The 71,790-nt window shown below is 49.0% G+C and overlaps 3 protein-coding genes across 3 annotated transcripts; 1 reads left to right on the forward strand and 2 right to left on the reverse strand.

Annotated features, from left to right (window-relative positions):
• Positions 1–11,671: 11,671 nt before the first annotated feature.
• LOC120982700 (histone H4) lies at positions 11,672–11,995 on the forward strand. The gene has a single exon (XM_040412957.1). It carries the CDS (start codon positions 11,684–11,686, stop codon positions 11,993–11,995), a length of 312 nt encoding a protein of 103 aa, XP_040268891.1. The 5' UTR covers positions 11,672–11,683.
• A 693-nt stretch (positions 11,996–12,688) lies between these two features.
• LOC120982698 (histone H2B type 2-F) lies at positions 12,689–13,073 on the reverse strand. The gene has a single exon (XM_040412954.1). It carries the CDS (start codon positions 13,071–13,073, stop codon positions 12,693–12,695), a length of 381 nt encoding a protein of 126 aa, XP_040268888.1. The 3' UTR covers positions 12,689–12,692.
• A 3,381-nt stretch (positions 13,074–16,454) lies between these two features.
• On the reverse strand, positions 16,455–17,157 carry LOC120982659 (histone H1B-like). Its single transcript, XM_040412916.1, has one exon. It carries the CDS (start codon positions 17,149–17,151, stop codon positions 16,516–16,518), a length of 636 nt encoding a protein of 211 aa, XP_040268850.1. The 5' UTR covers positions 17,152–17,157; the 3' UTR covers positions 16,455–16,515.
• Between the last annotated feature and the right edge of the window lie 54,633 nt (positions 17,158–71,790).

Genomic DNA, 71,790 nt, shown 5'->3' on the forward strand with positions numbered 1-71,790 from the left:
TACTGGCCTATAGTTGCCCGATTCCTCCCTACTACCTTTCTTGTGAATGCGCACAACATTTGCTAATTTCCAATCTCCTGGGACGACTCCTGTTGCCAGTGATTGGTTAAATAAATCTGTTAATGGTTTTGCTAGTTCACCGCTGAGCTCTTTTAATAGCTTTGGGTGTATCCCATCAGGCCCCTGTGACTTATTTGTAGTAATTTTAGACAGCTGACTCAGAACCTCTTCCTCTGTAAAGACACATGCATCAAAAGATTCATTAGTCTTCCTTCCTAACTGAGGTCCTTTTCCTTCATTTTCCTTTGTAAAAACTGAACAGAAGTATTCATTGAGGCAGTCAGCTAGTTCTTTATCTTCTTCCATATACCTTCCTTCTTTTGTTTTTAATTTTGTAATTCCTTGTTTTAGTTTCCTTTTTTCATTTATGTATCTGAAGAATGTCTTATCGCCTTTTTTCCCTGACTGAGCTCATTTCTCTTCTGCCTGTGCTTTAGAAGCTCTTATAACTTGCTTGGCCTCTCTCTGCCTAATCTTATAAATTTGCCTGTCATCCTCTTTTTTTTTTTTTTTTTTTTTTAATAATTACTAAATGCTATCTTTTTATTTTTAATGATTTTGGCCACTTCTGCTGGTCTCTTCCTATTTTTGCTTTTACTGACAAGCCTAATGCAATTTTCTGTTGCCTTCAATAGTGCCACTTTTAAGTAGTCCCATTTCTCCTGGACTCCATTGAAACTGTCCCAATGCTCGGAGACTTGGGACTCTGGCATGGAGATGGCGTCTTCAATGTCGGACACGTGAGACATGACTGGGCTGTCTTAAATACTGAAGACCAGGAGAAGAAAAAACATGGACATAACAATTGATGGTGATGGAGAATAAGGCAGATGAAATATTAGTGAGACAGATGAGGGAACGGAGAAGTGCTGCCGAGCAAGTCCCGGAAGAGATGAGAGCCGAACGACCTAGGGTGAACCAGAATTACAATAGAGAGAGAGTGCGATGAGTGGACCCTGGCGGAATTTGAACTACGTGGCCTGAAACGTGCAGGCGGTGGAGTTGGGAATGTGAAACCTGGCCCGCGTGGCAGGTTGACCCTATGGGAATTGGGGCAGAGAGACCTGGTTAGTTATACAGGCAGTGACCTTGACTACGAGGCCTGATCTGGGAGGCCGCTTTATGCTGAAATTTGAGCTACGTGGCCTGCGACGTAACAGGCGAGAAATTAATAAAACGTAAACCTACCGACGTGACAGGTTGCCCCTATGCGAATTCACTATGTGACCTGGCTGGGGAGGTCGGCGGCAACAAAGGCACGGCCTGGTTGGCTGGTTGATCCTAATATTTTTGAGCTACCTGGCCTGGGTCGTAACAGGCGAGAAATTAACCAACGTAAACCTACCGACGTGGCAGGTTGTCCCTATGCGAATTGACTACGAGGCCTGATTGTTGTGGCAGGCGGTGGCCGAGGCCTGGCTTGGTTGGGCGAGATTATCTGAGTGGAGAAGCGAATGATAGAGAAGACGGGACCTGGCGGCGTGGCAGGCTGAGCTTGAGGGAGCAGAAGAGATTTATTGGTGTGACCAAATACCACTAAAAAGGCGTGAAGCTGTACAGAGGCGACATGTGGAGCCGCAGAGGAACCGTACCTTGAACCTAAGTGAGGAGGTAAATAGAGGAGGTTCGCTGAACCTCGCGTGGAGGACAATGGGCCACGAGGCTGGAAGCAATAGGTAACGTATACAAGAGTAAGTAGGTAGAGCATGCGGGAGCAGGAAGAAACGTGTAGCGAGGAGTGGAAGGGGTCGGGCTCAAGCGGAGCGGAAACACGGGACTCGCCCTCCACCCTCCGCTAGTCAGGTAAATTTTAGGAAGTTTAGTACTTTTATTTTTTTATTTTTTTAACGGCCAAGAAATGCAAAGTAAGTAACCATTAAATAATTTAATTTAAAGTGTGAACACATGCTCATAGTGACTTCTTTAAAACAAGCCCAGAGATGAAAATGACATGCTGCTTGTGGTTTCTGCTGTCCCTGCTTGTCTGATAAACATCGAGTGCTGTGGCTGGCAGAAGGAACCATCGCTGACGGCCCCCCCTAACCGAAAGCAGCCCCAGGCCCAGGGGGGGCAGCCGGAGACTAACAGGCACAGCCGCCGAAACCACATAGTAACAGGGGCTCCGTCCCCCACCCCGCAAGCGTTGGGGCCAGAAAGGAACCAGCGAGAGCCGGAAGCAGTTATAAGCGCACCTGCGCCCCTCCCACAAATGCGGGCTGATTAACTCAGCCCTCTAATTTGTATTTCAGCGATGAGTGTGCACTAGTGATGAGCGAGCACCAAAGTGTTTGTGTGTTCGGGTGTTCGGTCCGAACACATCGCAATATATTTGTGCGCTCGGCCGAGCACCCGAGTATAATGGAAGTCAATGGGAGGCGACCAGGCACCACCTGCTAACCCTATGCACTAAAAGTAAAAGGCCTGCCAAAAATTACAAGGAACAGGCACTCCAATGCACCTTTTATTAGACATAAAGGAGGGCATCACCCATTAAAAATTATTAATAATAGCCTGCTGCTGACCCTCAAAAACATTAGGAGCAAGGGCCTGCTAGTTACCCTCTAAAACATTACGGGTGAGGGCCTGATAGTGAGGTGACCCTGGAAAACATTGGAGGTGAGGGCCTGAGGGTGAGCGAACCCCATAAAACATTGTAGTGAGGGCCTACAGGTGAGCACACCGTATGAAACATTGGAGGTGAGGGCCTAAAAGTGAGCAAACCCCATAAAACATTGTAGTGAGGGCCTACAGGTGAGCAGACCGTATTAAACATTGGATCGGGAGGGCCTGAAGGTGAGAGAACCCCATAAAACATTGTAGTGATGGCCTTATGGTGAGCAAACCCCATAAAATATTGCAGTGAGGGCCTACAGGTGAGCAGACCGTATGAAACAGTGTAGTGAGGGCCTACAGCTGAGCAGACCGTATGAAACATTGAAGATGAGGACCTACAGCTGAGCAGACTGTATGAAACATTGGAGGTGAGGGCCTACAGGTGAGCGAACCCCATAAAAAATTGTAGTGAGGGCCTACAGCTGAGCAGACCGTATGAAACATTGGAGGTGAGGGCCTACAGCTGAGCAGACCGTATGAAACATTGGAGGTGAGGGCCTACAGGTGAGTAGACCGTATGAAACATTGGAGGTGAGGGCCTACAGGTGAGCGAACCCCATAAAACATTGCAGTGAGGGCCTACAGGTGAGCAGACCGTAGTAAACATTGGAGGTGAGGGCCTACAGGTGAGCGAACCCCATAAAACATTGGAGGTGAGGGCCTACAGGTGAGTAGACCGTGTGAAACATTGGAGGTGAGGGCCTACAGGTGAGTAGACCGTGTGAAACATTGGAGGTGAGGACCTACAGGTGAGCAGAACGTATAAAACATTGTACTGAGGGCATATATACTGTATGGAACAGGAGGAGGAGGAGGAGTAAACAAGATTCAAACATATACCCTTTTCTGGAGGTGAAAAAGTGCATCTGAATCTTGTGGATTGAGTACATTGTAAAGCATACATTTCAATTGCGTGTTTGTTCCTCCATTAGCTCAGCGTTCCTCTGGTGGAGTGGAGAAGTCAGGGCCACGTTTATTTTTATCTGAGTCAACCTGTCAGCATTGCCAGTGGACAAGCGGATACGCTTACCTGTTATGATGCCACCAGCAGCACTAAATACCCGCTCAGACAAAACGCTAGCGGCAGGGCAGCACCTCCAAGGCGTAGAGCGCAAGTTCGTGCCACATGTCCAGCTTGGACACCCAGTAGTTGTAAGGCACTGAGTGATCATTTTGGACGCTGACACGGTCTGCTATGTATTCCTTCACCATTTTCCAAAACCTTTCCCTCCTTGTACCACTAGGCAGTGCTTCAGGGTGAGGGTGCTGGCGGGGTGTCCTGAAAGTGTCCCATGCCTTGGAGAGTGTTGCCCTGCCTTTGTTGGAACTGCTGTGTGTTCCCCTTGTCTCCCTTCCCCAGTTGCCTAAGGAAGTATGGACTCTGCCGCTAGCGTTGTCAGATGCAAAACTCCCGAGCAATCTCTCAGCAAGTACCTTCTGGTATTGCACCATTTTACTCGTCCTCTCCACCACAGGAATGAGAGATGAGAAGTTTTTTTGTAGCGGGGGTCGAGAAGGGTGAACACCCAGTAATCCGTGTTATATAAAATGTGTATAACACGAGGGTCGCGGGTAAGGCAGCCTAACATGAATTCAGCCATGTGTGCCAGAGTACCAACAGGCAAGATGTCGACAGGCAAGATGGAGGCTGTTGCCTCTGCTACTGAGGGTAGTACCCATGGAACTTTAATTCCATCTGTTCAGCGTGGATGGGCCGAAGAGGAGGAGATGGAGAGTCATCCTGACTCTCCATCTCCTCCTCCTCCTCTTCGGCCAATCCACGCTGAACAGATGGAATTAAAGTTCCATGGGTACTACCCTCAGTAGCAGAGGCAACAGCCTCCATCTCCTCCTCCTCTTCACGGTCCAATTCGTGCTGAGAAGATGAACTGAGGGTGGTCTGGGTATCACCCTGTGTAATGTCCTCCCCCAGTTCCTCGTCTGGCACATTCAGAGCGTCGTCCTTAATTGTGGGCAGCGATCGTTTGAGTAGACACAGCAGTGGGATGGTGACGCTGATAATAGCGTTAGCGCCGCTCACCATCTGTGTTGATTCCTCAAAGTTTCTTAAAACCTCACACAGGTCAGACGTCCATGCCCACTCCTCGCTTGTGAATAGTGGCAGTTGATTTGAAAGGCGACGACCGTGTTGCAGCTGGTATTCCACAACTGCCCTCTGCTGCTCACAAAGCTTGGCCAACATGTGAAACGTAGAGTTCCAGCGCGTGCTCACGTGGCACAACAGTCGGTGAGCTGGAAGCCGCAAGCGCTACAGCAGCGTTGACAGTCCATCTGAAGCTGTGGACGACTTGCGGAAATGGGCACACACGTGGCGCACCTTCACTAGTAGCTCTGGCAAATTGTGGTATCTTTTGATAAACCACTGAACCACTAAGTTTTAGACGTGGGCTAGGCATGGGATGTGTGTCAGGTTGCCGGGCTCCAAAGCCGCCACCAAGTTACGGCCATTGTCAGACACAACCATGCCTGGTTGTAGGTTGAGTGGAGAGAGCCACAGCTCGGTCTGGTCCCTTATACTCTGCCACAGCTCTGCGGCGGTGTGCTGTTTGTCCCCTAAGCAGATCAGCTTCAGCCCGGCCTGTTGACGCCTTCCCACAGCAGTGCTACACTGCTTCCAGCTACCGACTGATGGCTGATGGCTGCTGGAGGTGGAAGAGGATGAGGTGGAGGAGGAGAAGTGGGGGTTGGAGCCAGTAACAGAGCTGCTTGAGGAGACCCTGATGGACGTAGGGCCCGCAATCCTGGGCGTGGGTTGCACCTGTGCAATCCCAGGGTACGAGTACGACTCATCACTCCCGGCCTCCACCACATTCACCCAGTGTGCGGTCAGGGAAATGTAGCGTCCCTGGCCACCAGCACTTGTCCATGTGTCCGTGGTTAAGTGGACCTTCCCAGTAACTGCGTTGGTCAGGGCACGGGTGATGTTCTGGGACACATGCTGGTGTAAGGCGGGCACGGCACACCATGAAAAATAGTGGCGGCTGGGGACTGCATACCGAGGGACCGCGCCCGACATCAGGCTGCGGAAGGCCTCAGTGTCCACAAGCCTATATGGCAACATTTAAAGGGCCAGTAATTTTGAAAGTTGGCAATTAAATGCTATGGCCTGTGGGTGGGTGGGTATTTGCGCTTGCATTCAAATGACGGTGTTATGGACATTTGGACGCTGCGCTGGGACAGGGAAGTGGATGTTGTTGCTGATGGTTCATTTGAAGGTACAGGTGCAGGGCGAGAGGCATCCGGGCCTGCGTCTTGGACAGGGGATTGGACAGCACATAACACAGGGGAAGAGGAGACAGTGGTGTGACCCGCAGACCCAGATTGTGGACCCAGGCGTTCGGCCCACTTAGTAGGGTGCTTGGATGCCATGTGGCGGATCATGCTGCTGGTGGTGAGGTTGCTAGTGTTCATGCCTCGGCTCATTTTGGTACCGCACAGGTTGCAAACTACCACTCTTTTGTCCTCTGCACTTTCCTCAAAAAAGCGCCATACTGCGGAACACCTACCCCTTGCTAAGGTTGATTTACGCATGGGGGTGATCGGTGTAACGGTTGCAGGCCTGTTTGGTGTGGGCCGACTTCTCCCTTTTGCCACCCCACTGCCTCTTCCAGCCTGTTGCGGTTCTGCGTATCCCTCCCCCTCTGTACTGCTGTCCTCGCTCGGATTTTCACCTTCCCACGTTGGGTCAGTGACCTCATCGTCAACCACCTTCCTCACTCTGCTCATCCTCCTGACTTCACCTAACCACAACCTCAGTTATTGACAACTGTGTCTCATCGTCATCCACCTCATGAACTGATGATTGACGTTCACCACCGTCATCTTCTTGAGACTGTGAAGGCTCAAGAGGTTGGGAATCAGGGCACAATATCTCAGGTCCCTCTTCAAGCATGCTGGCCGCGAAGGCCAAATCTAATAGTGGAGCTGAAAAGAGCTCCTGGGAATATCCGAGTGTGGGGTCACTGGTTTGGCAGGCCTCTCCATGGTGGGAGGAAGGATGATCTGAGCGAGGAGTTGGCTGACCAGACTCTTGGCTACAGAGACTGGACTTGGTGGAAGAGAGGGTGATGCTTAACGACTGGAAGCATTATCTTCAGCAAGCCAACCGACCAACTGTTGGCACTGGTCTGACTTGGACAGTGTTGTCCTGCGCCGCCTAGCTAAGTTGGACATGAAGCTGGGTACGTTTTTTTTTTTTTCAAATTAACAATTTTTATTGTTTTATCAAGTAGTTAAAGATAGCCATACATTGAGTGATATCATGTAAAATCATACAAATAATAGTTACACATGAAGGCAATAGATATGTAACATGATCAGTGTAAACCGGAGTGCGTGGAAAAAATAGTGCATATAGACAGTAATACAACCATAACAAGAGTTAGACATGGGGATCTTCGGAGGGATTGCTTCAGTGAGAGTACGACCTATGTGAAAGCATGGTTCCTGCAGCACAGGTGAGGCAGAATGGAGCAGAGAGGGGGGTCATGAGAAGTTTCTATATCTTCTCCAGGGTGACCATATCTGGAGGAAGGGAGACCTAGTCCCTAATTCCCAGTGAGAGATTTCCTCAAATCTGGAGATCTACCTTATTTACCCAGTGATCTATCTTAGGGGTTTCAGAGGAGAGCCAGTGGGAGGGCAAAAGCAATCTGGCTGCTGCCAGTAGTAGAGAGAAGAGAGAAACCTTATGTGAGCTTATTCCTCCTACCCCCAGAGTAAGCAGGACCAGGTCCGGGGTGCAGGGAGAAGAGGTCAGGGCAAATCTGATTGCTAGCTTTTCCTATTTCAGACCACCAGGCCTTGATAGGTTCGCAAGACCACCAGATGTGGAAGTAGGTAGCCTTTTCTGTGAGGCATCTCCAACAAACATCTGGAGATCCTGGTCTATAAAGACAGGTCTTGTCTGGGGTCCTGTACCAGCGGAGTAGAATTGTGTAACTGTTTTCTTGGATGCGGATGCATCTAGAGATCTTTGCTGTTTTAGAAAACGAGAAGGTCGGCTTTAAATCCCTCTCCCATAGACCTATTGCAGCGGGTTTTGGACAAGAAGGAGACGTCTTAAGTGACTTGTATATTGTTCATACTGTTTTGGGAGGGGGTAGCAGATTGCCGATCGGCCTCTCAGACCAGCTAGCTTCTCTCGGGGGAGGGGTATTTTTTTTATAAGAAGAAGTGCCTTTGACCTTAGAAAGTGCATAAGCATATGATTTTGAGTGGGTAGTCCCAACTTCATGTGAAGCTCAGCTTCAGGAAGCATACAGCCATCTGAATCCAAAATGTCGGATAGGGGGAGCTTGGAGTACCTTAAGGGGATAGGACAGCTCTCTCTTAACTCTTTAGGGGCTAGAGCTGAAACATCTTTAACGAGTAAGAGAGGAGCGGGTAGTGCCAAAGCCCCACCGCTGGCCGAGAACCACCCCCCAACCTTTAATGTGTTCCCAATCATGGGGTTGGGTATCAGGCTAGGTGACGGAGGTGGTCTGTCAGCCGGCAGGAGGGCTCGGGCAGGGGTGTGAAGAAAGGCATTCTCCAGGGGAAGCCATGTTTTATGGGAGGGGCTTCTAACCCAGGCCACACCCCTGGAGAGTTGGATAGCTTTCAGTTTCAGGGTCAGGCAATACCTCCGTGAGCTCTAGATTTAGTAAGCGTGTCAAATGAAATAGGTGAGCTTCTCCCTGCCATATAGATCTGCGCATCATCTTACTCAGGGCGATAGAAGAGTTTTTGGGGGTCTCAATAGGGAGTACTTGCATCAGATAGGTTAGTCTTGGAATTACCACCAGAGACATGAGGATGTTCTTCCTCCCAAACCAGGAAAGGGATGGAAAGTCCAAGGAGTCCAGCTGGGCGGCCATTGAGAGTAGAAGGGGTTTGTACTTCATTGTATATAAATCAGATAGACAGGGAGTGCGCTTCACCCCAAGACATGTTAGTTGTTGGGTGCGCCAGTTACATGCGGAGTTCTTCTGGATGGACGAGAGAACAGGGGGTGAGAGGCCAATATGTAGGACCTGAGATGTGGAGGGGTTCACTGTAAAACTGGACAGGGAACCAAAGTGACTGAGTATGGAGAGGATGGTCTCCATAGATTTGCAGGGGTTAGTTGCTGGGTGCGGTTTTATTACTTCTTTTTGGTGCCCGGCAGCGGGCACAGTGTCATTGCGCCCAGTGCCACGACCTCTGCCTGAACCATGAGCATAACGCCCACTCCCCCGTCCCTTAGTGCTGGCCTTCTTCATACTGACGGACTTTTGGGTCTTTGAAAGGTCTTGAGAAGAGTAATGTGCGACCCCGATCTCCCTCCCTGACTGGCAATGAGCCGACCCCGTGACCGGGAGCCATATAGCAGGACGCGCTCCGGCCAGCCAATCACTGTGATGCCAGGAGAGAACATGGCCGATGGCGATACTTACCTGCATGGTTATTGGCTGCTAAGAAGGCGCCAGACGTGCGGGGAGGAGACTGGAGCATGGCGCTACTCGGCCGAGCGCTCGCTCATCACTGCGCGGCTCGCGGCTTCTGATGCTTTGTCTCCATGAGCAGAGAAGGAAGGCTTCACAGACGTAGAGATGGCAGCAGAATGGCAGCGGGGCAGCTGTGAGCGGTGGAGGCTGCCGCCAGGGACGGTGGGTCTCCTGCTGGACTGCTGGGATCTGACAGTCTCTCTGCCTATGGAGATCAGCTATCCTCTGGCCGTGGCTTTGTCTGCTTCCCATACTACTGGTGCGGGGATATCAGGGGACCGTTCTGTTGGAGGAGGACTTCTAGAGGTCAGCGCTCTGGGCTAGCCTTACAGACACAGAAGGCATCGTCCTCCAATAATGCCGTAAAGAGACATCTCAGCCTCCTCCTCAATAGGCAGCACGGGGTCCTCCACCGGCAGCGCACGCGCTAATCCACATCTGTCCACCACTGGTAGGAATGTGCGCCATGGAACGTCGCCCTGGCAGCCATCCTCCAGTAGATGAAGGCCACAAACGGTGACCCCCCATCTCAATGGGCAGGGGATTGGCAAAATATGCATTACATGTAGAGGCCGGTAATATAGAGGTTGTAATATAATGTGGAGGCTGGTGATGTAACATGGAGGCTGGTAATATAGAGGCTGTAATATAATGTGGAGGCCGGTAATGTAACATGGAGGCTGGTAATATTTAGGCTGTAATATAATGTGGAGGCCGGTAATGTAATGTAGAGGCTGTAATATGTTGTTGAGGTTGATAATATACTATGGAGGCTGTGATTTAATGTGGAGGCTGGTAATATGGAGGCTGTAATATAATGTAGAGGCTGTAATGTAATGTTTAGGATGCAATGTAGAGGACGGTAATATGGAGTCTGTAATATAATGTGGAGGCCGGTAATGTAACATGGAGACTGAAATGTAAAGGCCGGTAATACGGAGGCTGTAATATAATATGGAGGCCGGTAATGTAACATGGAGGCTGTAATGTAATGTGGCGGCTGGTAATATTTAGGCTGTAATATAATGTGGAGGCTATAATGTAATGTAGAGGCTGTAATATGTTGTTGAGGTTGATAATATACTATGGAGGCTGTGATGTAATGTGGAGGCTGGTAATATGGAGGCTGTAATATAATGCATAGGCTGGAAATATGAAGGCTATAATATAATGTAGAGGCTGTGATGTAATGTGGAGGCTGGTAGTATGGAGGCTGTAATGTAATGTTTAGGATGTGATGTAATGTAAAGGACGGTAATATGGAGTCTGTAATATAATGTGGAGGCCGGTAATGTAACATAGAGACTGTAATGTAGAGGCCGGTAATACGGAGGCTGTAATATAATGTGGAGGCCGGTAATGTAACATGGAGGCTGGCAATAATTAGGCTGTAATATAATGTGGAGGCTATAATGTGATGTAGAGGCTGTAATATGTTGTTGAGGTTGACAATATACTATGGAGGCTGTGATGTAATGTGGAGGCTAAAAAAAGGGAGGCTGTAATATAATTTGGAGGCTATAATGTAATACATAGGCTGGTAATATGAAGGCTGTAATATAATGTGATGTAATGTGGAGGATGGTATTATGGAGGCTGTAATGTAATTTTTAGGATGTGATGTAATGTAGAGGACAGTAATACGGAGGCTGTAATATAATGTGGAGGCAGGTAATGTAACATGGAGGCTGTTAATATTTAGGCTGTAATAGAATGTGGAGGCTATAATGTAATGTAGAGGATGCAATATGTTGTTGAGGTTGATAAAATAATATGGAGGCTGTGATGTAATGTGGAGGCTGTTAATATGGAGGCTGTAATATAATGAAGATGCTGTAAATATAGAGGTTGTAATATAATGTTGAAGTTGATAATATAGAGGCTGTGATGTAATGTGGAGGCTATAATGTAATATGGAGGCTTTAAATAGGGAGGCTGTAATATAATGTTGAGGTTGATAATATAATGTGGAAGCTGTAATATAATATGGAGGCTGTAATGTAATGTGGAGGCTGTAATGTAATGTAAAGGCTGGTAATATGGAGGCTGTAATAGAAACATAGATGTAATGTAGAGGCTATAATGTAAGGTGGAGGCTATGATGTAATGCAGAGGCTGTAATAGAATGTGGAGGAAGATAATGTAATATGGAGGCTGTAATAGAAACATAGATGTAATATGGAGGCTGTAATATAAGGTGGAGGCTGTAATGTAATGCAGAGGCTGTAATAGAATGTGGAGGCTGGTAGTATGGAGGCTGTAATATAATGTGGAGGTTGATAATATAATATAGAGACTTTACTTTAATGCGAAGGATATGATGTAATTTACAGGCTGGTAACATGGAGGCTGGAAAATGAAAACCACCAGCACTTCTGAGCTCAGCCAATCAGAGGTGGAGGGCGGGGCCTGGAGGTCAGGAACAGCCCCGCCCCCAGTTCTCTTTCAGGTCCGCCCATGCTCCATATATAGGAGGGCTCTGGGCTGAGCAGTCACTGCTCTCTGCTCCTCACACCTAGAAGATGTCTGGTCGCGGTAAAGGAGGGAAAGGGCTCGGGAAAGGCGGCGCCAAGCGGCACAGGAAGGTGCTCCGTGATAACATCCAGGGCATCACCAAGCCTGCCATCCGCCGCCTAGCTCGCAGGGGAGGCGTCAAGCGCATCTCCGGCCTCATCTATGAGGAGACTCGCGGGGTGCTGAAAGTCTTCCTGGAGAACGTCATCCGGGACGCCGTCACCTACACCGAGCACGCTAAGAGGAAGACCGTCACCGCCATGGACGTGGTCTACGCGCTCAAGCGCCAGGGCCGCACTCTCTACGGCTTCGGGGGTTAATGCTGCCGCCGCCTCCTCCGTCCTCACAGCACAAAGGCTCTTCTCAGAGCCGCCCACATCTTCCCGGGGAGGAGCTACGATTCCACTGAGGGGTTAACACCGCCCGCCCATCAGGAGATCAGCGGCGCCCTGTGCTCAGTACAGCCGGAGGTCTACATTACAGAAACCCCCCAATAATCTGTAAATCCCGAGCCCCGGGTGTTCTCCACCGCAGCTACGAGACGCGCTGTGCTCGGAGACTGAGGGGTTAATCCGTCCCGCCAATGAGCGGCGCTGGTACAGGTCACATGACCGGCTCCACCTGTAAATCAGCAGCTCAACTATAGGCGGGAAATTCAAACGAGCGACGAGATCCTGAGCTCTCCCAGCCAATAGGAGCAGAGCTCGGAGACCCCGCAGCCGTTATGTGCCCGTAGGAGCCTCGTCCTCCTGTCCTGCACTGAGCGGCCGCACAGCCTCTCCCCAGGGAGCGCCACACTGAGGAGAAGGATGATGGGAGTAGTGATCGGGCATGGAGGAGGAGGATGAGGGGAGCTTGTATTGTAACTTCCCATAGCGTTACCGCATCTCATCTAGCTGACAGGGAGGAAAACCGCAGCCACTGTGAGAACAACGGGGAGACCCGGGAGCAGCTCCGCTGGAGACAGGGTGGGGGCTCTGAGAAGAGCCTTTGGGTCCGGAGAGCGGGGGGCGGCGCTCACTTGGCGCTGGTGTACTTGGTGACGGCCTTGGTGCCCTCGGAGACGGCGTGCTTGGCCAGCTCTCCGGGCAGCAGCAGGCGCACGGCGGTCTGGATCTCCCGGGAGGTGATGGTGGAGCGCTTGTTGTAGTGAGCCAGGCGGGAGGCTTCCCCTGCGATGCGCTCGAAGATGTCGTTGACGAAGGAGTTCATGATGCCCATGGCCTTGGAGGAGATGCCGGTGTCGGGGTGGACCTGCTTCAGCACCTTGTAGACGTAGATGGCATAGCTCTCCTTCCTGCTCTTCCTCCGCTTCTTGCCGTCCTTCTTCTGAACCTTGGTGACGGCTTTCTTGGAGCCCTTCTTGGGCGCTGGGGCGGACTTGGCTGGATCGGGCATTCTGACTGAGGACAAAATCTCGTCTGTTCTCCTCCTGCCACCGCGGCGGTATTTATACACGGCCATGCAAATGAGCTGCTGCTGACTGCGCGCCGATCTACTGGAGGAGAGGGTCACGTGGTGTCTACACTGCTCCCAATTGGCAGCCTCACATCCATCCAGCTGAGCCGGGGGCGGAGCAAATAGAGGGGCGGGGCACACCTACATCCATTCAGCAGAGCCGGGGGCGGAGCAAATAGAGGGGCGGGGCTCACATCCATCCATTCAGCGGAGCAACAGGAGAGGCGTGGCTCACATCCATCCATTCAGCAGAGCCGGGGGACGGAGCAGCAAGAAGGGAGGGGCTCACATCCATTCATAGAGCTGAGTCGGAGGGCGGAGCAGCAGGAGGGGTTGGGCTCATAGCCATCCATTCTGCTAAACCGGGGGGCGGAGCAGAACTCACATCCATCCATTCCGATGAGCCGGGGGAGGAGCAGCAGGAGGGGCAGGGCTCGCATCCATCCATTCAGCAGAGCCGGGGGGCGGGGCTAACAGCTCTCTTCAGTCTATCAGGGCCTCGCTGCTCTGCTGATAACCGCCCCTCACTGCGCCCCGCCCCCTGCTGGTAGTGATGCCGCCGCTGAGTGTACTGTGCGGGCAGGGGGGTCGTGCGCTCTATCCCTGGACACCAGCGCAGCGATGGAGCCGCTCTTCTCCGCACAGTGAATACGGGACTGTTCTCCCCTTCTCCGGTGGGGGGCGGGAGAAGGCGGCCACTGACGGGTTAATACTGAGCAGGCTATGGGGGCGGGGCTATAGAACTAGTACCATGGCTTTTGAAATTCCCGCTCAATTACCGTCCGGTTAGAATTCAGCGGCCGTGGAGAAGCTCCGCCCCCGGCTCATCTGATTGAATAGCTATTAGCCCCACCCCTCCTGCTGCTCCGCCCCGGCTCATCTGAATGAATAGCTATGAGCCCCGCCCCTCCTCCTGCTCCGCCCCCCGCCCTTCTCAGAGCCCCCACCTTCTCTAGGACGGAGCTGCCGCATTGTGTGAATACATGGAAGCCTCATGTCCGAGGCGGATTATTCCCTCATTATAGACCACTGATCGGGAGGATGAGGGGAGTAGTGATCGGACAAAGAGAAGGATGGGGGGAGTAGTGATCAGACAGTGAGGATGGGGGGAGTAGTGATCAGACAGTGAGGAGGATGAGGGGAGTAGTGATCGTATACTCGGGAGGATGAGGGGAGTAGTGATCGGCCAGAGAGAAGGATGGGGGAGTAGTGATCAGACACTGAGGATGGGGGGAGGAATGATCGGCCAGAGAGCAGTTGGGCAATGAGGAGAATGAGGGAAGTAGTTATATGGTACTGAGGATGATGAGGGGAGTAGTGGTCAGCCAGTGAGGAGGATGAGGGCAGTAGTGATCTGCTAATGGATGGATGTGAGCCCCGCCGTGCGCTCTATCCCCGGACACCAGCGCAGAGAAGGGGAAGGGGGCGGAGCTATAGAACAAGGGCCTTACAGTGATTGGCTGATCTCTGGCTTTTGAAATTCCCGCTCAATTACAGTCCGGTCAGAATCCAGCGGCCGTGGAGGAGCAGTCCATTACACACAGGGGACGAACCCTCTACAGCAGCAATGTCTGCCCGTACTGGCAGCAGGTCAGGAGCGGTAAGTGCCCCTGTGTGTAATGGACTGCTCCTCCACGGCCGCTGGATTCTGACCGGACTGTAATTGAGCGGGAATTTCAAAAGCCAGAGATCAGCCAATCACTGTAAAGCACTTGTTCTATAGCTCCGCCCCTTCTCCTGCTCTCTGCGCTGGTGTCCGGGGATAGAGCGCACGGCGGGGCTCACATCATCCATTAGCAGATCACTACTGCCCTCATCCTCCTCACTGGCTGACCACTACTCCCCTAATCATCCTCAATACCATATAACTACTTCACTCATTCTCCTCATTGCCCAACTGCTCTCTGGCCGATCATTCCTCCCCCCCCATCCTCAGTGTCTGATCACTACTCCCCCCCCATCCTCAGTGTCTGATCACTACTCCCCCCATCCTTCTCTTTGGCCGATCACTACTCCCCCCATCCTCCCGAGTATACGATCACTACTCCCCTCATCCTCCCGATCAGTGGTCTATAATGAGGGAATAATCCGCCTCGAACATGAGGCTTCCATGTATTCACACAATGCGGCAGCTCCGTCCTAGAGAAGGGGGGGGCTCTGAGAAGAGCGGGGGGCGGAGCAGCAGGAGGGGGCGGGACTCATAGCTATTCATTCAGATGAGCCGGGGGCGGAGACAGCAGGAGGGGCGGGGCTCATATCTATTTATTCAGATGAGCCGGGGGCGGAGATTCTCCACGGCCGCTGGATTCTGACCGGACTGTAATTGAGCGGGAATTTCAAAAGCAGAGATCAGCCAATCACTGTAAAGCACTTGTCCTATAGCTCCGCCCCTTCTCCTGCTCTCTGCGCTGGTGTCCGGGGATAGAGCGCACGGCGGGGCTCACATCCATCCATTAGCAGATCACTACTGCCCTCATCCTCCTCACTGGCTGACCACTACTCCCCTCATCATCCTCAGTACCATATAACTACTCCCCTCATCCTCCCGAGTATACGATCACTTCTCCCCCCATCCTCCCGATCAGTGGTCTATAATGAGGGAATAATCCGCCTCGGACAGGAGGCTTCCATGTATTCACACAATGCGGCAGCTCCGTCCTAGAGAAGGTGGGGGCTCTGAGAAGAGCGGGGGGCGGAGCAGCAGGAGAGAGCAGGAGTAGCGGGGCTCACATCCATCTAATCAGCCGAGCCGGGGGCGGAGCAGCAGGAGGGGCGTGGCTCACAGCCATTCATTCACCTGAGCCGGTGGGCGGAGCAGCAGGAGGGGCGGGGCTCATATCTATTCAGATGAGCCGGGGGCGGAGCTTCTCCACGGCCGCTGAACGGGAATAGAGCGGGAATTTCAAAAGCCAGAGATTAGCCAATCACTGTAACGTACTTGTTCTGTAGCTCCGCCTATAGCCTGCTCAGTATTAACCCGTCAGTGGCCGCCTTCTCCCGCTCCCCACGACCGTCCTACCGGAGAAGGGGAGAACAGTCCCGTAGTCACTGTGCGGAGAAGAGCGGCTCCATCGCTGCGCTGGTGTCCAGGGATAGAGCGCACGACCCCCCTGCACGCACAGTACACTCAGCGGCGGCATCACTACCAGCAGGGGGCGGCGCGCAGTGAGGGGCGGTTATCAGCCGAGCAGCGAGGCCCTGATAGACTGAAGAGAGCGGCGCTGACAGGGTTAACCCGCCCCCTATCCCTGCCCGCAGAGGAGCCGGAGCCCCCGCCCACTGTGAGCGGAGAACGAGGGCAGAAGGGCGGAGTGGAGCTCGTCTGAGGAGGAGGTGGCGGCTCTGAGAAGAGCCTTTGGAGGAGAGGTGCGGGCGGCGCCGGTTACTTCTTGGCTTTCGCCGCCTTCTTAGCCGGACTCTTGGCAGCCTTGGGTTTGGCCGCCTTCTTAGCCGGACTCTTGGCCAGCTTCTTGGGCTTGGGGGCAGCCTTCGGCTTCTTGGGGCTCTTGGCTGCTTTCTTGGCCGCGGCTGGTTTCTTAGCCTTTTTCGGGCTCTTGGCCGGAGCCTTCTTGGGCTTCTTCGGGGATTTAGCGGGTTTCTTGGCCGCAGTAGCTGCAGGTTTCTTGGCCGCCGCTGGCTTCTTCTTGGCCGCCGCCTTGTCCTTGGTCTCCTGCTGCTTCTTGTTGAGCTTGAAGGAGCCGGAGGCGCCGCTGCCCTTCACCTGGGTGAGGGTCCCCTTGGTGACCAGAGCCCTGATGGCCACCTTGATGCGGCTATTGTTCTTCTCTACATCGCATCCTCCGGCAGCCAGAGCCTTCTTCAGGGCGGCCAGAGACACCCCGCTGCGCTCCTTGGAGGCGGACACGGCTGTGACCAGGAGCTCGGACACGCTGGGACCGGACGGCTTCTTGCTTTTCTTGGCGCCCCCTGCCGCGGCGGATTTCCTCGGCTGCTTCTTGGACTTGGCGGCCGCTTCGGCGGGAGGAGGAGCGGCGGCTGCTGGCGCGGTCTCTGCCATCGTGTGAGACGTGGGGAGAAAACACAAAGACTTCTCCTGGAGAAAACACTGAGGCCAGAGCCGGGGCCGCCTCTTATATGTGCAGCGCTGCGCAGTGATTGGCTGCCGAGCTCCGCCCTCCTGCGCGTCTATTGGCTGACACTGGACACAGGCCCCGCCTTCACCCCTCTCAGCCCGGCTGCAGCTCCGCTCTCCCCTTGTGCTTCCCTGCCCGGGAGAAGAGCCCTTTAGCGGCTAGAACCGGACAGGAGACGCCGCCTTCTCCGCGCCTTCCTCCTCCCGGACATCCCCCCTCACCGTGTGTCGCCGTCTGTGGCGGAGGAGGCCGGAGCAGGCCCCGGGATCTCCGCCACAGTCCTCCCGCTCTGCCTGCCGTTCTGCACATCCGGCTGGATCCGGCCCGATGGCTCCGCTGCGGGGGCTCGTTCCCTCTCTTCCCGGCCCTCGTCCCCATCCCAGGGCTCTTTCCCACAAGGTGGGGCCGCAGGAAGCTGCTTGGACGCTGCGGGGAGGAGCTGGAGCCGCGGAGAGCCCGGGAGGGTAACACAGGCGGCGGCCTCCGCTCCCTGCCGGCTCCAGTGCTCCGTGTCCCCGCACATTCCCCGCCGCAGTGATGCCGCCTCATGTGTGTACAGGGCTCTCAGGGAGCAGAGATGCGTCTTGTGGTCAGGGCTCCGCAGATGACAGAGGACTTCTCTCCTGGGCTCCTGGCTGCAGCAGAGGGGGTGCCGGTACAATGGGGCAGAGTATGGCCCCGCCCCCCAGAAGTGTGGACCCCGCTTTACTGACCCCCGGAAACATCTGGGGAGTAAGAAAAGTAGAGAAAACTGCCCCTATAATCCCCCTCATTGCATCTCCGTAATCTCAGTACAATACGGCAAAGTACAGTATATTATAGTACAGTATATTATAGTATAGTACAGTATAGTATATTATAGTATAGGACAGTATAGTATAGGACAGTATAGTATATAATAGTACAGTATAGTAGAGTATATAATAGTATAGTACAGTATATTATAGTATATTATATTCAGTACAGTGTAGTATAGTGCAGTACAGTATATAATAGTATAGGACAGTATAGTATAATATAGTACAGCACAGTATAGTACAGGATAGTATAGTATATTATAGTATCGTATAGTACAGCACAGTATTGTATAGTACAGCACAGTATAGTATATTATAGTACAGTATATTACAGCACGGTATAGCATAGTACAGTATAATATAGTACAGCACAGTATAGTACAGTATAGTATATTATAGTATCGTTTAGTACAGCACAGTATTGTATAGTACAGCACAGTATAGTATATTATAGTACAGTATATTACAGCACGGTATAGCATAGTACAGTATAATATAGTACAGTACAGTATAGTAAAGTATAGTATATTATAGTATCGTATAGTACAGTATATTATAGTATAGCACAGTATATTATAGTACAGTATAATATAGCACAGTATAGTACAGTATAGTATAGTATAGTGCAGCATATTATAGTACAGTATATTATAGTACAGAATAGTATAGTACAGTATATTATATTATAGTATGGTACAGCACTGTATAGTATAGTACAGCACAGTATAGTACAGCACGGTATAGTATAGCACAGTACAGTATAGCACAGTACAGTACACCTAAGTATAGTACAGTATAGTATAGTACAGTATATTATAGTATAGTACAGTATAGCACATTATATACAGTATAGTATATTATAGTATCGTATAGTACAGCACAGTATAGTATATTATAGTATCGTATTGTACAGTATAGTACAGTACAGTATATTATAGCACAGTATAGTATATTATAGTATAGTACAGCACTGTATAGTATAGTGCAGCACAGTATAGTATAGTACAGCACAGTATATTATAGTATAGTGCAGCACGGTATAGTATAGTACTGTGGCGAAACCGACCTCGCCACTGGGTTTTGGAGAGGCCTGTTTATCAGCCTCTTGCCCCAGGATTATGGGCCATATACTAACTTTTAAACCCCTGAACCGATTCAAGTGAATTTTGGATAGGTTTGTCCCAAAGTTATACTGTTTAAATTAATGTAAGTTATATGTATGGCCAATGTAAACTCACAAAGTTGTAACAATTTATAATAAGTGTAACTTGTCAGCTTGGGAGGAATATGCGGGTGTGTTTCTATTGTGCCATTGTCCCATTGTGTGTTTAAAATGGTGATGTCTGTTCTGTTGTCCTCACATGTGTATTGGCGATCTCCCTTTGTCCTCCGAGATAATTGGATTGCTCTTCAGGTTGTCTGGACAGAGAGGAGGAAACCATGATGCATTGTGGGGATATGTTGTCCTATGTCACAGTCTTCATTCTGGTCCCCTAGGGGCGTGTACACCAGATGGGCTGTACTTACATTGTATGTGTTGTAAATTACTGATTGGTTGCATTTCAAACCCCTGTGGGCAGTACTATGTTTGTGGTTTATGAATAAAAGAGGCTGTACGTGAAGTACAGTCAGACCACTGTTTGACCCTCAACACGGAGCCTTGTCTCGTTATTGGGGGGATCCGCTATATGCTGTTAGGGACTGATTGCCAGGATTGTAAGCTGATTCTTGTTCGTCTGCTAGCAGCTATTCGTGAGGTTCCAGTTTGGAGTGCTACTTTGTATCCAGTTCGGGAGGTTGGTGTTCTGCAAGTAGCTGTGCCTGTCTCTCAGAAAGGGGCTTATCGCCTGAACGGATTTTAACCCCTTGTCTGCTGAAACGGTCCGTTACAAGTACAGCACAGTATAGTACAGTATAATATAGCACAGTATAGTATCGTATAGTACAGTATAGTATATTATAGTACAGTATATTACAGCACGGTATAGTACAGTATATTATAGTACAGCACAGTATAGTACAGTATATTATAGTACAGCACAGTATAGTATATTATAGTACAGTATAATATAGCACAGTATAGTACAGTATTTTATAGTACAGTATAGCACAGTATAGTATATTATAGTATTATATAGTACAGCACAGTATAGTACAGCACAGTATAGTATAGTGCAGCACGGTATAGTACAGCATAGTATAGTAAATCACAGTATAGTACAGTATAGTATAGTATAGTGCAGCATATTATAGTACAGCACGGTATAGTACAGTACAGTATATTATAGTATAGTACAGTATAGTATATTATAGTATAGTACAGCACTGTATAGTATAGTACAGCACAGTATAGTATATTATAGTATCATATAGTACAGCACAGTATAGTACAGCACAGTATAGTATAGTGCAGCACGGTATAGTACAGCATAGTATAGTAAATCACAGTATAGTATAGTACAGTATAATATAGTATAGTATAGTGCAGCATATTATAGTACAGCACGGTACAGTACAGTATATTATAGTATAGTACAGTATAGTATAGTACAACACTGTATAGTATAGTACAGCACAGTATAGTACAGCACAGTATAGTACAGCACAGTATAGTACAGCACAATATATTACAGCACAGTATAGTACAGCACGGTATAGTATAGCACAGTACAGTAAACCTAAGTATAGTACAGTATATTATAGTACAGTATAGTATATTATAATATCGTATAGTACAGCACAGTATAGTATAGTACAGCACAGTATAGTATAGTGCAGCACGGTATAGTACAGTATAGTATAGTATAGTGCAGCATATTATAGTACAGCACGGTATAGTATAGTACAGTACAGTATATTATAGTACAGAATAGTATATTATAGTATAGTACTGCACAGTATAGTATAGTACAGCACTGTATAGTATAGTGCAGCACAGTATAGTATAGTACAGCACAGTATATTATAGTATGGTGCAGCACGGTATAGTACAGTATAATATAGTATAGTGCAGCACGGTATAGTATAGTACAGCATAGTATAGTGCAGCATATTATAGTACAGCATGGTATAGTACAGTATATTATAGTACAGCACAGTATAGTATATTACAGTATAGTATATTATAGTATAGTACAGCACTGTATAGTATAGTACAGTATATTATAGTACAGCACTATATAGTACAGTATAGTGCAGCACGGTATAATATAGTATAGTGCAGCACGGTATAGTATAGTACAGTATAATATAGTATACGGTACAGTATAGTACAGCACAATATAGTACAGCACAGTATAGTACAGTACAGTATAATATAGTATAGTACAGCATAGTATAGCACAGTATAGTGCAGCATATTATGGTACAGCACGGTATAGTACAGTACAGTATATTATAGTACAGCACAGTTTAGTACAGTATAGTATATTATAGTATAGTACAGCACTGTATAGTATAGTGCAGCACAGTATAGTACAGCACTGTATAGTATAGTGCAGCACAGTATAGTACAGCACAGTACAGTATAGCACAGTATTGGATAGTACAGCACAGAATAGTACAGTATATTATAGTATAGTACACTACAGTATAGAATAGTGCAGCACAGCACAGTATAGTACAGTATTGTATAGTACAGCACAGTATAGTACAGCACGGTATAGTACAGCACAGTATATTATAGTATAGTACAGCACAGTATATTAAGGTATAGTACAGCACAGTATAGTATATCACGGTATAGTACAGCACTGTATAGTATAGTGCAGCACGGTATAGTATAGTACAGATCAGTACAGCATAGTATAGTACAGCACGGTATAGTATAGTACAGATCAGTACAGCATAGTATAGCACAGTATAGTACAGAACAGTATAGTACAGCACGGTATAGTATAGTACAGTACAATACAGTATAGTACAGCACAGTATAGTATAGCACAGTATGGTATTGTGGCGAAACCAACCTCGCCACTGGGTTTTGGAGAGGCCTGTTTATCAGCCTCTTGCCCCAGGATTATGGCCCATACTAACTTTTAAACCCCTGAACCTATTCAAGTGAATTTTGGATAGGTTTGTCTCCAAGTTATACTGTTTAAATTGATGTAAGTTATATGTATGGCCAATGTAAACTCACAAAGTTGTAACAATTTATAATAAGTGTAACTTGTCAGCTTGGGAGGAATATGCTGGGTGTGTTTCTATTGTGCCATTGTCCCATTGTGTGTCTAAATGGTGATGTCTGTCCTGTTATATCCACATGTGTATTGGTGATTTCTCTTTGTCTTGAGAGATAATTGGATTACGCCTCGGGTGTCTCCAGGGCAGAGAGGAGGAAACCATGATGCATTGTGGGGATGTATTGTCTCTGTGTATCCTACAGTTCTGCATATCTGTCTTATGTCACAGTCTTCCTTCTGGTCCCCTAGCGGCGTGTACACCAGATGGGCTTGGTTGTTTTATACCTCCCTGTGGGCGGACCTGTAATTGAAACAACTGTAATAAAAAACAGTCTGGGTGTGCCAGCACCTCAGACCACTGCTTGACCCTCAACACGGAGCCTTGTCTCGTTATTGGGGGGATCCGCTGTATGCTGTTAGAGACTGATTCCCAGGAGTGTAAGCTGATTCCTGTTCGTCTGCTAGCAGCTATTCGTGAGGTTCCAGTTTGGAGTGCTATTTTGTATCCAGTTCGGGAGTTTGGTGTTCTGCAGTAGCTGTGCCTGTCTCTCAGAAAGGGGCTTATCGCCTAAACATATTTTAACCCCTTGTCTGCGGAAACGGTCCGTTACATTGGTGGCAAGCAGCGGGATCGTTCCTACAGCCAGAAGGACAGCTACAGGAGACACCATTTCTTTGGATTTTACAACTTAAGGGCAACGCATGTCTCAGTACAGCGACCTTAAAAGCACCAGGATGGAACCAGCAGTGGAGTACAGATACTCTGTGGAGGAATTTGACCGTATGATGTGGTTGCGGCTGAACTTCTTCGGACTCAATCCAGCTGAGAAATACGTGAAGTTCGTGAGGAGTCTAGTGTTCAAGACCCTACTATACCGGGCAGAAGGTGACGGTCAGCTGCCACGTTGGGTGGACCTCCACCGGAAGTTACAGTTGCGGGACAGAGAGAGCTCAGTCTCCTCTCCCCAGCGGCAGAGTGTCCAGCAGGGAATTGGGAGCCCAGTTTCCATTCCCCAGCGGCAGTGTAAATTGCAGGGAATTGGGAGCCCAGTCTCCATTCCCCAGCGGCAGTGTGAAGTACAGGGAGTGGAGAGCAGCATCCTCCCTCCCCAGCGGCAGGCTGAGTTACAGGGGGGAGAGGTAGTTGTTCCTGCCCCCCAGCAGCAGAGTGATTTTTTGGGAATTGGGAGCCCAGTCTCCATTCTCCAGCGGCAGAGTGTCCAGCAGGGAATAAAGAGCCCAGTCTCCTTTCCCCAGCAGCAGGACACTGTATTTGGAGCAGAGACGGTCGGTCGCCCTCTCCAGCGGCTGGAAGTATGTATGGGAGAGGAGCTCGTTACTCTTTCTCCCCAGCGGCAGCTTAACGCACCAGGGGGAGACAGCCCCACAACAGTGCAGATGGGACCGTGGTCTCTGCACTTACAGCACAGGGGGTAGGGACAGTCGGTCTCCCCCTCCAGCAGCAGAGCTGGGTATCCAAAGGGGAGACTGTCGGTCTTCCCCTCCAACAACCAGACTCTAAGCCAGGGAGCAACACAGAGACCGGGAGTACCAGCTTCCAACATATCCTTGGTGGACTCACTGGACAGAGACAGGCTACCAAATGCAACAGGTCCAGTATTGGGTTGTGGGTGGGCTGCCAGACTAACTCAGGTACCGACCGGCGTGAGGTCAGGTATCTGGTTAGTCTTCCCTGGGGGGGGGAGATGTGTGGCAAAACCAACCTCGCCACTGGGTTTTGGAGAGGCCTGTTTATCAGCCTCTTGCCTCAGGATTATGGCCCATACTAACTTTTAAACCCCTGAACCTATTCAAGTGAATTTTGGATAGGTTTGTCCCCAAGTTATACTGTTTAAATTGATGTTAGTTATATGTATGGCCAATGTAAACTCACAAAGTTGTAACAATTTATAATAAGTGTAACTTGTCAGCTTGGGAGGAATATGCTGGGTGTGTTTCTATTGTGCCATTGTCCCATTGTGTGTTTAAATGGTGATGTCTGTCCTGTTATATCCACATGTGTATTGGTGATTTCTCTTTGTCTTGAGAGATAATTGGATTACGCCTCGGGTGTCTCCAGGGCAGAGAGGAGGAAACCATGATGCATTGTGGGGATGTATTGTCTCTGTGTATCCTACAGTGCTGCATATCTGTCCTATGTCACAGTCTTCATTCTGGTCCCCTAGGGGCGTGTACACCAGATGGGCTTGGTTGTTTTATACCTCCCTGTGGGCGGACCTGTAATTGCAACAACTGTGATAAAAAACAGGCTGGGTGTGCCAGCACCTCAGACCACTGCTTGACCCTCAACACGGAGCGTTGTCTCGTTATTGGGGGGATCCGCTGTATGCTGTTAGAGACTGATTGCCAGGAGTGTAAGCTGATTCCTGTTCGTCTGCTAGCAGCTATTCGTGAGGTTCCAGTTTGGAGTGCTACTTTGTATCCAGTTCGGGAGGTTGGTGTCCTGCAGTAGCTGTGCCTGTCTCTCAGAAAAGGGGCATATCGCCTAAACTGATTTTAACCCCTTGTCTGCTGAAACGGTCCGTTACAGGCCCCCTGCCGCTTGTGCCCAGTTGTAGATCCATGGCTTGGGGGGAAGGTAACCAGGGTGCCCTCTCCCCTGGTTGAACAAAGCTGTTGCTAGGGGGAAGGGGTAACCAACTCATCTCCCTTACACACTTTCAGCCGCTGGGGAGAGGGGGTACAAGCTAGTCCTGTAACAAGGGGGTCGGTGGAGCAGAGGCTAGCGGCGCTCTGCCCGGATGCTAGCTCTTCTGCTGGAGCGACTGGAGTACAGTCCTGCTGGGTAGTAAGGGGACAAGTAGGGCAGAGGCCAGCGGCGCTCTGCCCACATGCCAGCTCTTCTGCTGGGAGGGGGCCAGAGGGGGCTAACGACTCCTATACTGACCCCAGTACCTGGTTTGGAGTTGGCTGTGGAGGGGAGGGGTTGCTTACCTCCTCCTCCTGGTACTGCTGCTGTTGGGGAGAGAGACCGACTGTCTCCCCTCCCTGTAAAGCACACTGCCGCTGTGGAGTGAGACCGGCTGTCTCTACTCCCTGTAGTTCACACTGCCGCTGTGGAGTGAGACCGGCTGTCTCCCCTCCCTGTAAAGCACACTGCCGCTGGGAAGGAAGGACGACACACTTCTCTCCCTGTATTACCCCCATCTGGAGTTGGAGATCTGGGCCGGCTGCCCAGTACCCCTGTAGGGCCGGTAGAGAGATCTCGGTCCCATCTCCACCTGCCATCTGTGGGTCTTCCCAGGACCAGTCGATAAGGTCCCTCATTTCTGGGGCTGGTTGGGGAGTAGGAGGTACCGAATGCATGTCTCCTGATGACGGGCTTAGTTGTTAGGGAGGGGGAACAAAACTCAACGCTCCCAATGGTGTACAGGCCATAAGCCCCATCAGGTTAGAGACAGGCGGTGTCACTTGATCATATAAGTCCGCATAATTCAGTTCGATCTCCCACTGCTCTGGTGGTACTTGCAGGGTATAGGGTGACTGACTGGAGCTGACCAGGTGCTGGTAATCCTGCACCAGTTCCCATTCCTGGACATCCAGTTCAATCAGGTCTGGCCTTATGTCTTCGGCCATAGGGAGATTCAGCACGGCCTCTCTGTAGTCAAGTATGTCCCAAAGCCATGACTCTGCCGCACTCCCAAATTCCGGTTCTGCAAAGGCCCCCCATAATAAGCCAGGGCCATTATAATCCTTGCCCTCGGGTTTGTCAAATTTGGCCATTCCGGGAACCCGCTGAACCGCGTACCAACGTAGCGCTTGGTATGCATCATCGAGACCCAGTTCCCTCCATGCCAGTGAATCAAGTTGCCTCACCAATTCCTCCTGGGCCTGTTCTCCCAGCATAGGTATCCCTAGGGCCAACCTGGCCTGTAACCGCTGCTCCTTGCTGGGAAGACGCTCACCTCGCCAACGCTGGACACCTTCTAGGGTTTCTTCCCACATCTCTTGTCGGGCGCTCTCTCTGCAGTCCAACCTGGTTGCCTCTCCTATTGGCTTGTCCAGTGGTGCCAAGAGGTTCTGTAACCTCCGGTTACATTCCTTTTCTACCTCGAGCGTTGTCCAGGGACTCGTTTGTTCTATGCCGCTCCATAATAATTCCTGTGTCTCCAGGGTGTTGTTCCTCTCACACCAGGACGCCAACCCACTGCTTGCCACAAATGTAACGGATCACCTGGCACCCTGACTGAGTACCTCCGTTGACGGATGCGCCTAGCGTTTTCATGAGGTTTCCAAGCACTCTGGCAGACACCACAATCACCGAACCGAAGAAGCATATAAATCCTCTTCAAGCATATGAATGCTGTAGACAGTTGAATAGGAAACCATACGAATAGGTTTACACCCCTAGCAGTCAAACTGGGACAGCATGCAATAAATCCTCCCCCAAGAATGAGACGACACTTCACCTTGAGGGTTATAACAGGAACTCACTTTATTTTAACACAAGAATTGATTTATACACATCTTCCAACAAGGTTACCACCCACAGGGCTCTGCAAAAACAGCCAATCATATGTATCTACAGTATTTAAACCTTCCCAGCAATTGTACACAAAATCCCCTTCCCTCTGTCTGTAACGCAATAAACAAAACACAATGAGCATTGTCTGAGATGTAATTAACCAACACAATAAGCATTGTCTGAGACGCAATCCACAAAATACAATTACCAAACGTAATGGACTAACTTGAACCCTGGCATACACATATACAATTTAACCGAACACATAATAACATATATAATATTTATGACAGCCTGAATGCAATCTGCTACACAGTCTTAAAGGGGCATTGTTCCTAAAAGTCATAACATGTCCACGGATGGCCATTAAAGGGCCAGTAGCAGCAATATAAAATACCACATGCCCAAATATTGCATTCAAAGTACCAATTTACCAGGGGCCATAGTCAGCAGGTAGGAGGCGAGCAGCCAGGCCTCTCCAATGCCCAGTGGCAAGGCGGGTTCCGCCACACACGTATTCGACATAGCGGTCACATGATCGGTAGTCCCGAAACCGCGCAAGCGCCCTCAATCACATGACGAGTCATGTGATAGAGCGTCCCAACCGTATCCCGGCAACCCAAGGTCCTAAACCAAAGCCAATGTGTTGTAAAGGATACTATAGGGCTAAGGATAGGATCCATTATGGGAGCGAAATACGGTAAATATCAGTCGTGCCACTCATCTCACGCATAATAAAAATCTATAATATGAACTTAGACTAAATGCAAATAATCGCCCATGTGCCAGCAACACTGGAAGCAGCCAATAGTGGATTCCCCATAGACAGTGTAGCGCTGCAATGGCAATAGTTGTAACCTAGCAGGACTGTGTTCTGGGCGAAGTGTGGAATGGACCATAGTTAGTTACAGACCCCTTTCCATGCTGACGGAGCACCACTAAAGCCCTGGAAGGAGGTCTATCGATTTAGGCCCCTGTCAGCAATGCAGAGCAGGGGTTCATTCACTGCAAAAGGGGGTTCATGTCACCCAGCGATGGAACAGAGGATTTTGAGAGATTTAGGCCCCTGTCACCCAGGCACAGCAGGGGTTTGTATACGCCAAAAATGGTAAAATGTCACCTGACAATTGAAAATAAGAATTTTTCCAATTTAGGGCACTAAAATTGCCACTTTTTAAAATTAAAATGGCTCTAAAATAGTCCTTGAAAAGGCTTAGAGGGATGTAAAAGGCAGTAAAATGTGCTGAAGAGCATGGCAGCTGCTCTGCAAACAAATGTGGATAGGGAAATGACTTAAAATGAAATAAAATAACTAAAAATTACAAATTATTGACCTGCAACTCAGAGAAGGAGGTGGATATGGAGTCGGAGGTTGAGGAGGCGGTGAATGTGGTGTTGTAGGTGGAGGCAGCAATGGAGGAGGAGGAGGCAGCCAACAATGTTTTTTTTATTTTTTTATTGGGGTAGGTAGCCCCCAAAATATTGGGACAAAGAAAAAAAAAGAAAACAAAGAATCATTGCACTTGACTTGAGTTCAAGAATATATGTTTGATGGTGGTATAAATGTCTATTCTGCACAAGGTACAGACAAGTCTTGTGGGATCTAGAGATGTTGCGAACATAAAATTTTCCGTTCGCGAACGGGAATTTTCGCAACTGTTTGCGAACTGGCGAACCGGGCGAACTGCCATAGACTTCAATAGACAGGCGAATTTGAAAACCCACAGGGATTCTTTCTGGCCACAATAGTGATGGAAAAGTTGTTTCAAGGGGACTAACACCTGGACTGTGGCATGCCGGAGGGGGATCCATGGCAAAACTCCCATGGAAAATTACGTAGTTGACGCAGAGTCGGGTTTGAATCCATAAAGGGCATAAATCACCTAACATTCCTAAATTGTTTGAAATAACGTGCTTTAAAACATCAGGTATGATGTTGTATCGATCCGGTAGTGTAAGGGTTACGCCCGCTTCACAGTGACAGACCAAACTCTGACAGACCAAACTCCCCGTTTAACGCACCGCAAACAACCGCAAACAGTCCATTTGCACAACCGCAAACTCCCCATTTGTACAAGGTTGGATACCAAGCTAGCCATGTCCAGTTCCTTGTCCTCACTGACGTCATTGAAGGTCTCTTCCTCCACCCAGCCACGTACAACACCAAGGGTCCCCGAGGGGTGACAACAAGCCCCCTGGGACGCCTGCTGTGGTTGGTCTTCCACCTCCTCAAAGCCACCTTCCTCCTCTGACTCCTCTTCTTCAGACTCCTCTCTCTGCGTTATTATAAGGTGTGTTAAGTAGTACTATCCCTATCAGTTTAATCCCTGTTACGTCCCCTATCAGATGACGTGTATATGGCATCGATTTTAGGAACAGGGAGATGGAAAAAGATGCTTGGTCGGTACTCCTACTTCAAATTTGGGGCACTGCGCGTGCAATCTAATATGCTACCAGATAGTTGTGGTGTGTTATGTTGTTCTATTCTTATCAGTTTAATCTCTGTTACGTTCCCTATCAGGGGACGTGTATATGGCATCGATTTTACTGTTTGACTGTGCACGTGCGCACGTTTGGGAGATTGCAGGCGATGGGGGTTTTACAAAGCCTATGGTCGTGCTGAGGTAGTTCAGTGACAGTTAAGTGACCCAGAAAACAATAATTCTGCAGTGTGGGCCCATTGTTGGCCTAGTAGGCTTTAATGATCACCTTAGATGATCACAAAGAAAATTAATGTTTTTTCTATGCAAAATTATCCAGCCGATCGCTTTTGATCTGTTCACAATGAAGCAACGACCTTATCATCTGGGGTGTGCCAACATTGCCAACACACTCATAGAGGTGGTCGCTTCATTGTGATACGCAAGCCCCTTCACCACGACAAGGTAACGATCACGAAGGGGAATTGACACATGTATGTGCCTTTTTTTTTGTTTGGTTTTGCAGCCACAGTGCAGCACTAGAGGCCAGAAAAATTAGGCATGTACACATGCCTGAAAAACTAGGTATTGTTGCAGTCACTGCTGTAGCAGCGGCCAGAAAAATAGATGTTTGTTTCCCAGGCAGAAAGTGCCCTAAAACATTGCGGCTTGAACCCTAGTTGGTGGCGGAGAAGTCACGGAAGTCATCCGGCATGCAGAGATTAAATACAGCAGCGTGTGGACCATTTTTAGCCCAAGGCAGCTCATCTCATCAGGCCTTTTTTAGTCAAATGCATCCTCCACTGTCAGTCCCTTCGGGATCCATCCCTCATTCATCTTAATAAAGGTGAGGTAATCTAGACTTTTTTGACCGAGGCGACTTCTCTTCTCAGTGACAGTACCTCCTGCTGCGCTGAAGGTCCTTTCTGACAGGACACTTGAAGCGGGGCAGGCCAGAAGTTCTATCACAAATTGGGATAGCTCAGGCCACAGGTCAAGCCTGCACACCCAGTAGTCAAGGGGTTCATCGCTCCTCAGAGTGTCGATATCTGCAGTTAGGGCGAGGTAGTCTGCTACCTGTCGGTCGAGTCGTTCTCTGAGGGTGGACCCCGAAGGGCTGTGGCGATGTCTAGGACTCAAAAAGCTCTGCATGTCCTCCATCAACAACACGTCTGTAAAGTGTCCAGTCCTTGCCGGCGTGGTCGTGAGAGGAGGAGGATTACTTTCACCTCTTCCCCTGTTAGATTCCCGTTGTGCTGTGACATCCCCCTTATACGCTGTGTAAAGCATATTTTTTAATTTATTTTGGAACTGCTGCATCCTTTCCGTCTTGCGGTAATTCGGTAACATTTCAGCCACTTTCTGCTTATACCGGGGGTCTAGCAGCGTGGCCACCCAGTACAGGTCGTTCTTCTTCAGCCTTTTTATACGAGGGTCCCTCAACAGACATGACAGCATGAAAGACCCCATTTGCACAAGGTTGGATGCCGAGCTACTCATGTCCTGTTCCTCGTCCTCACTGATCTCACTGAAGGTCTGTTCTTCCCCCCAGCCAGGTACAACACCACGGGTACCAGATAGGTGACAACGAGCACCCTGGGATGCCTGCTGTGGTTGGTCTTCCTCCTCCTCCTCAAAGCCACATTCCTCCTCTGACTCCTCTTCCTCATACTCCTCTTGCAGCATTGCCGCAGGTCCAGCAAGCGATGCTGACAAGGCTGTTTCTGGTGGTGATGGTGACCACAACTCTTCCTCTTCACGCTCATCTACGGCCACAAATCTTCCTCTTCACGCTCATCAAGCGCATCACTGGCATGTTGTTTTGCCGCTGGATATCTGAAAACTGCGCCATGGCCTTGTAGGAACGCCTGAAATGGCCACACACCTTCCTGGCCTGCTTGAGGACATCCTGTAAGCCTGGGTACTTATGCACAAAGCATAGTACAATCAGATTACACACATGTGCCATGCACGGCACATGTTTCAACTTGCCCAAATTCAATGCCGCCAACAAATTGCTTCCGTTGTCACACACCACTTTGCCGATCTCCAGTTGGTGCGGAGTCAGCCACTGATCCACCTGTGCGTTCAGGGCGGACAGGAGTGCTGGTCCGGTGTGGCTCTCTGCTTTCAGGCAAGTCAACCCCAAGACAGCGTGACACTGTCGTATCCGGGATGTGGAATAGCCGTTGGGGGGGGTGCAGTTGATGTGGAGCAAGACGCAGCAGCAGAAGAGGACTCAGCCGAGGAGGTTAGCGAAGAGGATGGAGTAGGAGGAGTAGAGGAGGTGGCAGCAGGCCTGCCTGCAAGTCGTGGCGGTGTCACCAACTCCTCTGCAGAGCCACGCATTCCATGCTTGGCAGCCGTCAGCAGGTTTACCCAATGCGCAGTGTAGGTGATATACCTGCCCTGACCGTGCTTTGCAGACCAGGTATCAGTGGTCAGATGGACCCTTGCCCCAACACTGTATGCCAGACATGCCACGACTTCCTTTTTCACAATAGAGTACAGGTTGGGGATTGCCTTTTGTGCAAAGAAATTTCGTCCGGGTACCTTCCACTGCGGTGTCCCAATAGCTACAAATTTTTTGAAGGCCTCAGACTCCACCAGCTGGTATGGTAAAAGCTGACGGGCTAAGAGTTCCGACAAGCCAGCTGTCAGACGCCAGGCAAGGGGGTGACTTTGCGACATTGGTTTCTTACGCTCAAACATTTCCTTTACAGACACCTGACTGTGGGCAGATGAGCAGGAACTGCTGAAGGTGAGAGGCGGGTGATTCAGAGGGGGCAAGAAGGACAGCAGTGGTTGACGTGGCTGAAGATGCTGGACCAGGAGGAGGATGGCGGCTTTGAGTTTGTGTGCTGCTTGTACTCATGTGTTGATCCTATAGGCGTTTGTGATTTGAGATCATGTGCCTTCGCAAAGCAGTTGTACCTAGGTGGGTGTTGGACTTCCCACGACTCAGTTTCTTTTGGCACAGGTTGCAAATGGCATCGCTGTTGTCAGAGGCAGACACACAAAAAAAATGCCACACTGCTGAGCTCTGCAATGACGGCATTCTGGTGGTGGCAGCAGCATGTGTTGATTGGCGTGCTGTCTGGCTGACCCCGGGTGCCGATACATGCTGTCTGACTGTGCCACTAGCTCCTTGCGACGACCTCCCCCTGCTTCCAACTCGTCTCCTCCTCCTCTCTGTCTCCCCATCTGAACTTTCCCCCTCTTCTTCTTCTCTTCGAGCAGGCACCCACGGACACATCGTCATCATCAACCGCTTCACTTGTGTAGCGGAGAGCTGATATTCCACAGCGAATCTCCACTTAAGATCCCAGTGAGGCTCAGGAACAAGTCTTATAAATCCATAGAGTAGTAATTCCAGCAGGCAAAGTAATCCAATAATATCCCAACAGCAATCCCAATGACTGGGCGACACACAGCATCAGGAGCAGAACTGACTTTATTTAGACACAGCACACCTACTGTAAACCCCCCAACAGCCCCATTTACATACAATAGGGCACATAGAAGATTATGGTACAAGGAAGGGTGGGGCCAGACAATAGCAAGGGCTGATGGGAGATGGCGGAGGGACAGAAAAGCAATGCATTTAACATGGTAAACATTGCAGTTTACAATACATAGCAATACAATTAACCTGTGACGGAACCCGCCTCGCCACTAGGCATTGAAGAGGCCTGGCTACCCACCTCCTACCTACTGACTATGGCCCCTGGTGAATTTGTACGTGGAATGCAATTTGGGCATGTGGTATTTTGTATTGCGGTGTGTTGTGGACTGTATATATCTTGCCCTGGCTGTAAAGTTTGCTAGGTTACAGGCATGGGTGTTCTGTGCCTCTTCTCCTCCCCCTTTTTCCTGTCCCATTGTTTCTCCAGCAATGTGTTGTCGCAGGGACACCAGTTTAAACCAGCTGCTCTGTCCCTCCTCAATCTCCCATCAGCTCGTGCTATTGTCTGGCCCCCACCCTTCCTTGTACCAGAGTCCTCTAGGTGCCCTATTGTATGTAAATGAGGCTGTTGAGTTTAAAGTAGGTGTGCTGTGTCTAAATAAAGGGAGTTCCTCTTTTATCCCTCAAGGTGAAGTGTCGTCTCATTATTGGGGGAAGATTTATTGCATGCTGTCCCAGTTTGACTGCTAGGAGTGTAAACCTATTCGTATGGTTTCCTATTCAACTGTCTACAGCATCCATAGGCTTGAAGAGGATTTATATGCTGCTTCGGTTCGGTGATTGTGGTGTCTGCCAGAGTGCTTGGGAACCTCAGGAAAACGCTAGGCGCATCCATCAACGGAGGTACTCAGTCGGGGTGCCAGGTGATCCGTTACATTGGTGGCAAGCAGTGGGATGGCGTCCTAGTGCGAGGAGAAGCAGCTCAGAGACACCGGTAACGTGTGGAGTCACAAATTGAGGGCAAACGCTAGCACTCGTGCAGCGCCCCTGGGAGCAGAGGTATCCAGCGACTTGGAGCAGACAAGTATGGAAGGCTCTGAAGATGACTGGCTGACCGAGGTGAGGCAGCGAGTGGCCCAGTATGGAGATAATGTGTCCATGGATATATGCCAGGCCATCTGTAACCAGGTCACAGCCAAGCGACACGCAAGGATGGAACGCGAATTCCGACTGGCGAAAGAGAGAGAAATTGCCCAGCGGAAGGAGTGTTACAGCAGCCGAGCAGAGGCTACATCCGAGGAGGTAAGCAGTCTCCCCCTGAGGTGGCCAGAGGAACCCGAAGTAGGGGTCCTCATAGACTGGTCCTGTGAGGAACCACAACAGGCAGGTGGAGACGGGACCGAGGTTTCTCCACCGGGATGCTGGGCAGCTGGCCCAGACCCTCAGCAGCAGTTGGAGTTGCCAGGTGTGGACGCAGGTAGTCCTTACTCGCAAATGTTGAGGGACCTCACAGACTGGTCCTGGGAAGACCCACAGATGGCAGGTGGAGATGGGACCGAGATCTCTCTACCAGCCCTACAAGGATACTGGGCAGCCGGCCCAGACCTCCAACTCCAGATGGGGGAACTACAGGGAGAGAAGTGTGTTGTCCTTCCTTCCCAGCGGCAGAGTGCTTTACAGGGAGGGGAGACAGACGGTCTCACTCCACAGCGGCAGTGTGCTTTACAGGAAGGGGAGACAGTCGGTCTCTCTCCCCAACAGAAGCAGTACCAGGAGGAGGAGGTAAGCAACCCCTCCCCTCCACAGCCAACTCCAAACCAGGTACTGGGGTCAGTAGAGGAGTCGTTAGCCCCCTCTGGCCCCCTCCCAGCAGAAGAGCTGGCATGTGGGCAGAGCGCCGCTGGCCTCTGCCCTACTTGTCCCCTTACCACCCCAGCAGAAGAGCTGGCATCAGGGCAGAGAGCCGCTAGCCTCTTCTCCACCGACCCCCTTGTTACACGACTAGCTTGCACCCCCGTCACCCCAGCAGAAGAGCTGGCATCCGGGCAGAGCGCCGCTAGCCTCTGCTCCACCGACCCCCTTGTTACAGGGCTGGCTTGCACCCCCCTCACCCCAGCAGAAGTGCTGGCATCAGTGCAGAACACCGCTGGCCGCTGTTCCCCAAGTAGCCCCAGCGGCAGCCTAGCACACCAAGGGGAGACAGTAAGCCCCACAACAGTGCAGATGGGACCGTAGTCTCTGTACCTGCCCCACTGGAGATATGGACAGTCTGTCCTGGTCCACAACAACAGGACAATGTATTGGAAGGAGAGGCAGTCTGTTTTCCCCTACAACAAGGGAGGGTGTAGTGTACGGGGACTGTAATGCCCGTCACTACAAAAGGGTCACTTGGTGTGCTGTCGTCCCCCCTTATTTATGGGGAAGTTGGTATATGTCATTTTTATAAATTGTCATATAATGTAATGCTATGTATTTCCCTGTTACTGTGAAACTTGCATGTACAGGTCTGCTAGGGGTGTCATTCCAGCTTCTAGTCATTAGAGGGAGCTAGAGAGCCCTAGTTTATATAAGGCCCTGTCAGGGAAGCAAAAGGCAGTCTAGTTTGGAGCTCAGAAGTTTCTAGAGCCTGAGGAAGCTGAGAGGGAGACAGAGGCAAAGCGCAGAGAAGCAAGAGGTACTCAATATAACAGAGGAGGTACTTTATAAAGAGAAAACCAAGGATATACGCCAGAGTTAAGGTATTGGACCTTGGAGAAGATTTGCTATGTTCCAGGATCAGTCAGAGATAGAGTGCAAGCTCCTGTACTGCAACTCCTGTGTGTTTAACACTCTGTAGTCACCTTGCTCCATCTGTATTGCCTGCATCGACCGTATTGAAAAATCAACTGTATGCAAAGGAACTGTACTTCCGTTAATGTCTCTATGAAAACCACTAAAGTTGGAGTTCTGTTTTAACATCACGGTGTTCCTCATTTATTCCTGCTATCAGCAAACGGCGTGCCACCGTTGAATTGGCACTGGCGTCACGAACATTTTCTACCATCACCTGCCCTTGCAGAGAGTCAGCCGTCTCAGGTTAGTGTCATTGCACTACTACACCCAGAAACTCTATTACACACAACTTGAGTACGCTGCACCGCTCTTTTGGCGTCACGAACAGGATACGCACGCTTTATAGTGCAAGAAGCGTGAACTTTGTGCCTTATACAGTTGCCCTGTGACCAAAGTGACAAATTTCCTGTTTATTTAAAGTGGACTTTGTGAACTGAAAATCATACCAAAAGTGGTCCTAAAACCTCTAAAAAACGCTGTGCAGTGTTGCGCTACCACAGAGGAAGAAAATCGCCACATTGGAGTGTGGTTTTGTGGACTTTTAACAATCCTGCTTGCTGTCAGTGAATGGACAGCGTTTTGCTAAAGATGGCCACCAGCTGCCTGGAGTAAAGTTTCCCACGCCGCTGAGGACCTTCATGGGCGGATCCCTTCAAAGACACAGAGAGTCCCGCCCCTCTTCATCATCGCACCGCCGCGGCCCTGCTTCTTCTACGTCATCGGGTGCTCAGGACGTCCGGAATCTCGCGAGACTTGGCCTGCGCAAGCCCGGCGATACCGGTAAGAACTTGTAACCGGAGGGAAGGGGATTGTTCCGGCCCCTTTAGTCACCAGTGGCCACCTCTCAATAGACTACCATGTCAGAGCCAGGAGTGCCTGAGCAGCCGGCCCCGGGAGAGCTTGCGGCTCCTAATCATCCAACAGCCCCCAGCATGATGCCCTTTACCATGCCTTACTATTTCGGGGCCCCATGGTTCCCCCGCTACAGAGGAGAAACCCATACCCTAAGGGACTTTAAAGAAAAGGTGCTGGCATTATTCAAACTGTACCCCATAAATGCCGACCAGCAAATGGAAATCCTGCTGGCACAACTGGAGGGAGCTGCCCGCAGGGAGGTATTATCCTGGCCTGCTGCTGAGCGGAGTACTCTAGAACAGATATTCACCCGCCTCAGGGCCATTTTTGAAACTAGGACTGCCTCAGAGATAAAGATGCACTTCTTTGGCAAGAAACAGAAGTCCGGTGAGTCCCTCCGTGACTATGCCCTATCACTTCAGGAGGCTTTAGGGGCTGTAATCCAGATAGATCCCAAAGAGGCTGATAACCAGGACCAGACCCTGAGGGAACAATTTATCAACGGGGTGTCTAGTGAACAAATAAGGACCCAGTTAAAGATGCTGTCCGCCCAGCACCCTAACAGTGCCTTTCTGGACTTTAAAGAACTGGCTATAAAAATTCTGGGGTCCACAGTATCTCCTGAGTTGAGCGCCCTATCTGAGTCATCAGCCTGCAGGGTGAAACCGCTTATCACTAACCGAGCTGAGGCCGGCCAAGCTGTTCAAGTGTCAGCTACCGATACTATCGCCATGCTGACAGAGCAAGTAAATCACCTCACTAAAAGTCTAGAGAAAGTGTGCAGAAAAATAGAGGAATGGGAAAAACCCATAATGACAGAAGAAGAGTTCCTGTCACCTCCTAGGCCGTTCCCACCTCCTTACCAAGAGACTCACCCCAGGGATCCTGGGAGGCGTAACAGAGATCGCAAGCGGCCCGTGTGTACATACTGCAAAAAGCTGGGACACACAGAATCCACGTGCTGGCAGTTAAACGGGCAACCCCTGAGGCTGAGGACCACCCCTCGGGAGGTAGAACACTAGGTCCAGAAGATCCAAATTGGATGCCACGTTATGTAGGATCCCATCCTAAAATCAACATAGAGATCAACGGGGTCCCCTTTGAAGCCCTATTAGATACTGGGTCTCAGGTCACTACTATTCAGCTGCCTGCATTTGAAAAGTTCTAGGACACCAACCAGTTGACCCAACCGCCTGAATCCTGGGTGGAAATTATCGCCAGCAATGGCAAACCAGTAAAGGTTCATGGATACTGGGAACCCACCCTGCAGGTGGGAGAAGTAACCCTGCCTCAACAGGGAGTGATCGTAGTGCAGGCCGGTGACAGAGGAGGACATCCTGTCATTCTAGGCACCAATGTCTTCAAAAACTGTTATTCAGAAATACTTGCTGTATTACATCAGACTTTGCCCACTGCTTCCTCTGCATCCAGGAGGGTGATTCAAAAGACTATTACTGTGTTAAGTGCCCAGCAGAGGTTTGCTAATGGGAAAGGAGAAATTTGTACTGCCAGGATCCGTGATATTAAGCCTGTGACTTTGCCTCCTAATTCTCAAACTCTTTTATGGTGTCGTGCTGTCCTGGGAGTCCAAGGCCGAGACTATCCAGCCCTGGTGGAACCAATCCAGATGGAGAACTACCCTTATGTGAGAGCTGCCAAGTGCCTGGTGAATGTCTCCCAAGGTAAAGTACCTGTCCGTCTGATTAACCTGAGTGATCATCCTGTTGCGCTTACTAAGCATTGCCGTGTTGCCCAGCTTTCTCAGGTATCCTTCCAAGACATCATTCGTCTTCCAGTGACAGAAAAGCCGCCAGCCACAGTCAGCGGATGCTCGCCGATGACCCAGCCACAAGTGCCCTGGTGGGAAGAGCTCCATGTAGGGGACGAGACTACCCCCCAACAACAACAAGGAGGGATTATACAGCTTGTCAAGGAGCACCACCAGGCCTTCAGTAAGCATGCTACTGATTATGGAGAGGTTAGTGCCATACAACACACCATACCTACTGGCTCTCATCCTCCTATCAAGGAGAGATACAGACCCTTACCGCCTACTTCATATCAGACTGTAAAGGAAATGATCCAAGAGATGAAAGACTCTAATGTAATCCGGGACAGCCGTAGTCCGTGGGCTGCCCCCCTGGTCCTTGTAAAGAAGAAGGATGGTGGTATCCGTTTCTGTGTGGATTATAGGAAAATTAATCAAATAACCCACAAAGATGCATACCCACTGCCCCGCATTGAGGAGTCACTAACGGCTCTGGGCTCTTCTGCCTATTTCTCCACATTGGACTTGACCAGCGGCTACTGGCAAGTACCCATGGCCCCTGAGGATAGGGAAAAGACTGCTTTCACTACTCCCATGGGCCTGTTCGAATTAAATTGTATGCCGTTCGGGCTATGTAATGCCCCAGGAACTTTCCAGAGACTAATGGAACGGTGTTTGGGTCACAAAAACTTCGAAACAGTGCCGCTGTATCTAGAAGACGTCATTGTGTACTCAAAAACATATGAAGACCATCTGAAACATTTGGCAGAAGTATTTGAAATCCTTATCAAATATGGCTTGAAAGTAAAGCCATCCAAGTGTCACCTGCTCAAACCTGCAGTAAGATACCTGGGGCATGTAGTAAGCGGAGAGGGAGTGTACCCTGACCCTGATAAATTAGCAGCTGTCCGTAATTGGCCGGTTCCTACTACCGTCAAGGAAGTCCTTGGTTTTGCAGGCTACTATAGACGGTTTATCCCCCATTTTGCTCAAATAGCTGATCCTATCCAGGAACTCTTGAGGGGGCAACCCAAGAAAAGTCCTAGAACTCCGGTGCCCATTGAGTGGAATGAGGAAAGAGAGATAGCGTTCCAATTGTTAAAAAAGAAACTGACCGAGCCTCCAGTGTTAGGTTATCCAGATTATAGCAAGCCCTTCCATCTGTATACTGATGCTAGCAAGCGAGGCCTGGGAGCTGTGTTAGCCCAAATCCAAGAGGGAAAAGAGAGAGTGATAGCATATGCAAGCCGCTCCCTGAAAGGAGCTGAGAAAAATGACCAGAATTATAGTTCCTTCAAACTAGAGTTCCTGGCATTAGTGTGGGCAGTGACGGAAAAATTCAAGGATTATCTAGCCGCCACCCCGTTCATTGCATTTACTGACAATAACCCTCTGGCACATCTAAATACAGCTAAATTGGGGGCCTTGGAACAGAGATGGGCCTCTCGCCTTGCCAACTATGATTTCTCTGTAAAATATCGTGCTGGACGTACTAATGATAATGCTGATGCTTTATCCAGGCTTCCCACAGAGACAGCTCCTGATGATGTGCGAGATGCTTGGGAAGATGTAGAGATGCCGGCTTTCTATAACAAATTTGCTCAACAGGATCAGGCTCGAGCTACCAATAACAGAGCGGCAGTTCCTTCACCCTCCAGTAGGCCTGAACCTAAAGAAGAAAGGTGGGTGAAACTACAGTCTGAAAGTAGAGTGCTGGGTGAGTTGTTGGACTTCATTACTAGTGGCAGAGCCCCTGAGAGGATTCGGCGTAAGAGTGCAGATCCTGAGCTCATCAAACTGTGGAGACAGCGCCATCAACTCTTCATACAAAAGGGCCTATTGCTACGGAGAAGCCTAGATCCAGTGTCCAACGAAAGAGTACACCAGATTCTCATACCCCGACGAGATGCAGGTATGGTGTTGGAGATGTACTACAATCAATCCGGTCACTTTGGGGTCCAAAAGACTGAGGCTACTATCCGCCAGCGGTTTTACTGGGTGGGCATGAGAGAAGACATGGAGAAGTGGTGTCGGGAGTGTGTAGCCTGTGCCTTAAAACGAAGTGAGCACCATGATCAGAGGGCACCACTGAGACCCATTGTAAGTACCCGTCCTCTTGAACTTGTCGCCATCGACCATGTAAAACTGGAGCCTAGTCGCTCAGGGTATGCTTATGCCATGACTATTATTGATCATTTCACAAAGTTTGTTGTAGCAGTGCCTGTGAGAGACCAGACAGCCAAGACTACAGCCGAAATGTTCTGGAAGCACTTCCTCCTGCCTTATGGATGTCCAGAAAAGATCCTCACCGATCAAGGACCTGCTTTTGAGTCCAATCTGTTCCATGAACTGTGCTGCTTACACAACTGTAAGAAGATCCGGACCACGGCCTACCATCCTCAAGGTAATGGATTATGTGAAAAAATTAATCAGACCTTGATAGAGATGCTGAGGGCCGTACCTCCTGAGAACAGAGGAGATTGGCCTAGTCTGTTGCCACAGCTCATGTTCACGTACAATCATACCATACATTGTTCCACCGGGTATACCCCTTTTTACTTGATGTTTGGGCGCCAAGGGACATTGCCTGCTGATCATTCATTGGACATACACGTACCTGATTGCATTAACCCATTACCTAACACCGACTGGGTTGCTGAACATCAAAGGCGATTGAATACAGCCAACGCCATTGTTCAGGAGCGTATGGACTATGCTAGGGACCGACAGCAGAGAGACTATGATCAAGCAGCCCATGCAGAACCCTTGACAATAGGGGCCGTGGTATGGTTAAAGAATAACCGCCGTACCAGTAAATTGGACAGTAAATGGGAGCGAAGTCCCTATGTTGTCACAGCAATCCCAAATGTTGGAACTTACACTTATGAGATCACCCGGGAAGACAAGGGATCCCAAATTGTACACCGAAACCGGTTAAAGCTCTGCCTGGCGCCAGAACCCAGTGCCGAGAGTTCTGGATCTGAATATCCTGTGTCAGAGTCAGCAATACAGCCCGAGGATCCTATGCAAGCTGTTAGTAATCTGAGGTATGACGCTGATCCCATGCATTGGCTTCTGACACCTTGGTTGAACTTGCTGGTGCCTGCTCCGGCACCTACTGTAGCTTCACCTCCGGAAGAGCTGGTTCAAGATGCCCCGGATCCAGTTCCCCCTCTAGTGGATCTAATTGTTCCAGTTGTTCCTGACCAAGATCTCCCTGATGGAGACCCTCCTGTTGCTCCTCTCTCTTCTACCTCGTTGCTAAGGGAAGAGGAGACCCCTGTTTTGAGAAGGTCTACCCGGATGACCAGGGGACGCCCGCCAGTCCGTTTAGGAGACTTTGACTATTCTGGTGGTGTCTCCTCCCAAACAGTTGCCACTGGCAATACCTTACTTGACATTTGTGCGCAAGAATGGACTCCTCCACGTGAGCCCTTGCCTGTGATACACCCACAGGAAACTCCTGGGTAGTTCCGTCTTTATACTGTTTTATCTATTTTGCTGTTCTATTATGGACTTATTCATTGTCATGGACTATCCTGGTTATAATGTTACGCTGTGCCAGGTCAGCGCCCCCGTTCCATTCACTATCCTGAGGAGAAGAGAACGACGCCCCTTGTCATCACCCTTCACCTTTGCCAATTGGACCTGATATGAATGTAAATGCAGATGAATTACATGTATGTATGCCTGCATGTCTCTATTTTCTGTTTCAGGTAGAGATTCCAGTTGGGCGAGCCCTGATGGAGTACGAGGGCGTACTCAGCTTAAAGCAGTGGGGTATGTAGTGTACGGGGACTGTAATGCCCGTCACTACAAAAGGGTCACTTGGTGTGCTGTCGTCCCCCCTTATTTATGGGGAAGTTGGTATATGTAATTTTTATAAATTGTCATATAATGTAATGCTATGTATTTCCCTGTTACTGTGAAACTTGCATGTACAGGTCTGCTAGGGATGTCATTCCAGCTTCTAGTCACTAGAGGGAGCTAGAGAGCCCTAGGTTATATAAGGCCCTGTCAGGGAAGCAAAAGGCAGTCTAGTTTGGAGCTCAGAAGTTTCTAGAGCCTGAGGAAGCTGAGAGGGAGACAGAGGCAAAGCGCAGAGAAGCAAGAGGTACTCAAGATAACAGAGGAGGTACTTTATAAAGCTAAAACCAAGGATATACGCCAGAGTTAAGGTATTGGACCTTGGAGAAGATTTGCTATGTTCCAGGATCAGTCAGAGATAGAGTGCAAGCTCCTGTACTGCAACTCCTGTGTGTTTAACACTCTGTAGTCACCTTGCTCCATCTGTATTGCCTGCATCGACCGTATTGAAAAATCAACTGTATGCAAAGGAACTGTACTTCCGTTAATGCCTCTCTGAAAACTACTAAAGTTGGAGTTCTGTTTTAACATCACGGTGTTCCTCATTTATTCCTGCTATCAGCAAACGGCGTGCCACCGTTTAATTGGCACTGGCGTCACGAACATTTTCTACCATCACCTGCCCTTGCAGAGAGTCAGCCGTCTCAGGTTAGTGTCATTGCACTACTACACCCAGAAACTCTATTACACACAACTTGAGTACGCTGCAAGGGTGTCGCAGAGAGAGGAGCCTGTTACCTCTTCCCCCCAGCACCAGCTTTGTTCCACCAGGGGAGAGGGCACCCTGGTTACCTTCCCCCCCAAGCCATGGATCTACAACTGGGCACAAGCGGCAGGGGGCCATAGGGACAACTACACCCTTTGAGAAAAGCCGGCTGACTATCAGAGCCCCAGACCGCCTAGAGGTCTGGAGTCTGGATAGTCTCAATGGGAAAGGCGAGAAATGTGGAGGAACCTGCCTCGCCACTGGGCATTGGAGAGGCCTGGCTACCCGCCTCCTACCTACTGACTATGGCCCCTGGTGAATTTGTACGTGGAATGCAATTTGGGCATGTGGTATTTTGTATTGCTGTGTGTTGTGGACTGTATATATCTTGCTTTGGCTGTAAAGTTTGCTAGGTTACAGGCATTGTTGTTCTGTGCCTCTTCTCCTCCCCCTTTTTCCTGTCCCATTGTTTCTCCAGCAATGTGTTGTCGCAGGGACACCAGTTTAAACCAGCTGTTCTGTCCCTCCTCAATCTCCCCTCAGCTCGTGCTATTGTCTGGCCCCCACCCTTCCTTGTACCATAGTCCTAGGTGCCCTATTGTATGTAAATGAGGCTGTTGAGTTTAAAGTAGTGTGCTGTGTCTAAATAAAGTCAGTTCCTCTTTTATCCCTCAAGGTGAAGTGTCGTCTCATTCTTGGGGGAGGATTTATTGCATGCTGTCCCAGTTTGACTGCTAGGAGTGTAAACCTATTCGTATGGTTTCCTATTCAACTGTCTACAGCATTCATATGCTTGAAGAGGATTTATATGCTGCTTCGGTTCGGTGATTGTGGTGTCTGCCAGAGTGCTTGGAAACCTCAGGAAACGCTAGGAGCAACCGTCAACGGAGGTACTCAGTCGGGGTGCCAGGTGATCCGTTACATAACCGAATGCAGTTTTGCATGAATTAAACAGGCCAGGCTAAATACAATCCGCTACACTGCTCCCCCTTGCCCACAAGCCAGCATACACAGTCTGATCCAGTACGGATCGGCTTGGGGATGTCCGGGGTGCTCCCGGATCATTTCTCCAAATCAGTTTGTCTCGACAACCCGTCAGCGTTTCCTTTTTGTTTGCCCGGGCGGTACTGAATATTAAAGTCAAAAGGCTGCAGCGCCAAACTCCAGCGCAGCAGCCTGGCATTGTCCCCAGCCACCCGGTTCAGCCATACTAACGGGTTGTGATCCGTGAGCAGGGAACAAGCCTGTCCATATAAATACGGCTGTAACTTCTTTAGGGCCCACACCACAGCCAGGCATTCCTTCTCGATGGCGGCGTAGCTTACTTCTCTGGGTAATAGTTTGCGACTGATGTAAGCCACGGGATGTTCTCCGCCATCGGCCCCAACTTGGCTCAGCACTGCCCCCAATCCAAACATAGAAGCGTCTGTGTGAACAAGAAAACGTTTAGATGGATCGGGAGCTGCCAAGATTGGGAGCTGGGGCGTTAATAAGTGCATTTGTCAGATGTTGGAAGGCCTGCTCACACTCCGGGGTCCAGGTTACTTGGCGGGGAAGGTTCTTACGGGTCAGGTCAGTAAGGGGTTTGGCCAGGGCGCTATAATTGGGGACAAACTTTCTGTAATATCCTGCTGTCCCTAGAAATGCCAACACCTGAGTCTTAGTCCTAGGGGTAGGCCATTGGGCTACAGCCTCTACTTTGGCTGGTTCTGGCTTCTGTTTCCCACAACCCACTCGATGGCCCAGGTACTGTACCTCGGCCATTCCTATACTGCATTTGGCCGGTTTCAACGTCAAACCAGCCTCCCTAATCCTGTCTAGAACCGCTCCTATATGGGTCAAGTGCTCCTGCCAGGTATTGCTAAAAATTGCAATATCGTCGAGGTAGGCACAGGTGTAGTCCTGAAACCCATCTAGGAGTCGGTCCACCATCCGCTGGAACGTAGCCGGAGCGTTTTTCATCCCAAATGGCATAACCTTAAAGTGGTATAGGCCGAATGGGGTGACAAAGGCTGACTTAGGGATGGCGTCCGGAGCCAGGGGTATCTGCCAGTACCCCTTACACAGATCAATAGTAGTGAGGTATTGGCCTCTGGCCATCCGGTCTAGCAGTTCATCTATCCTGGGCATCGGATAAGCGTCTGATACAGTCTTTTCATTCTACCTCCGGTAGTCTACGCAGAAGCGGGTCGTACCGTCCCGCTTCAGTACGAGGACTACCGGAGATGCCCAGGGGCTGTCTGTGGGCTCAATCACCCCCAGCTGGAGCATCTCGTCGATCTCCTTACGCATATTCTCTCGCACCGCTTCAGGGATGCGGTACGGGGTCTGGCGCATGGGTAGTTGCCCTGGGGTTTCTACTCTGTGAGTGGCCAGAGGAGTGTACCCAGGCACATTGGAGAAAGTCTCCTGCTTCTCTCTTAGCACCTGTTGTACCTCGGTACGTTCCTGTGGGCTCAGCCGGTCCCCCAGTACAACTTCTCCTAAATCCCCAGACAGCTGACCGTCCCCCAGTAGATCCGGCAGGGGAAGACTGTCAAACTCTTCAGAGCTGGGTGCACAAATAGCAGTCACCTCCTCTGAGCGTTCCTGGTAGGGCTTCATCATGTTCACATGGAGCATGCGTCGCCCTCCGGTCCCTGCGCAGGGGCCAATTATATAAGTGGTGTCACATCTCTGTTACACCACTTTATAAGGGCCTTGCCAGGCGGCCTGTAACTTATCATGTCGGACAGGTTTCAAAATTAAAACTTTCTGCCCAACCTGGAAGCTACGGTCCCTGGCGCCCCGATCGTACCATGTGCGCTGGCACATCTGAGCCGCCCGGAGGTTTTCCTTTACCGTCTTGGTTAGAGCTTCCAAGCGATCTCGGAGCGCCAACACATATGGTACAATGGGGGTGCCGTCTGCGCTCCTGTCTCCCTCCCAATGCTCCCTAATTAAGTCCAGCGGTCCCCTTACTCTCCTCCCGAACAACAATTCGAATGGGGAGAATCCTGTGGATTCCTGCGGCACTTCCCGGTAAGCAAAGAGGAGGTGAGGCAGGAATCGTTCCCAGTCTCGGTGGGTCTCAGCAAAGGTTCGGAGCATTTGTTTTAAGGTGCCATTGAATCACTCGCAGAGCCCATTGGTCTGAGGATGGTAGGGGGCACTGATTATAGGTCTGATTTTGCAAAATTTCCAGAGGTGCTGGGTGACCTCTGCAGTGAATTGAGTACCCTGATCCGAGATGATCTCCCTGGGTAACCCCATCCGGGAGAAAATCTGCATCAGGGCCTCTGCCACGGTTTCTGCGTGGATGTTTGTCAAGGCTACGGCCTCTGGGTAGCGGGTGGCGTAATCCACCACCGTCAAAATATACCTCTTGCCAGAAGGGCTAGGTTTCCGGAGGGGACCTACTATATCTACGGCTATTCTATGGAACGGTTCCTCGATTATAGGTAGCGGGTGTAACTTTGCTTTCCGCCGGTCCCCCCTCTTCCCTACCCTCTGGCACGTATCGCAGGTGCTGCAATATTTGCGTACTTCCTGGCTAATTCCTGGCCAAAAGAACCTTTGGGTCAGCCGAAATCTAGTACGACTGACCCCCAAATGTCCGGATAACGGAATATCGTGCGCTATCCGGCGCAGTTCGGCTCGGTACCTCTGTGGTACAACTAGCTGGCTCATGATGATCGGGTCTGACCCAGCTACCTGCTTGTCTGACTCCCTGTATAATAGCTGCCTATCCCATACAAATCTTTCCCCCTCCGCCCCCGGTTGGTCAGAGGTGACTTTGTCTCTATATACCTGTAGAGTAGGGTCAGTGATCACCTCTGCCGCAAATTCGTCAGGAGGGGCCCAAGGGACACAGTCTAGGGAAGGGAAAGGTTGTCTTACCAGGACCTCCGGCAGTGTGTTGTAGTCCTGGGTGCGGGCCTGTTGCCTGGTGACCACTGGATGGGCTTCCTCAGTGGTTGTGGTTTGCGGCTCAAACGCAGATGTGAGCTTTCCCAGGTCATTTCGCAGTATCACCTCTGCGGGTAATTGGGGCATCAACCCCACCTCCACAGTCCCTGACCCCGCACCCCAATGCAAATGAACCCTCGCTGTATTCAGCCGATATACGGCTCCCCCAGCAACCCTGACAGCCACAGTCTTACTGGTTTTAGCTTTGTCCGCGACCAAGTGGCTTTGGACCAAGGTTATGGTTGCTCCCGAATCTCTGAGTCCCTGCATAGGTTTCCCCTCCAGGTATACGGTTTGCTTGTGGTGCTGCCGATTATCCGCCTGTGCTTGTAGTGGGTTGGCTTCGTGGAGTACTTCCCACTGTTCTTTTTTTTTTTTTTTATTTAACTTTTTTATTGGTTTTCAATAAAGAACAGGAAGTAACAGGGTTACAGGTACAGGCACGCAGGCCATGCAAGTAGATACAATAAAGGTACAAGTACAATCGGGTACATGGCATATTTGAACATATATATGGAGAATGTCCGGTCCAACCGGCGGTTTGGGAATGGATAAAGCATCCTGTGAGGTGGGTAGCAAATTGGGGGAGGGAAGTGAATGTGGGTCATTACCGTAGGCCACAGGATACCAAATGAAGCTTAGTGGTCGACAAATGCAAAGTATGGTAAGTGGGAAGCCTAACGTTATGGTTGGGTGATAGTCAATGGATGGGGTAGAAGTCCCGATGGGAAGACCAAGGTAAGTGCGACTAGTAACATTTTGGGCCATTCCCAGGGGGCTTAGGGACCTGGACACGGGGAGATTACCCTGTTGGGAGACCTATAGGTCGACCATAAGAGCCACTTTCTGAGGAATATGGTGTGTGTGCGGGCTTCCCATGAAGACATCTCCTCAAATCTGTGCAACTGGTCCACTTTTAGTATCCACTTTTCCAGAGAGGGGATTTGGGTTTGCAACCAGTAGGTAGGGAGTATGAGGCGAGCAGCTAATAACATTTGGGTGAAGACAAAAGGGAGTCGTAAAGGAGTCGTTCCTTGATAGATGGACAGTAAGGCCAGTTTGGGCGAGGGCTGGATGGAGGTGCAACATACACTGTTTGCCACAGAGAATATTTTGGACCACCATTTGGTTATGAGGGGGCAGGACCACCATATATGAAGGAAGTCTCCTTTTCCCTGTAGGCACCTCCAGCATGTGCTTGAGGCGGTGGGGGAGAAAAGAGCCGTCCTATCAGGAGTATGGTACTATCTTGTGAGGATCTTGTATCCATTCTCCTGGATACGGACACAACGGGAGGACTTGTGGGGGGACTCAAAAAGCTTGGGAAGGGATGTAAAGGGGATAGTAATATTTAGATCTGCTTCCCATTGCTTCAGAAAGGCTGGTTTGGCTAGCATAGGGGCCGAGCGTAGTCTACTGTAGATTTGTGAGATCAATTTCTTAGGGGCTGAGGGGAGGGAGATCACTGACTCGAACCAGACTATGGGACGTTGGAGGGCACCCAATTGAATATGTTGGTTTAAGTAAGCTCTGAGATATATTACTGAGAACATATCACATGGGCGAGGGTTAAGAAGGCCTTTCATGGCGTCTGAACCAAGGGGTTTGCCAGAGGGGTCCATCAGTGATGAGAGAGCGATTGCTGAGGAGGACAGTCCTATCGATGTGGTCGCTCTCAGGGCTGGGGGAGCCGTGCCGAGCGCATCCTTTATTGTAAGAAGTGGAGAGGGGAAAGGTATTGAACAGTGGGATGTGGAAAACCACTTCCAAGCTTCAAGAGTGGCCTTGACAATAGGGTAATGGGAAAGTGATTCAAATACAGTGTTTTGGCGTCCTAATAGGAGGGACCTAATTGGTTTCCCTAGTATCTCCAATTCCATTTCTACTACAGGAGAGTGCGTAGATGGATGTAGCCACGCCACTGCACGAGCAAGGAGAATAGCTTTACCATATAGCTCCGGGTTAGGCAAGCCTATCCCCCCGTCCCCCCTAGGCCTAGTGAGGAGGGAGAAGGCAAGTCTGGCTTTCCTCCCATTCCAGATAAAGGATCTGAACTTTTTGTGTAGTGCAGCATAATAATGTTTAGGTACAGGGATTGGGAGAACCTGTTGCAAATAGGTTAGGAGGGGGAGGAAGAGGGAAGAGAGCAAGTTTTTGCGGCCAAACCAAGACAAGGTGGGGTTGGATTGGGCCAGGCTGTCAATGGAATTGAAGATTGAGGATTTAAGGGGGACATAATTAAGGGAGAATAAATCATTTATCTTGGGGCTAATTGTTACGCCCAGGTAGGAAATGGTGGGGGCGGACCAGTTAAAGGGCGAGTTTTCCATGAGGCGTCGTTTGGCAGTGGGGTTGATACCTGAGCATAAAACTAGGGATTTGTTGGCATTTATCTTGAAGTCGGAGACCGCGCTATAAAGGTTGAGGTGGGACTGGAAACAAGGGAGTGAGACTGAAGGATTAACTGTCATCATTAAGACGTCATCCGCAAACGCAGCCAGTTTTTGTTCCTTGCCTCCCAAATATAGACCCTCAATTCTCCTGTCCAACCTAATGATAGACAAGAGCGGCTCTAGGGCTAATATAAACAAAAGTCTAGACAGAGGGCATCCCTGCCTCGTCCCGTTCTTTATGGCGAATGGAGAGGAGAGGTTCCCATTAACCATGACCCTAGCAGATGCTTGGTCGTACATGGTGTGGCGAAACCAACCTCGCCACTGGGTTTTGGAGAGGCCTGTTTATCAGCCTCTTGCCTCAGGATTTTGGCCCATACTAACTTTTAAACCCCCGAACCTATTCAAGTGAATTTTGGATAGGTTTGTCCCCAAGTTATACTGTTTAAATTGATGTAAGTTATATGTATGGCCAATGTAAACTTACAAAGTTGTAACAATTTATAATAAGTGTAACTTGTCAGCTTTGGAGGAATATGCTGGGTGTGTTTCTATTGTGCCATTGTCCCATTGTGTGTTTAAATGGTGATTTCTGTTCTGTTATATCCACATGTGTATTGGTAATTTCTCTTTGTCTTGAGAGATAATTGGATTACGCCTCGGGTGTCTCCAGGGCAAAGAGGAGGAAACCATGATGCATTGTGGGGATGTATTGTCTCTGTGTATCCTTCAGTGCTGCATATCTGTCCTATGTCACAGTCTTCCTTCTGGTCCCCTAGGGGCATGTACACCAGATGGGCTTGGTTGTTTTATACCTCCCTGTGGGCGGACCTGTATTTGCAAACAACTGTAAAAAAAACAGGCAGGGTGTGCCAGGACCTCAGACCACTGCTTGACCCTCAACACGGAGCCTTGTCTTGTTATTGGGGGGATCCGCTGTATGCTGTTAGAGACTGATTGCCAGGAGTGTAAGCTGATTCCTGTTCGTCTGCTAGCAGCTATTCGTGAGGTTCCAGTTTGGAGTGCTACTTTGTAACCAGTTCGGGACATTGGTGTTCTGCAGTAGCTGGGCCTGTCTCTCAGAAAGGGGCACATCGCCTAAACGGATTTTAACCCCTTGTCTGCTGAAACGGTCCGTTACATTGGTGGCAAGCAGCGGGATCGTTCCTACAGCCAGAAGGACAGCTACAGGAGACACCATTTCTTTGGATTTTACAACTTAAGGGCAACGCATGTCTCAGTACAGCGACCCTAAAAGCACCAGGATGGAACCAGCAGTGGAGTACAGATACTCTGTGGAGGAATTTGACCGTATGATGTGGTTGCGGCTGAACTTCTTCGGACCCAATCCAGCTGAGAAATACGTGAAGTTCGTGAGGAGTCTAGTGTTCAAGACCCTACTATACCGGGCAGAAGGTGACGGTCAGCTGCCACGTTGGGTGGACCTCCATCGGAAATTACAGTTGCGGGACAGAGAGAGCTCAGTCTCCCCTCCACAGCGGCAGAGTGTCCAGCAGGGAATTGGGAGCCCAGTCTCCATTCCCCAGCGGCAGTGTGAAGTGCAGGGAGAGCAGCGTCCTCCCTCCCCAGCGGCAGGCTGAGTTACAGGGGGCAGAGGTAGTTGTTCCTGCCCCCCAGCAGCAGAGTGATATGCCGGGAAGGCAGTGTGAAGTGCAGGGAGAGGAGAGCAGCGTCCTCCTTCCCCAGCGGCAGGCTGAGTTACAGGGGGCAGAGGTAGTTGTTCCTGCCCCCCAGCAGCAGCATGATTTTTTGGGAATTGGGAGCCCAGTCTCCATTCCCCAGCGGCCTAATGATGTGCCGGGAATTGTGAGCCCAGTCTCCATTCCCCAGCGGCCGTGTGATTTATTGGGAATTGGGAGCCCAGTCTCCATTCCCCAGCGGCAGGCGGAGTTACAGGGGGCAGAGACAGTCGGTCCTGTCCCCCAGCGGCAGAGTGTCCAGCAGGGAATAGAGAGCCCAGTCTCCTTTCCCCAGCAGCAGGACACTGTATTGGGAGCGGAGACGGTCGGTCGCCCTCCCAGCGGCTGGAAGTATGTATGGGAGAGGAGCTCGTTACCCCCTCTCCCCAGCGGCAGCTTAACGCACCAGGGGGAGACAGTAAGCCCCACAACAGTGCAGATGGGACCGTGGTCTCTGCACTTACAGCACAGGGGGTAGAGACAGTCGGTCTCCCCCTCCAACAACCAGACTCTAAGCCAGGGAGCAACACAGAGACCAGGAGTACCAGCTTCCAACATAACCTTGGTGGACTCACTGGACAGAGACAGGCTACCAAATGCAACAGGTCCAGTATTTGGTTGTGGGTGGGCTGCCAGACTAACTCAGGTACCGACCGGCGTGAGGTCAGGTATCTGGTTAGTCTTCCCTGGGGGGGGAGATGTGTGGCGAAACCAACCTCGCCACTGGGTTTTGGAGAGGCCTGTTTATCAGCCTCTTGCCTCAGGATTATGGCCCATACTAACTTTTAAACCCCTGAACCTATTCAAGTGAATTTTGGATAGGTTTGTCCCCAAGTTATACAGTTTAAATTGATGTAAGTTATATGTATGGCCAATGTAAACTCACAAAGTTGTAACAATTTATAATAAGTGTAACTTGTCAGCTTTGGAGGAATATGCTGGGTGTGTTTCTATTGTGCCATTGTCCCATTGTGTGTTTAAATGGTGATTTCTGTTCTGTTATATCCACATGTGTATTGGTGATTTCTCTTTGTCTTGAGAGATAATTGGATTACGCCTCGGGTGTCTCCAGGGCAGAGAGGAGGAAACCATGATGCATTGTGGGGATGTATTGTCTCTGTGTATCCTACAGTGCTGCATATCTGTCCTATGTCACAGTCTTCATTCTGGTCCCCTAGGGGCGTGTACACCAGATGGGCTTGGTTGTTTTATACCTCCCTGTGGGCGGACCTGTATTTGCAAACAACTGTAATAAAAACCAGGCTGGGTGTGCCAGCACCTCAGACCACTGCTTGACCCTCAACACGGAGCCTTGTCTCGTTATTGGGGGGATCCGCTGTATGCTGTTAGAGACTGATTGCCAGGAGTGTAAGCTGATTCCTGTTCGTCTGCTAGCAGCTATTCGTGAGGTTCAAGTTTGGAGTGCTATTTTGTATCCAGTTCGGGAGTTTGGTGTTCTGCAGTAGCTGTGCCTGTCTATCAGAAAGGGGAACATCGCCTAAACTGATTTTAACCCCTTGTCTGCTGAAACGGTCCGTTACACATGGTAAAGGTGGCTTGAACAAAGGGATCAGGAAGGCCAAACCTGAGCAAGGCATGTCTTAGATATAACCAGTTCACCCTGTCGAATGCCTTCTCGACATCCGTGCTGAGAAGAAGCAAGGGAGAGGAGATACGGTTGGCGTGGCAGAGAGCATTAATCACTCTGGAGGTGTTATCCTTGCCCTCCCTATTGCAGATGAAGCCCACCTGTTACCTGTGAACAATAGAGGGGAGAAGAGTAGCCAGTCTATTGGCCAGCATTTTGGCCAGGAGTTTGAGGTCTATATTTAGGAGGGATATTTCCCTTCTTTAGGGATGAGCGCGATGTGGGCTACCGTCATATCTCTGGATAGTGGGACTCCTTTAAGGGATAGATTACAGACCTCGAGAAGGTGCGGTAAAAGGGTCTCTTTAAAGGTTTTATAATACGACACTGGTAAGCCGTCTGGGCCAGGGCTCTTACCTTTCGGCATTTGTTTTAATGCTTTGTTAAGTTCAACTAGGGTAAAGGGAGCTTCTAAAAGCGTTCTTTGTTCTGGCGTTATGGTAGGGATGTTGGAGGAGTTAAGAAAAGATGACATGAGGGGGGCTCGTGTGTCAGGAGCTGCGTTGGAGGTGAGGTTATAGAGGTTTTCATAAAAGGAACGGAACTGGGCAGCAATTTGGACGGCCGAAAATATGGGCTTACCTTCAGGGGAAGTGAGTTGATGTATATAGTTTGTAGCTCTCCTATTCTTTATTCTATTCATTAAAAATTTGGTGGCTTTGTCGCCATGGGCAAAAAATTTGTGCTGGGAGTTCAAATAAAATTTGGCCGATTTAGCTTGGAGGAGGGTTTTGAGCTCTGCTCTGAACTTTGACAGTTCTTGGAGATGAGCATCTGTAGGGTTACATTTGTGCTGAGTTTCAAGCCTTTGGATGTTATTAAGGGCCTCATCTATTGCTTTTTCCCTCAATTTTTTCTGAATTGGCCCCTGATATAGGGTTTATGCGCATCCCAAAGCGAATTAGCAGAGAGGTTGGGACTCTTGTTGATTGAAAAGTATTCCTTCATATGATTGGAGATCAAATCAATCGTGGACTGATGTCCCAATAAAGATTCATTCAGTCTCCAATTGAAACATGCGGGGGTATTATTGGGGGCCAGTACAGAGAGGAAGATTGGGGAGTGGTCAGAGAGATGCATCTATAGAAGCCTCACTACATAGTTGAAGATGTTCTTTGGAAATAAAAAGATAGTCCAGGCGGTGATAAGAACCATGCATTGGGGAGAAAAAAGAATAATCCCGGGTGTTTGGGTGGTGTGATCTCCACACATCAATTAGGTGAAGATTCCAGAGGCTTTCTCGGAAGCTTTTGAGGGATCTCAAGGAGTGTTGTGACTTTCTGGAGGATGTATCCATTGGGGGTATAAAGCTATGTTTAGGTCTCCTCCCAGGATCACTATTCCCTCCTTGAAAGAGTTGATTAAGGGGCAGATGTCTGAAAACCAACTGGATTGATTGGAGTTGGGGGCATAAAGGTTTATGAAAGTGTAAGTGTGCGGGCCTATGGTGCCTTTCACCAGTATGTATCTCCCATCAGGATCTTGTAAGTGATATGTATAAGAGAAGGGGGTCTTTCTTTGAAAACCTATGCTGACTCCGCAGGAAGCAGAGGAGCCTCCTCCACAGTGGTACCATTGGGAATAGTGGGAAAATTGCATATTGGGATAGCAATTAAAGCGGAAGTGCGTCTCCTGGAGGAACACTACACCAGCCCCGGCTTTTCTAAGAATAGCAAAAATTTGGCTGCGTTTTGAGGGAGATTGAAAGCCTTTCACATTGTATGAAGCAATGTGAAGGTCAGCCATAGTAAGCCGTGCAGGTTAGGGTACCTTGTAGCCAATGATGTGTCCTCCAGGAGAGCGTGACCTCCCTAAGCAGCACTTCCATCAGGTTCAGGATGCGGGGTAGGATGATGAAGATCTCACAGTGTTTTGACAGGAACGGCGAGTACCTTAAAAGTGGGGGAAAAAGGGTAATAAAAACATAACATTTAAAAACAACAAAGAGATAAGAAACAAGCATACGTGAGTACGCTACGGGCATGGGGGGGTGGTAGGTCGAGTGACCCGGATAGGGGCCGTATAGCACCTTGGAGGGGGCCATGGGGTATGGAGCGAGGACAAGTTACATACTGCAAGGATTAGAATGAAGGGTAGGAAAAGCAGGTGGCAGTGAATGAGAGAAGAAAGAATGTCAATTCTATAGAGTCAGCGGTAAACTGTAGAGAGACAGTTCTAACAAGAGTGAAACAGAGCTGTTCAGATAAAACCTTTTATGTTTCTCGGGAGAGGCTCCTGGGTGTAAGTTGATGCCCTCTCTTCTTGAACCTGGAGGATTTTGGGGTGCGCTGGGTTTCAAAAGGAATGATTTTGGGGAGATCTGGTAGGTCTCCAAGGTCTCGATAAAGTTCCCAGTTTTCGATTTGCAAGGCAGGAATGTCCAGTTCCTCCAGGATGGGCGCGACGTCGGCATACGATGTAATGTTGAGTCGCTTGCCTGCAATTGAGAACGAGAGTCCAAATGGGAAGGACCAGCGATACAGGACTTTGTTTGGACCTCATCCAGTCCGTCAGGGGCTTCAGGGCTCTCCGCTTCTTGAGGGTGGAAGGAGCGAGATCTTGATAAACTTCCAGCTTGGCATCCTCATATGTTATGTCGGATCGGTTACGTGCAGCATCCAGTATGGCCGCTTTAACTGGGAAGTTAAGGAACCTGCAGATGATGTCTCGCGGTGGTTCAGTCGGCTTGGGCTTTGGACGTAAAGCCCTATGTGCGCTTTCGATGGTGATTTCCTGAGTATAATCGGGGCCTAGCAGAGAGCTACAGATCAAGACAATAGTGGAGGAAATGTCACCCGGCAGAATCGATTCGGGTATGCCCCTAAATCTCAGATTGTTGCGGCGCCCTCTGTTCTCCTGGTCTTCCAGGGCGTTGTGTAACTCGTTTAAGTGCGCCGTGCAGCGATGGAGGGAAGCGGCAACCGCTGCGCGGTGATCCAGGGATGCAGCTTGATGCGACTCGAGTGTTTCCACCCGGTCCCCGATTTGTCTCACCTCTTGCCTGCAAGCCGAGAGTTCGGTAAGAACAGGCTCCATAACTCTGCTCAGCGCTCGATCCAGGTATCTTCTGGTTAGCGGGAGGTCAGAGCTGAGCTGGCCATCTTCTGAGTCGCTGTCTCCCCCAGAGTGCGTGGGTACACGCTTCGGAGCTTTAGACGGCGGGACCGGCGCCATCTTGGGTTCTCTTGCAGCGACCGTGGCAGCTGCTTTTTTCAAGAATTTGTCCATGTCGCCGCCTGGGATCTGACCTTTGGGGGTCCCAGCGTGGTCACCGAGCTTGGGGTTCCCGATTTTTACCATCCTCGCTCAATAAGGCTGAAAATTGCTGGTGCTAGAGACGGCCACCTTTACAGAGCAGGGAACTAAGCTGCCATCTCAGTCCGGCGCTAGCTCCAGCACTTCCCACTGTTCTATAGTGGTGACTGGAGCTGCAGAGCCATAAGCGGTGGGTGTCTCCTCCTGATAGTGGTGTGCTGCTGCTCTCGGTGGTGGTGGTGGTCCTGGTCGGATCCAGGTGGATCGGTCTCTAAGCTGCGGGCATTCCCGCTTGTAGTGTCCCCACCTCTGGCACTGGTGGCATTGCACAGAGGAGGTGTAGTGTACGGGAACTGTAATACCCGTCACTACCAAAGTGTCATTTGGTGTGCTGTCGTCCCTCCTTAATTATGGGGAAGTTGGTATATGTCAGTTTTATAAAATGTCATGTAATGTAATGTGTGTATTTCCCTGTTACTGAAACTTGCATGTCCAGGCCGGCTAGGGGTGTCATTCCAGCTTCTAGTCGCTAGAGGGAGCTAGGGAGCCCTAGTTTATATAAGGCCAGACAGGGAAGTGCAAGGCAGATGGAGTCTAGTATCTGTAAGCTACAGTTGGAGATTAGACAATGTCTGAGACAAGTCCAGGCCTGAAGCCTGCTGTTCAGGAGAAGATTCCCTCCTGAATTCCCATATGCAGAAGCAGGAATATTTTAGACTAAGAGCCTGAGGAACCATTCAGAAGCTGAGAGAGACAGAGGCAAAGATCAGAGGAGCCAGAGGTACTGAGAGAGACAGAGCAGGTACTTATTTAAGCCATAATCAAGGATATAAAGCCAGACTTAGGTTAATGGGCCTTGGTGAAGAATTGCTACATTCCAGGATCAGACAGAGTTAGAGTGCAAGCTCCTTTGCTGCAAGTCCTGTGTTCAACACTCTGTAATTACCCTGCTGTACTGAATTGCCTGCATCGACCGAATTGCAAAATCAACTGTATGCCAAGGAACTGCATTTCCTATATTGTCTCTGCCTGCAAACTACTAAAGTTGGAGTTCTGTTTTAAGACTACGTTTCCTCAATTTATTCCTGCATCCGCAAACGGCGTGCCACCGTTTACTTGGCACTGGCGTCACGAACTATTTCTACCTATACCTGCCCTTGCAGAGAGTCAGCTGTACCAGGTTACTGTATATTGCACTACATCACCCAGAAACACCTACTACACACAACTTGAGTACGCTGCACTTCTCTTTTGGCGTTCCACGAACAGGATACGCACGCTTTCTAGTGCAAGAAGCGTGAACTTTGTGCCTTATACAGTTGCCCTGTGACCAAAGTGACAATTTTCCTGTTTTATTCAAGTGGACTTTGTGGACTGAAAATCGTACCCAAAGTGTACCAAAAACCTCTAAAAAGCGCTGTGCAGTGTTGGGCTACCCAGAGGAAGAAAATCGCCGCATTGGAGTGGGGTTTTGTGGACTTTTTACAATCCTGCTTGCTGTCAGTGAATAGACAGCGTTTGTACCTAAAGATGGCCGCTGAGCTTGCTGAATTTACTGCTGCGTCACCTTCATCCCGAAAAGGCGGGAAAAATTGGCGCCTTTCTGAGGAAAAAGCGGGAAGAAGGTCAAGGGCAGGCGCCACGGCTTATCTGGACATTTGCATGTCTGCCAGCATGGACACCGCCTTCCATATACTGGAATACCTGGGGGGCGGCTCCCCAATGCAATGGGAGGAGCTGGCTACTCTAATTGACGCGACCCTATCGCTCTCCTCAGAAGGATCGAGCATGTTGGATTGTGAACAGAGCGTTGCTGCAATGTCCGCACCTGAAATAACACAGATGTCTAATGTTGGTGTAGAGCCAGAGGAGGCTCCACCGGCCTACTCTCCGGGACCGGAGCAACCCGCCTGCCGCCCAAGGGAGAAAGAACCCGAGCCCTACTATGGCTCGTGGAGGGACTTTTTCCAACCATCTTTCAAATGGTCCTCCCTGATGGCGGAGATCCGAGAGGCCGCTATCAAGCGGAACACAAAGACTAAAATCGTCTATGAGGAACTAACCAAGACCATACATGAGAAGCATACACACACCCAACCCCGCCTGGAAAGGAGAAAGGGAGTGGTGCTATCGTTTGACAAACCCCGTGGCTACGGGTTTATTCAGGACTATCTAACTGGCAGAGACCTCTATGTTAATCGAAGGTCTGTCAAAAGAGACTACCTCCCTTCGTACCAGCACAGCCTCCGTGAGGGAGAGGAAGTGGAGTACACCCCTGCCGAGAGCCTGCGAGGCCCTTATGCGACTGCTGTGACCCGTCCCAAGCGAAACGTGAGGACTGGGAGGCAGAAGAAAGAGAAGACTACTCTGGCTGCGAGCGAGAACCGGAACGCTCTCCAGAGCCGGCCCATCACGCCTTTCAGGAGCGGAGCTCCTTCATTGGGCCAAACGTCTTCTGGCAGCCAACCGTGTTGGAAAAATGGGTGAGCCCCTATCCTTCCCCCGAGCTGCCTCGTCGGGAGAAGACAATATCAGAGCTGGAGCAGTTGAAAGGACTTAGTGCTACCTTCCAGAACATCCGGATGGGACGGAGACCAGACACATCGCCAGAACCTGCAGAGGCCGAGTCCGCGTCATCGGTGACTGTACCTGCGCCGGCGGCGCCAGCAGAGGACAGCGACTCCGACACAGACAGCATCGGTGAGCAGATCGTCCGGCTGGAGGAGAAGTTGCGGGAGTTGCGCAAGACATACACTGCCAGGATCCAGACACCGCCGAGGAAGGATGAGGTAAGGGTGCCTGTCACCACCCGCCGACCGCCTTCTGTTGCCACCGCTCTGTCAGTGCCCCAGACCGGACCCGCGATTGCCGTAAACTGCTGCACCCAGAGCACCGGACCGCTTGCTGCGGCGGTGCCAAGCACGTCACACCCTGCAGTGATCATGCCAGGGCCGGCACGGTCCATCAGAGGGTTCACCCCTAGGCCTATGGGGCCAATACCTATTAGGGGCCCCTTTATCCTGCAGCTGCCCCCTGATACAGTCATGTGGGCCCATCCTCCTGTAGAGGACTACTACAGACGATACCTGCCAGCGGAGTCAAGTGATTACAATATGCCACTGTAATCAGCCTGCTAGGCCTTTGATTGATTTCTTCTGAAGTTTCATGTTAACCCTTCCAGGACAGGAGTCCTACGTTTCCTGGTCCGTTGTTGCGGCTGCCAGTTTGTCCACGGCTCAGTGGTGGGTGTTGACCACTGAAATCACAAAGTCAGCAAGGCCAGGCTTGTTTCCAGGACCTCCTGCCTGCTTTTGCTACCCCACGCCAAGTTGTGCCTGTTCCTTTGTTGCACCTTTTACCCTTCACCCCCTTTTCAGGTTGATCAGGGGTTTTACAGCACTTTTCTTGCTGTCCTTTTTTAGTGCAATTTGATACTAAGGAACCGTGCCCGGAGACAGACTCAAAAGGACCTGAGCCTCTGAGATTCTTATTCTTTTAAAAGTATTGTGCCCAGGGATGGACTCCACCGCATGAGAGCCTCTGTGATTAATAAGAAATAACCTGGGTACGGACTCATGTTTGTTATTTGAGCCTCCAAGAACTTTTATACCGTTTTCTACTGTTTTATCATGGACTTATTCATTGTCATGGACTATCCTGGTTCTAATGTTACGCTGTGCCAGGTCAGCGCCCCTGTTCCATTCATTATCCTGAGAGAAGAGAACGACGCCCCTTGTCACCACACTTCACCTTTGCCAATTGGACCTGATATGAATGTAAATGCAGATGAATTACATGTATGTATGCCTGCATGTCTCTATTTTCTATTTCAGGTAGAGATTCCAGTTGGGAGACCCATGATGGAGTACGAGGTCGTACTCAGCTTAAAGCAGTGGGGTATGTAGTGTACGGGAACTGTAATACCCGTTACTACCAAAGTGTCACTTGGTGTGCTGTCGTCCCTCCTTAATTATGGAGAAGTTGTTATATGTCAGTTTTATAAAATGTCATGTAATGTAATGTGTGTATTTCCCTGTTACTGAAACTTGCATGTACAGGCTTGCTAGGGGTGTCATTCCAGCTTCTAGTCGCTAGAGGGAGCTAGGGAGCCCTAGTTTATATAAGGCCAGACAGGGAAGTGCAAGGCAGATGGAGTCTAGTGTCTGTAATCTACAGTTGGAGATTAGACAATGTCTGAGACAAGTCCAGGCCTGAAGCCTGCTGTTCAGGAGAAGATTCCCTCCTGAATTCCCATATGCAGAAGCAGGAACATCTTAGCCTAAGGGCCTGAGGAACCATTCAGAAGCTAGGAGAGACAGAGGTAAAGATCAGAGGAGCCAGAGGTACTAAGAAAAACAGAGGAGGTACTTATTAAAGCTATAGCCAAGGATATAAAGCCAGAACTAGGTTAATGGGCCTTGGTGAAGAAATGCTACATTCCAGGATCAGACAGAATTAGAGTGCAAGCTCCTTTGCTGCAAGTCCTGTGTTCAACACTCTGTAATTACCCTGCTGTACTTAATTGCCTGCATCGACCGAATTGCAAAATCAACTGTATGCTGAGGAACTGCGTTTCCTATATTGTCTTTGCTTGCAAAACTACTAAAGTTGGAGTTCTGTTTTAAGACCACGTTTCCTCAATTTATTCCTGCATCCGCAAACGGCGTGCCACCGTTTACTTGGCACTGGCGTCACGAACTATTTCTACCTATACCTGCCCTTGCAGAGAGTCAGCTGTACCAGGTTAGTGTATATTGCACTACATCACCCAGAAACACCTACTGCACACAACTTGAGTACACTGCAGAGGGTGGGCGAAACCTCGGTTGAGCCGCTGTAGGAGCTGGTGGGGGTAGCGGTCTCAGTGGTGTGTTGGTGCTAGCTGAAAATTGGTTTCCCCCTAGAGGTCGCACAGCTGGTTTAACACCCACAAGCTTGTGCTGCCTGCGGGCATCCATATAGTCATCAGCCTTTTTAGCTGCTTCTGTGATAGACGTGGGGTTACGGTCTCTCACCCATTCCTGCAGGTCTGCGGGTATCCCATCATAGAACTGTTCTAGTAGCAGCATTTGTAATAGGTCCTCCATGGACCGTGCCTGGTTCGCCTGTACCCATCCGAGGGCTGCCCTTTGTAAACGGCAAGCCCATTCTGCATGCAAGTCTTTTTCTGCTTTTTTCAATTCCCTGAACCGTCTCCGGTATGCATCTGGTGTCATAGCATATCGGGCCAGGATAACCTCTTTGACACGGCTGTAATTCCTAATTTCTGTATCTGGTATGGTACGGTAGGCTTCAGCTGCCCTCCCAGTTAACCGTCCTGCTAAGATGGGTACCCAATCTTCCATATGTATTTTATGTAACGTGCATAGTCTTTCAAAGTCTTGGAGGAATGCATCTAGATCTTCCTCCGCTTCTACATACATTTTAAATGCCTGGTATGGGATTTTTGGCTTACCCTCTTGCACCATAGACACTGCTGGGCTTGGTGTTTGTGGTCTCCTTTGCCGCGTTATAAATTCTTGAACCTCGGTCATTGTCTTGGAGATAATTTCCACTGGTGGGTTCTCCCCATAAAATGACAGTCTGAATTGGAGCTGCCTTTGGAACTCTGCTTGCTCTGTTCCGTCCGTCTCGTCCCTCTGTGCAGTGACCGAATCGTCCTCTGTTCGGATTTCTGCCATTATTTCAGAGATAAGTGTTGCCTTTGTTTTGTTGCTGGCTGAAATACCTCTTCCAGAAGATCTTTAAGTGTGGATCGTTTTAAAGTGGAGTAATCAATCTCCATGAATCCTTGTTCCTCTGTGAGTCTGGATCCCACCGCTGCCACCAATGTAGCGGAGAGCTGATATTCCACAGCGAATCTCCACGTAAGATCCCAGTGAGGCTCAGGAACAAGTCTTATAAATCCATAGAGTAGTAATTCCAGCAGGTAAAGTAATCCAATAATATCCCAACAGCAATCCCAATGACTGGAGGACACACAGCATCAGGAGCAGAACTGACTGTATGTAGACACAGCACACCTACTGTAAACCCCCCAACAGCCCCATTTACATACAATAGGGCACCTAGAAGATTATGGTACAAGGAAGGGTAGGGCCAGACAATAGCAAGGACTGATGGGAGATGGCGGAGGGACAGAACAGCAATGCATTTAACATAGTAAACATTGCAGTTTACAATACATAGCAATACAATTAACCGAATGCCGTTTTGCATGAATTAAACAGGCCAGGCTAAATACAATCCGCTACACCCTTCATGAGAAAACAAGACATAATCTCAACATGCGAATCACCCACCCTTAACAGAATACCATGAGCAATATGAGTGAGACTCCTTTGAGAAAGAGGGGAAGAATCAATTGCGAAAACCGGAATCTCTCTTTCTAAAGTGCAAGTACTTAGACCCAGATTTTGAAAAAAAAGAAAATCAATAAGGTTTACCGCAGCACCACAGTCAATGAATACTTCAACAACAAAAAATTCTTTAGTCTAGCGCCACCATAGCTGGAAGGAGAAAACGAGTATTACAGGGAGCTTGCATACCTGCTTGCTCCACCACCCCATTCACACTACCAAGAGTCAGGGATGTTTTTGTTTTTTCTTTAGGTAAACCTCTTTGTGATTCTTTCTCATCAACATGCGGTTTAACAAAAGGACAAGCAAAAATAAAATGACCACTTTCTCCACAGTAAAAACATAGTTTATGCAACCTCCTAAAGTTCCTACTACCAGAACGGAAAGATACCTGACCCAGCTGCATGGGTTCCTCCCCTACCCCAGAGTTACATGTCATATTACCCTGGGGAGCAGGTGAGACGAAACCACTCACCGAAGGGATCCCTTGGGCGGAGGGAACCTTACACCTCTCTCTAATACGTCTATCTAACCGTACTGCCAAAGACACAGCATTCTCCAATGTATCCGGGTACTCATGAAAAGCTAGGGCATCTTTCAACCTCTCAGACAACCCCTGACAAAACTGACTACGTAACGCGGGGTCATTCCACTCTGACTCGGTAGCCCATCTCCTAAACTCAACGCAGTAAGCCTCTGCAGTATGTTCACCTTGTAATAAATTACGCAATTTAGATTCCGCCATCGAGACCCGATCTGGGTCATCATAAATTAATCCCAAGGCTTTAAAAAATTCTTCCACCGACTGGAGGGCCAGAGAACCGGACGGCAGAGAAAAGGCCCAGGATTGCGCGTCCCCTTTAAGCAGAGAAATGATTATCCCTACCCTCTGACTCTCATCACCAGACGAAGATGGACGCAGCCGAAAATACAACTTGCATGACTCTTTAAAGCGGATAAAGTCATCCACACCCCCTGCAAATCTATCAGGGAGAGCGACCTTAGGCTCCCCATAAATTTGACTTCCTCCTATTGCACCTGATGCCAGAGCATTCTGACACCGTGTGACCGAATTACGCAGATCTGCAACCTCTAGGGATAATCCCTGCATGCAATCAACTAGCGCATCAATTGACTCCATCTCAAAACAGCTGAGAAATGGCAGTCAAAGTATTAGCGGGTTATAATGTCACGGGGGACAGGATACCAGATAAACAGAAAATAAACAAACAAGTGTCTAGGCGAGAAGCTGGGGATCAAGGTCACCTCCTGACAAATCCCTACCAGCTCTCCTTATACTTCTATGCCTACGTTCAGACCCTGAAGGTGGGAATAACGTGTCCTCGTGCCTGGGCTGAAAATTCCCTAAAATCCCTAAGATGGTGAAAGGGGGATAGAGGCAGCCTGCTCCCTCAGAACCTGGAGGGGCAGGCGTCTCTCTAACAGTCTAGACAGCCAACCACAAGAAAACAACGTATCTTTTCTGAGCAGGAACAGCAAATCCTTCCTTCCTTTCTTTCACAGAGCCAGACAGAAGCTATAACCCGCACAGGACACTGGGAGTGGGTGTAATTTAAACTCAAACCAACGACCCCACCCAGTGCACCTGAAGGGAGGCGGATACAGCTCAACTCCAAAACAAAAGGCTACACACGTGCTGCTAACCTGGCAGACCTCCGCACATAGCCTGAGCAAGGCATGACAATACTGCTGTCATATTCAGTCATTAAACAAACACCCGTTAGGGCTAAAAAAGTTTATTTGGCAGCCTTTGCTGCATATGTCATTGTGAGATACACCCTTTATATATTTGGGTTATATTCAGATATTTGAAATTCCGCCATTTGGTGCACATACTAAATGATAAAACACTCGGTAACACTGACATGAAAAAGGACCTAGGAATTTTTATAAACAGCAAACTAATCTGCAAAAACCAGTGTCAGGCAGCTGCTGCCAAGGCCAATAAGATAATGGGTTGCATCAGAAGGGGCATAGATGCCCGTGATAAGAACATAGTGCTACCACTTTACAAATCATTAGTCAGACCACACATGGAGGACTGTGTACAGTTCTGGGCTCCTGTAAACAAGGCAGACATAGCAGAGCTGGAGAAGGTCCAGAGGAGGGCAACTAAAGTAATAACTGGAATGGGGCAACTACAGGACCCTGAAAGATTATCAACATTAGGGTTATTCACTTTAGAAAAAAGACGACTGAGGGGAGATCTAATTACTATGTATAAATATATCAGGGGTCAGTACAGAGATCTCTCCCATCATCTATTTATCCCCAGGACTGTGACGAGGGGACATCCTCTGCGTCTGGAGGAAAGGAGGTTTGAACACAAACATAGAAAAGGATTCTTTACAGTAAGAGCAGTGAGACTATGGACTCTTTACTGTAAGAGCGGTGAGACTATGGACTCTATACTGTAAGAGCAGTGAGACTATGGACTCTTTACTGTAAGAGCAGGGAGACTGTGGACTCTTTACTGTAAGAGCGGTGAGACTATGGACTCTTTACTGTAAGAGCAGTGAGACTATGGACTCTTTACTGTAAGAGCAGGGAGACTGTGGACTCTTTACTGTAAGAGCAGTGAGACTGTGGACTCTTTACTGTAAGAGCAGTGAGACTATGGACTCTTTACTGTAAGAGCAGTGAGACTATGGACTCTATACTGTAAGAGCAGTGAGACTATGGACTCTTTACTGTAAGAGCAGTGAGACTATGGACTCTATACTGTAAGAGCAGTGAGACTATGGACTCTTTACTGTAAGAACAGTGAGACTATGGACTCTATACTGTAAGAGCAGTGAGACTATAGGACTCTGTACTGTAAGAGCAGTGAGACTATGGACTCTTTACTGTAAGAGCAGTGAGACTATGGACTCTACTGTAAGAGCGGTGAGACTATGGACTCTTTACTGTAAGAGCAGTGAGACTATGGACTCTTTACTGTAAGAGCAGTGAGACGGTGGACTCTTTACTGTAAGAGCAGTGAGACTATGGACTCTACTGTAAGAGCGGTGAGACTATGGACTCTTTACTGTAAGAGCAGTGAGACTATGGACTCTTTACTGTAAGAGCAGTGAGACGGTGGACTCTTTACTGTAAGAGCAGTGAGACTATGGACTCTTTACTGTAAGAGCAGTGAGACTATGGACTCTTTACTGTAAGAGCAGTGAGACTATGGACTCTTTACTGTAAGAGCAGTGAGACTGTAAAATCTTTACTGTAAGAGCAGTGAGACTATGGACTCTTTACTGTAAGAGCAGTGAGACTATGGACTCTCTACTGTAAGAGCAGTGAGACTATGGACTCTATACTGTAAGAGCAGTGAGACTATGGACTCTATACTGTAAGAGCAGTGAGACTATGGACTCTTTACTGTAAGAGCAGTGAGACTATGGACTCTTTACTGTAAGAGCAGTGAGACTATGGACTCTTTACTGTAAGAGCAGGGAGACTATGGACTCTATACTGTAAGAGCAGTGAGACTATGGACTCTTTACTGTAAGAGCAGTGAGACTATGGACTCTTTACTGTAAGAGCAGTGAGACTATGGACTCTTTACTGTAAGAGCAGTGAGACTATGGACTCTTTACTGTAAGAGCAGGGAGACTATGGACTCTATACTGTAAGAGCAGTGAGACTATGGACTCTTTACTGTAAGAGCAGTGAGACTATGGACTCTTTACTGTAAGAGCAGTGAGACTATGGACTCTTTACTGTAAGAGCAGTGAGACTATGGACTCTATACTGTAAGAGCAGTGAGACTATGGACTCTATACTGTAAGAGCACTGAGACTATGGACTCTTTACTGTAAGAGCAGTGAGACTATGGACTCTTTACTGTAAGAGCAGTGAGACTATGGACTCTTTACTGTAAGAGCAGTGAGACTATGGACTCTTTACTGTAAGAGCAGGGAGACTATGGACTCTATACTGTAAGAGCAGTCAGACTATGGACTCTATACTGTAAGAGCAGTGAGACTATAGACTCTTTACTGTTAGAGCAGTGAGACTATGGACTCTTTACTGTAAGAGCAGTGAGACTATGGACTCTTTACTGTAAGAGCAGTGAGACTATGGACTGTTTACTGTAAGAGCAGTGAGACTATGGACTATTTACTGTAAGAGCAGTGAGACTATGGACTCTTTACTGTAAGAGCAGTGAGACTGTGGACTCTTTACTGTAAGAGCAGTGAGACTATGGACTCTTTACTGTAAGAGCAGTGAGACTATGGACTCTTTACTGTAAGAGCAGTGAGACTATGGACTCTTTACTGTAACAGCAGTGAGACTGTGGACTCTATACTGTAAGAGCAGTGAGACTATGGACTCTTTACTGTAAGAGCAGTGAGACTATGGACTCTATACTGTAAGAGCAGTGAGACTATGGACTTTTTACTGTAAGAGCAGTGAGACTATGGACTCTTTACGGTAAGAGCAGTGAGACTATGGACTCTTTACGGTAAGAGCAGTGAGACTATGGACTCTTTACTGTAAGAGCAGTGAGACTATGGACTCTTTACTGTAAGAGCAGTGAGACTATGGACTCTATACTGTAAGAGCAGTGAGACTATGGACTTTTTACTGTAAGAGCAGTGAGACTATGGACTCTTTACGGTAAGAGCAGTGAGACTATGGACTCTTTACTGTAAGAGCAGTGAGACTATGGACTCTTTACTGTAAGAGCAGTGAGACTATGGACTCTTTACTGTAAGAGCAGGGAGACTATGGACTCTTTACTGTAAGAGCAGTGAGACTATGGACTCTTTACTGTAAGAGCAGTGAGACTGTAAAATCTTTACTGTAAGAGCAGTGAGACTATGGACTCTTTACTGTAAGAGCAGTGAGACTATGGACTCTCTACTGTAAGAGCAGTGAGACTATGGACTCTATACTGTAAGAGCAGTGAGACTATGGACTCTATACTGTAAGAGCAGTGAGACTATGGACTCTTTACTGTAAGAGCAGTGAGACTATGGACTCTTTACTGTAAGAGCAGTGAGACTATGGACTCTTTACTGTAAGAGCAGGGAGACTATGGACTCTATACTGTAAGAGCAGTGAGACTATGGACTCTTTACTGTAAGAGCAGTGAGACTATGGACTCTTTACTGTAAGAGCAGTGAGACTATGGACTCTTTACTGTAAGAGCAGTGAGACTATGGACTCTTTACTGTAAGAGCAGGGAGACTATGGACTCTATACTGTAAGAGCAGTGAGACTATGGACTCTTTACTGTAAGAGCAGTGAGACTATGGACTCTTTACTGTAAGAGCAGTGAGACTATGGACTCTTTACTGTAAGAGCAGTGAGACTATGGACTCTATACTGTAAGAGCAGTGAGACTATGGACTCTATACTGTAAGAGCACTGAGACTATGGACTCTTTACTGTAAGAGCAGTGAGACTATGGACTCTTTACTGTAAGAGCAGTGAGACTATGGACTCTTTACTGTAAGAGCAGTGAGACTATGGACTCTTTACTGTAAGAGCAGGGAGACTATGGACTCTATACTGTAAGAGCAGTCAGACTATGGACTCTATACTGTAAGAGCAGTGAGACTATAGACTCTTTACTGTTAGAGCAGTGAGACTATGGACTCTTTACTGTAAGAGCAGTGAGACTATGGACTCTTTACTGTAAGAGCAGTGAGACTATGGACTGTTTACTGTAAGAGCAGTGAGACTATGGACTATTTACTGTAAGAGCAGTGAGACTATGGACTCTTTACTGTAAGAGCAGTGAGACTGTGGACTCTTTACTGTAAGAGCAGTGAGACTATGGACTCTTTACTGTAAGAGCAGTGAGACTATGGACTCTTTACTGTAAGAGCAGTGAGACTATGGACTCTTTACTGTAAGAGCAGTGAGACTGTGGACTCTATACTGTAAGAGCAGTGAGACTATGGACTCTTTACTGTAAGAGCAGTGAGACTATGGACTCTATACTGTAAGAGCAGTGAGACTATGGACTCTTTACGGTAAGAGCAGTGAGACTATGGACTCTTTACGGTAAGAGCAGTGAGACGGTGGACTCTTTACTGTAAGAGCAGTGAGACTATGGACTCTTTACTGTAAGAGCAGTGAGACTATGGACTCTTTACTGTAAGAGCAGGGAGACTATGGACTCTTTACTGTAAGAGCAGTGAGACTATGGACTCTTTACTGTAAGAGCAGTGAGACTGTAAAATCTTTACTGTAAGAGCAGTGAGACTATGGACTCTTTACTGTAAGAGCAGTGAGACTATGGACTCTCTACTGTAAGAGCAGTGAGACTATGGACTCTATACTGTAAGAGCAGTGAGACTATGGACTCTATACTGTAAGAGCAGTGAGACTATGGACTCTTTACTGTAAGAGCAGTGAGACTATGGACTCTTTACTGTAAGAGCAGTGAGACTATGGACTCTTTACTGTAAGAGCAGGGAGACTATGGACTCTATACTGTAAGAGCAGTGAGACTATGGACTCTTTACTGTAAGAGCAGTGAGACTATGGACTCTTTACTGTAAGAGCAGTGAGACTATGGACTCTTTACTGTAAGAGCAGTGAGACTATGGACTCTTTACTGTAAGAGCAGGGAGACTATGGACTCTATACTGTAAGAGCAGTGAGACTATGGACTCTTTACTGTAAGAGCAGTGAGACTATGGACTCTTTACTGTAAGAGCAGTGAGACTATGGACTCTTTACTGTAAGAGCAGTGAGACTATGGACTCTATACTGTAAGAGCAGTGAGACTATGGACTCTATACTGTAAGAGCACTGAGACTATGGACTCTTTACTGTAAGAGCAGTGAGACTATGGACTCTTTACTGTAAGAGCAGTGAGACTATGGACTCTTTACTGTAAGAGCAGTGAGACTATGGACTCTTTACTGTAAGAGCAGGGAGACTATGGACTCTATACTGTAAGAGCAGTGAGACTATGGACTCTATACTGTAAGAGCAGTGAGACTATGGACTCTATACTGTAAGAGCAGTGAGACTATAGACTCTTTACTGTTAGAGCAGTGAGACTATGGACTCTTTACTGTAAGAGCAGTGAGACTATGGACTCTTTACTGTAAGAGCAGTGAGACTATGGACTGTTTACTGTAAGAGCAGTGAGACTATGGACTATTTACTGTAAGAGCAGTGAGACTATGGACTCTTTACTGTAAGAGCAGTGAGACTGTGGACTCTTTACTGTAAGAGCAGTGAGACTATGGACTCTTTACTGTAAGAGCAGTGAGACTATGGACTCTTTACTGTAAGAGCAGTGAGACTATGGACTCTTTACTGTAAGAGCAGTGAGACTGTGGACTCTATACTGTAAGAGCAGTGAGACTATGGACTCTTTACTGTAAGAGCAGTGAGACTATGGACTCTATACTGTAAGAGCAGTGAGACTATGGACTTTTTACTGTAAGAGCAGTGAGACTATGGACTCTTTACGGTAAGAGCAGTGAGACTATGGACTCTTTACGGTAAGAGCAGTGAGACTATGGACTCTTTACTGTAAGAGCAGTAAGACTATGGACTCTTTACTGTAAGAGCAGTGAGACTATGGACTCTCTACTGTAAGAGCAGTGAGACTATGGACTCTTTACGGTAAGAGCAGTGAGACTATGGACTCTTTACGGTAAGAGCAGTGAGACTATGGACTCTTTACTGTAAGAGCAGTGAGACTATGGACTCTTTACTGTAAGAGCAGTGAGACTATGGACTCTTTACTGTAAGAGCAGTGAGACTATGGACTCTTTACTGTAAGAGCAGTGAGACTATGGACTCTGTACTGTAAGAGCAGTGAGACTATGGACTCTATACTGTAAGAGCACTGAGACTATGGACTCTTTACTGTAAGAGCAGTGAGACTATGGACTCTTTACTGTAAGAGCAGTGAGACTATGGACTCTTTACTGTAAGAGCAGTGAGACTATGGACTCTTTACTGTAAGAGCAGGGAGACTATGGACTCTATACTGTAAGAGCAGTCAGACTATGGACTCTTTACTGTAAGAGCAGTGAGACTATGGACTCTTTACTGTAAGAGCAGTGAGACTATGGACTCTTTACTGTAAGAGCAGTAAGACTATGGACTCTATACTGTAAGAGCAGTGAGACTATGGACTCTTTACTGTAAGAGCAGTGAGACTATGGACTCTATACTGTAAGAGCAGTGAGACTATGGACTCTTTACTGTAAGAGCAGTGAGACTATGGACTCTTTACTGTAAGAGCAGTGAGACTATGGACTCTATACTGTAAGAGCAGTGAGACTATGGACTCTTTACTGTAAGAGCAGTGAGACTATGGACTCTATACTGTAAGAGCAGTGAGACTATGGATTCTTTACTGTAAGAGCAGTGAGACTATGGACTCTTTACTGTAAGAGCAGTGAGACTATGGACTCTTTACTGTAAGCGCAGTGAGACTATGGACTCTTTACGGTAAGAGCAGTGAGACTATGGACTCTTTACGGTAAGAGCAGTGAGATTATGGAACTCTCTGCCTGAGGAGGTGGTGGTGGTGAGTACAATAAAGGAATTCAAGAAGGGCCTGGATGTATTTCTGGAGTGTAATAATATTACAGGCTATAGCTACTGGAGAGGGGTCGTTGATCCAGGGAGTTATTCTGATTGCCTGATTGGAGTCGGGAAGGAATTTTTTATTCACCTAAAGTGGGGAAAATTGGCTTCTACCTCACAGGGTTTTTTTGCCTTCCTCTGGATCAACTTGCAGGATGACAGGCCGAACTGGATGGACAAATGTCTTTTTTCGGCCTTATGTACTATGTTACTATGTTACTATGTTATATATTTAATTGAGGCCTAGTGTGGGTCAGGGTGTGTGAGATACACCCTGTATATACAGGGGTTATATTCTTCTATTAATAAAACACCCTTTTTTGGGCAAAATACACAATATTTCCGCCCTTGCAGCATCAAGACGTTTGAAATTCCAGGGTTATATACTGCTGTCATATTCATTTATTAAAAAAACACCCGTTTTGGCAAAAAAGTTTATTTGGCAGCCTTTGCTACAGATGTCATTGTGAGATACACCCTTTCTATTTTTGTGATATATTAAGTTACTTGAAATACAGCCATTTTGTGCACAAATCTTTAATTGAGGCCTAGTGTGGGTCAGGCCGTGTGAGATTCACCCTGTACATACTGTCGTTCTATTCTACTATTAATTAAACACCCATTTAGGGAAAGATCCTAAATTCGAAAAATATGAGGAGAGCATCACATAAGGGACGTGGCCCAGGTCGTGGTGCTGCTGGTGGAGCTCCTGTTGCAGGGAGAGGACGTGGTCGATCTGTGCCAGCTACACGCAGAAGTGAAACCCCTTCCTCAGGTGTGAGTAGGCAACAGAACGTTCAGCGTTATTTTGTAGGCCTGAATACCGGTGTAGGAATGGTGAGGCCAGAACAAGTACAGGCGATAGTAGATTGGGTGGCTAACAGTGGATCCAGTTCCTTCACATTGTCTCCCACCCAGTCTCCTGCTGAAGGACATCGGCTGCAGGTGCCAACTGTGGTCTATCAGTCTTTCACCTCACCCCCTTGCACATCAGCCAAGCAGTCTGAGCCCCAAGTCATGCAGCAGTCTCTTCTGCTTTTTGATGACTCTGTTAGCAGGGTTTCCCAGGGCCGTCCACCTAGCCCTGTCCCAGAAGTGGAAGAGATTGAGTGCACCGATGCCCAACCACTTATCTTTCAGGATGAGTACATGGGAAGACCATCGCAGCCCAACTCGGATGATGACGAAACACAGGTGCCAACTGCTGGGGCTTTCTGCAGTGTGCAGACCGACAAGGAGGGCAGGGGTGAAGACTGGGTGGAAGATGATGTGGAGGACGATGAGGTCCTCGACCCCACATGGAATCAAGGTCACGCGAGTGACCTGTGTAGTTCGGAGGAAGAGGCGGTGGTCGCACAG

Source organism: Bufo bufo (genome assembly GCF_905171765.1).
Source record: "Bufo bufo chromosome 1 unlocalized genomic scaffold, aBufBuf1.1 SUPER_1_unloc_1, whole genome shotgun sequence".
NCBI lineage: Eukaryota > Metazoa > Chordata > Amphibia > Anura > Bufonidae > Bufo > Bufo bufo.

Bases quoted from the DNA above. Each gene is read 5' to 3' on its own strand.
- LOC120982659 (XM_040412916.1), bottom strand. From the start codon at position 17,151: ATGGCAGAGACCGCGCCAGCAGCCGCCGCTCCTCCTCCCGCCGAAGCG.
- LOC120982698 (XM_040412954.1), bottom strand. From the start codon at position 13,073: ATGCCCGATCCAGCCAAGTCCGCCCCAGCGCCCAAGAAGGGCTCCAAG.
- LOC120982700 (XM_040412957.1), top strand. From the start codon at position 11,684: ATGTCTGGTCGCGGTAAAGGAGGGAAAGGGCTCGGGAAAGGCGGCGCC.